This window comes from Haematobia irritans, chromosome 1 (assembly GCF_050003625.1).
Source record: "Haematobia irritans isolate KBUSLIRL chromosome 1, ASM5000362v1, whole genome shotgun sequence".
NCBI classification, from domain to species: Eukaryota; Metazoa; Arthropoda; class Insecta; order Diptera; family Muscidae; genus Haematobia; species Haematobia irritans.
Window position 1 is genome coordinate 117842344 of NC_134397.1, and position 72089 is coordinate 117914432.

Below are 72089 nucleotides of genomic sequence, written 5' to 3' on the forward strand. Positions count from 1 at the left end.
AATCCCTCTCTTTCCTTTATGTAATTGGACGTTTTGGGTCCTTACATATACCTGAAAAAGTAGTCCGACCGGGACCGAACTTTATATGCCCCCTTTCATTCGTTGTACATAATCAATCGGACAAAATTTTCAAGCAACTCGAAAACTTTTAAAAAAAATCGCTTAATAAAGTTGAAAACTTCACACAGTCATATGAAGGAAAGGAAGGTGCTCTCGCCGTCTTTATATCAAAAAAAAAGTTACAGATTTTTTGCAACGAGAGGAAACTTTTGCTGAAAATTTCAAGAAAATATTAAAACTTTAGTTTGATTTTCAATACAGATCCATACTCCCACTCTTAATGCCATATTGCTGCTAGTGGTATTTTGGGTCATATTTTTTTTTCATTGTATCCTAACAGAACAAACGTATTTTAAAAGCAAGTTACAAATGAGTTCATGCTCTTAAATTATGTTTCCATAATCTTAGATGAAAAATCTCAATGCACCATATACGCCCAATACTCCCATGGGTACAACGACCCAATGGGAGTATTATTTTTGGTGGAATAATTTTCATAGAATAAATATGGTTGCTGCATGTTTTTGCATAAATCCTTTCCCGCTTGTTGAATTATATTTGTCCCTCATAGTTTTTTCCTATGTTTTCTCAGTTATATCCTTTCTCATCCTTTCCAGCTACTTTACTTTTATATGATTTTGTGAGCCGGAATAAAATAAAAATTGATCACTCGAAGATAATTTTATGGTGTTAGTAATATTTTTTCTCTGTGTGTGTGTGTGTGTTTGCTTGTTTTTTCATTTCTAATGAATCGAGCAACGGCTTCATGAATAACCAACCCATTTCATATTTCATGAGTTTTCTAGCGGAAATATGCAAATATGTCATGCGTTGCATTTTATTTTCATTATAAACCGTTGAGAATGTTCCTCATATTTTTTTGTTATTAATTTTATTTTTCATAAAGAAATTGAATTTTTGTTATGTTTTATATTCAACAAGTCTTTAAGAAATTCGTTTACTTCATTTTTAATGCTCGGTCAGTGTACAGAACTATCGGCAATTTCAGAAACATCGCTTGAATTATCACAGATGGGTATAATGCTAAGAGTTGGTATTTCCCCTTAGGACGCATTGTCAGTGATTAGCAGAAAATGGGGACTAACCATTTTTATGGCGGTAGACAAACTTCGATTTGTCCCATTTTTAAATAGGAAAAAAATTCAATGAACATTCAAATAAATTAATTGTACACTGAAAAAACACCCGGAAGGAAAATTTTAGTTAATTTTAGAAAAAAGAAATAGATTAATTTTAGAAAATTTTCACTAAACTTTATGCAGTTGTCACGCCGAATTCACAATAATAAGTAAATAATTCGACCAACCCAAGAAAACTTATTAGACAAAATTATTATTTTTTCACATATTAAAGTATACGAAGTTCAAGATGAGCGCATTATTGGTTAAATTTGAAAATTGTAAGAAATTCTGAACTATTTTGTGGGAGGCACGAATTTAGTTAATTTTTATATTTTTTTGTATATAATTTTTTCTCTGGTTTAGTTATGGTAATTTAACTATCTTACGTAAAATATTATTGAAGACATGGAAACTTTCTTAAAACGTAATAATTCCATGAACTAAAACAGAATTAAATCGACTTTAATGGAATGATTGGGTCGACCTTTTTGAGGGTATAATGTAATATTATATAACTATACATAACATTTTATGATTGCATGTACTTTGTTATGAAATACGGCATATTTAATAATAATAATGATTTAATTCCCTGAACTAAAATGGAATTAAATCGACTTTAGTGAAATATTGGGTTCAATTTTTTTTTTACTTTGTTATGAACTACGGCTTATTTAATATAATAATGATTTGGTGCCTGTGGTTTTTTTTAATGCTAGGTAAAAATCCAAAAACATCAGTACAGTAGTTTAACAACTCATTGAAAAATCTCAAAAAAATAACTTTAGTTAAATTTTCGCTCTAAAAAGTTCGACTACCTGACTCGATACCCATGTTTAGTAATGGCACCCACTCCATACATAGGAATTCGAAAGAGACAGAAAGAGAGAGCAAACACAACGACAACCAATAACCATATAATCAATGCGTGTGGGAATGAATCAGAAGTAGATCAATGATTAGTTAATGGAATACAAAACATGGCGTCAAATGTAAGTAATAGTGATGTTTATACCGATAACGTGGACAATTGAACCTACCCTGGTTTAACGTATTATTCAATACATGGTTTTAATAATACTGTTTTAATTCGATAAATAATTCTCGTCATTAATACTGGTCATAAATGTTAAATTTATTAAACCAATATGTGGACCAATTTTGGTTTGAGAAATAGAGGGCATAAACTGACATCACAAGCCGCTTCATGATGTCAAATCTAGGAATTAGTTTATATGAGGCTACATATCATTATGAACCGATAAATAATATCAATAATATCAATCGGATTTGATGAAAATGTTGTCCCACGTAACAACAAAGAAAAAACACTTTCCTCCGGAATGAAGTACCTACTTAAACATGAATTAAATCCGACTTTATTACACGCAATAAGACGAGTGTCGGCTATAAATATTAGATCCCTTGTTATAAAGCTATAAGTAGAATAGCGGCAGCACTCATTGATTGAGACAGAAGTTCACCACTTGAGCTATTACAATAGGCAACCTAACGACTGACCGCAAAGAAAATTAATTTAACGAAGGAAAACATCTTTTTTCTATAAAATTTCGTTCCTCAGAAAAGTAATATTTATTTCAATGAATGCAGAATCTGGGGATCGGTTTATAGGGTTGCTTTATGTAATTATGAACCGATGTATTATGGGGCTATGGCGAAAGAAGCCCGATAACACAGGTTTGTATAACTCCATTGATGCCGAATTATCTTCCATAAATTGTGATTTAAGAAAATTTATTATAAAAAAAATAAATAAATAAACAAGTAAGTAAAGTCTAAGGTATATATCATACCCTTAACCAATATGTAGACCAAAATTTGTGTTACCATCTCAACTCCTTCAAATTTCCTATACACAAATATTTATATCTTAACCGATTTAGAGACAATTTTTTGTACTTCTACAAAATCTCTAGTAATTTAAATTTAAAATTTAAATCGGCTAAGGTCCTGGGATGTAGCACAATTTTAGTGAAATATATGGGAAATACAAAGCTAGAGCCATATTAATTAAATTGTACAAAAGAGCATTTATGATTTATCGGGCGACACATATGTATTCGAGATATAGGACAATTTGATCTTACAAGGATATTGGTTAGATCTCGTCAAGATATGTGGTCAATTGTGGGTTGTGATATATTATTTGGTCAAGTCGGAGCTTTATTTAAAACTCGACCGTTCTGTGGAAAGTCTGGCATTACAGTGTGCTGGATATGACTACGATACGGGGAAATCATCACAGAATTTTGTGTAAAAATGCTTTATTTAAATCTGAACTAATTAGATCAGGATGACACACTTAAATAGCATATTAAATATATTCTCTGTGGAAACTATCGAATCAATTGGAGGAAACTGCCCTTTGAAAATGGGTATAAAATATGAAACATTCTGGCATACTTCCCCAAGTCTGGCGTACATATATATGGGAGCTGTATTTAAATCTGAATCGATTTTGTCCAATTTTAAAATTCTGCTATCTCTGCAAAATTTCGGGAGAATAACTTTGGCCTCCGCGGTCATATAATTGCAAATCGGACGAAAGATATATATCTAAATATGAAAATTTGGCACAAATAACGATACTATTAAACGTACTCCTTGTGCAAATTTTGAAGGAAATCAGTTCAAAACTCTAGCTTTTGAGGCCATAGAAGTGCAAATCGGACGAAAGATATATGGGAGCTATATCTAAATCTGAACCGATTTGGCTGATATTTAGCATATTTTACGAGAGTCCCGAAATATTTGGCTGTCCGAAATTGTAAGAAAATGCGTTAATAAATATTGCCACCGTAGTGCAATGGTTAGCATTCCCGCCTTGCATACACAAGGTCGCGGGTTCGATTCCTGCTTCGACCGAACACCAAAAAGTTTTTCAGCGGTGGATTATCCCACCTCAGTAATGCTGGTGACATTTCTGTGCAATTTGGAACGTCGTTCGGTGGCAGCCCGAAGTATAAGGCTCACTTCGACTATTCAGTCCATTGTGATACCACATTGGTGAACTTCTCTGTTATCACGGAGTACGCTCGATTCGATGTTAAGCTCAATGACAAGGGACCTCCTTTTTATAGCCGAGTCCGAACGGCGTTCCACATTGCAGTGAAACCACTTAGAGAAGCTTTGAAACCCTCAGAAATGTCACCAGCATTACTAAGGTGGGACAAATCCACCGCTGAAAAACTTTTTGGTGTTCGGTCGAAGCAGGAATCGAACCCACGACCTTGTGTACTCAAGGCGGGCATGCTAACCATTGCACCACGGTGGCTCCCAATTGCAATACCATCCAAATATCTATAATCACGTTTCAATAGCTATAATCACGTTTCAAGTCAATAGCTTGTATCGTTCGGAAGATATGGTTATTTCAACAGTCAAACATACGGACATCACTAGATCGACTCTGAATTTCACCAAGACCCATATTATTTACAAACAGAATGACATTCTATGGTGGAGGGTATGAAAAAGCCAATAAAAATTAAATAACGTAATTTAATATGTGTATGAATTAAGAAGATCGCGGAAATTAAATGTTTAGTATTTTTTAGTTTATATATTTTTCGTTTCTATAAGTTTTTATAAGTTTCGTATATACTTAAGCCCACTTTATGAATAATCAAAAGTATTTTTTAAAACTTAAAATAAAGATTTATTAAAAAAATTACCCATTAATATTTTGGATATGTTATATGGCATAGAAAACCCGAAAAGTTAAATTTAAATTAAATTAAAACATAACATTGTATAATATAATAAATAATAAATTAGTTTAAAATTTATTAAAACCATTTTTTTTAATTAAGCCTAAACTAAGTTCATTTCAATGAAAAAAAGTTTTAAATTTTGTTGAATAAACTAGGTAAAATGCAACGAAAAATAATGAGATTAAATGAAAATAATATAAATAAAATTAAACTGAATTATATTATTTAAATTATGTTAAAGTAAACTGAAATTAAAAAAATCTATTAAATCAGACTGAGCTTAATGAAGTTAAAGTAAATTAAATTAAATCGTAGATTTTTTCTAAATATGTAGGACTCTTGAGCGAGGGCATAATTAAATCAGTTGTTGTAGTCTTTTAACCTTTGTTTTAATACAATCATATTTTTTGTAATATCCCCATTTGAAATTTAGGGTCATTCTTTCTCTATCGAGGTTATCGAATCGGATTTAAATCTTTAGACCATGACTTAACATTGATAATTGCTATATTTGTTTATATTCTGTGTATAAATATTTTCGTTTGCTTTTTCCATAGTTCCAATGGCAACCCCTTTCAATTGTGGTCTTCAATTAAACCATAGCCTTTCCAATTTATTCAAACAATTTAAGCGTATACAAATATTTGTAACTACAACTTACATGTGGTCATTTGATAAAAGGAGAACGAAGCAAAAAAAAAATTAAAAACACATATTTAAAACAATATTTCACTAAAAAAATGGTACCCTTTAAAAAATAATAAAAGCGTGAACTCATAAAAAATGTTTTCCTCTAAATCCTAAGAAAATCGTTAGGGCGTGTGAAAAGGGAGGACATGCCATAAAAGATCAACAGCGTCTGTATAGTGAAACAAAAACATATTGAAACTGAAATCTTATCTTCTGCGAAAAAGGGTCATAAACAATCAAAACGGAATACGTTTTTTCCTTTGTTTTGTCTTAACTCCTTCATTTTTATGGTTTCGTTTTGAGTCCAGGCAATTACATGGGCAAATTCACGGTCCGTCCAGCAGTGGCAGAAAAATTTCAACCGCACAAAAAGCAGGTCAAATTCATCAAAATGCCATTTGTATGGTAGTCATAAATTATGATCGTACCTAGAGCAGTGCCCATTGAAACTGTGAAGGAGTTAAATTCTGCTCTGAGGTTTGTATTTCACGTTTTACAATGCCTTGGGCCTTAATAATGCCCACGAAAAAAATGTTCGATATCTTTGAAGGCATTTAAAACGAGGTCTGGTTTTTTCGAAACTTTTGTTTGTGTGTGTTCGGAAAATACAAAAACACTGAGAGAAATTTTGGACACTTAGCACTCTAGTAGTTTTGAAATCGAATCCAACCTTTTTAAGCTTTATGTTACAGTTTTTTTATATTCATTGAATTTTTGTACTAGAAAACACTTTTCGAAAGTTTTTCAGCATAATTCAGTCCAGCCGTTTTTTATTTTATATTAATTAATCTTTTTTTTTTTTGATATTTTTACGCAATGGACAAAAAACTGTTTATGTTTACTTTTCGTGCATGGTGAAAAAATAAATGAAGAGAACAAGAGAAGTGCCGAAAGGCATGACAGATTGTAATCAAAATTTCTTTTTTTATTCTACTCCAAAATCGTTTTATTTTCAGTGTAAAACAATGCGTAGAAATTTTTGAGAAAAAAAATAAAACACTTTCAGTTTCATATTTCATGGAAATTTGTTGCGCTTTATTTTTTAAACCAAAACTGGAATTTTTCATTTCAGAATGTTTGCCCTTCACCTACAGGGGTCTTGTGTGGGCATTTCGAATTGCATTCAGAGCATAAAAAAATCGTGAATTTGAAAATAGAAACCCTTTAACACAGCAGGTAGTTAAGACCTTCTGCCAGACAATCATCTGAGAACTAGACTTCTACCATATTGATTGTCTTGACAAAAAACGAAAAACACTGTATGAAATACCTGACGACCTGTGTGCAATCTAGTTCCGCAACAGGCGGCTATTAAAAAGTAAATAAACACACACACACACGTACACTTATATTAATTGTGAGACAAACGGTAGCATTTTTGCCATTTTAATTGTCTTAAAAGTGAAAGTTTTGCTGTTTTAAATGGAAATATTTGAGAAAATTATGTGAAAAAAAATATATTTTTCACTAACTATTCTTCGTGAATTTTTCATTATAATAACAAAATTTTCATTCATTTTCTTAAATTTTAAGAAGAACATTCTACGAATACTCGAAACTTCTACGAAATATTCTACATTAACTTTTCTTCGTAAAAAGTTTGTACTTTTAACGAAATTTCATGATTTTTGAGAAGAAGTTTTTACGAATTTATGAATATATTACGTAACTTTCTGCCTTAAAATTTCTTCATAAAAAGTACGAAACATTTTCTTTAAAATAACGAAGAAGTCTCATTAAAGTTGTAAAATTTTCTTTCGCGACATAAAATTGTCTTTGATAATGTGCTTGAGTGTATGCCTTTGAATGTAACAAGTTGGCTGATAAGTCCCCGGTCTGACACATAGATGGCGTCGCTAGTATTAAATGCAACTTTTGTTATTGTGAAAAAATGGAAAGAAAGAAATTTCGTGTTTTGATAAAATGCTGTTTTCTGAAGGGAAAAAATACGGTGGAAGCACAAACTTGGCTTGATAATGAGTTTCCGGACTCTGTCCCAGGGAAATCAACAATAATTGATTGGTATGCAAAATTCAAGCGTGGTGAAATGAGCACGGAGGACGGTGAACGCAGTGGACGCCCGAAAGAGGTGGTTACCGACGAAAACATCAAAAAAATCCACAAAATGATTTTGAATGACCGTAAAATGAAGTTGATCGAGATAGCAGAGGCCTTAAAGATATCAAAGGAAATTGTTGGTCATTCATCAATATTTGGATATGCGGAAGCTCTGTGCAAAATGGGTGCCGCGCGAGCTCACATTTGACCAAAAACAACAACGTGTTGATGATTCTGAGCGATGTTTCCGTCGATATGGAATATGGCTCCATCACTACACTCCTGAGTCCAATCGATAGTCGGCTGAGTGGACAGCGACCGGTGAACCGTCTCCGAAGCGTGGAAAGACTCAAAAGTCCGCTGGCAAAGTAATGGCCTCTGTTTTTTGGGATGCGCATGGAATATTTTTTATCGATTATCTTGAGAAGGGGAAAACCATCAACAGTGACTATTATATGGCGTTATTGGAGCGTTTGAAGGTCGAAATCGCGGCAAAACGGCCCCATTTGAAGAAGAAAAAAGTGTTGTTCCACCAAGACAACGCACCGTGCCACAAGTCATTGAGAACGATGGCAAAAATTCATGACTTGAGCTTCGAATTGCTTCCCCACCCACCGTATTCTCCAGATCAGGCCCCCAGCGACTTTTTCTTGTTCTCAGACCTCAAAAGGATGCTCGCAGGGAAAAAATTTGGCTACAATGAAGAGGTGATCGCCGAAACTGAGGCCTATTTTGAGGCGAAACCGAAGGAGTACTACCAAAATGGTATCACAAAATTGGAAGGTCGTTATAGTCGTTGTATCGCTCTTGAAGGGAGCCACCGTGGTGCAATGGTTAGCATGCCCGCCTTGCACACACAAGGTCGTGGGTTCGATTCCTGCTTCGATCGAACACTAAAAAGTTTTTCAGCGGTGGATTATCCCACCTCAGTAATGCTGGTGACATTTCTGAGGGTTTTAAAGCTTCTCTAAGTGGTTTCACTGCAATGTGGAACGCCGTTCGGACTCGGCTATAAAAAGGAGGTCCCTTGTCATTGAGCTTAACATGGAATCGGGCAGCACTCAGTGATAAGAGAGAAGTTCACCAATGTGGTATCACAATGGACTGAATAGTCTAAGTGAGCCTGATACATCGGGCTGCCACCTAACCTAACCTTACCTAACCTATCGCTCTTGAAGGGAACTATGTTGAATAATAAAAACGAATTTTGGCAAAAAAATGTGTTTTTCTTTGTTAGACTGGGGACTTATCAGCCAACCAGTTAAAGGTGAGTACTATGTTCGTATTTTTCACCAAAACACTAAATTAAAAGTACAAAAATCTATATGAAGACGATTATATTATTATAAAGTCTTGTGAAATAATGAATGGAAAAGATCTAAAGAATTGATTGTGAACCATTTTATATTTATACTTTAATTAATTAAAAAAAGTAACCGTGAAAACATGTTGGTTTTCAGCTTGATAACTGAACATAGTACTTAGCTTAAGTACGTAATATTTCGTACTTTTAATAAAAAGTTTCTTTGGTTGTAAAACAATAACAAACTTCGTACTTTTTGTGAAGTTTTTCGTTCTTTTTACGAAGAGAATTTTTTCGGTGTATGCCTAACCTAAAGCTAGAGTTTTATACCCTCCACCATAGGATGGGGGGTATATTATCTTTGTCATTCCGTTTATAACACATCGAAATATTGCTCTAAGACCCCATAAAGTATATATTCTGGGTCGTGATGAAATTCTGAGTCGCATGTCCCCCCGTCCGTCTGTTGAAATCACGCTAACTTCCGAACGAAACCAGTTATCGACTTGAAACTTGGCATAAGTGACTATTGGTTCTAATAGTCACGCAAAAAAATGTTCCATATCGGTCCATAATTATATAGCCCCCATATGAACCGATTCCCAAATTGTGCTTAATTGTATATTGGAAACGCAAATTTCGTTCCATCTGGTTTACATTTGGTACGTAGTGTTATTATATGGTATGTATAGCACCCATATGAACCGATACTCAGATTTGACCTACAGAACCTCTTGGAGGAGCAAATTTCATCAGATTCGGTTGAAATTTTGTACGTTGTGTTAGAATAGAGCTTCTAGTAACCACGCCAGATGGGTCCATGTCGGCCCATAATTATATATAGCCCCCATATAAACTGATTCCCAGATTTGGCTTTCGGAGCCTTGTGAAGGAAAAAATTTCATCCAATCAGGTTGTGTTAGTATATGGCCACTAACAACGATGCAAAAATTGGCCCATAACGGTCCATAATTATATATAGCTCCCAAATAAACCGATCCTCAGATTTTACTTCTTAAGCCTTATAGATAAGCAAATTTCATCCTACCCTGCTACCCCTCATGTAAACCGACCCCAATATTTCACCTCTGGCTTCCTTATTAGCGCGTAAAAATTGGTTCATATCAGTTCGTAATTATTTATAGACTTCCCTATATATACCTAGCTCAAGAACTGAATTATGTACTTAGGTATTTAATCTGTTTTTTTTGTCTAACACATACCACATATGGACTAACTTTCAATTTAGACGACTATGTCAAGAAATTTTAAGATACGTAGCCATTGGCAGGACTTATCACTATCCAAGTAATTCGATTACAGCCTTTAATAGAAGCTTCTACGCAATCCATGGCGGAGGGTACATAAGATTCGGCCTGGCTGTAGACTTCACACTCACATATAAACCGATCTTCAGATTTGGTTTCTTTAGCGTTTAGGTTAGGTTAATCTGATTGTGCCAAACGGTCTACCATTTTTTTTACCCTGAAATTTTCATACGATTTGCCATGATTAAGGATCCCCAAATAATTAAGCAAAACACGGCCCTGTTGGTTCATAGTGAATAGAAGCCCGACGTTCATTCGATTTTACTAAAATTTGGATCGTAGGTTTACTTTAGCGCCAATGTTGTATCACAATGGACTGAATAGTCTAAGTGAGCCTGATACATCGGGCTGCCATCTAACCTAACCTTACCTTAGCGCCACAATGTTAAATTTGTGTGTTTTTGTAGAGATCGGTTATTTTTTATATAGACCGATACCAGGATTTTTTTAAACTTCTTAAAACCGAATTATTTGTTAAAAAATGTTGATGGTAAAACAATTCGGATGGTCAAACAGAACATATCAGCCACTTTTATGTATAGATCCCATCTCTAGGTTCGCTTTCTGAAAAAAATATTATCGTGAGAAAAACATTTTATTGTCCTTAAATACTAATGCGTGTTTTTTTAACAGAAAAGATAATTTTTTCTGATGCAAAGATTTTTCCTTGACCAAGCGTTTCAATGAAGGCATTTTGTCCTTTGAGATAGGAGTTTAGCCTTGAAAATGGGAATATTTAAATTGAAAGTAAAATCTATTGAACTGAGGTCATCTTGTCCTAAACAAATCGGGAACAAATGTATTGTAATCGTCCTTAAATTCGATGATTTGTTGATACTTGACTATAAAATTAAAATGTATTCAAAAATGGCTTCCACGACACTTTAACATTAAAACATGTCATAATTGAAGTCGAGTTCGGATTAATACTTATGTTGTGGTTAACACGCTTTTATAGGATGCAAAATTTAAAAGAGAAATTCATCTTAGACGCAGCATTAGTGCAATTCTCCATTTCTTTGTCTCAGAACCAATACCAGTGTAAAAAAATCTTTGGAACCAAGCTCTTTTTTCAGTACAAATATGGTGTCAATAAACGGAAAACTTTGAAACGTATTTAAAAACTTTCGACTTCAAAAATACAAATCGTTCGACCATTTGTATTTTTGTATTCTTTTAAATATTTTTATTAAAATTATTTATTAGCTCAAATTGCAAATTGCTTTCAGTTCATTATTATTTCTATTTATTTCATAGTTTTCAAATCTCCCTACAGGTGAACATCCGTTAACGATTTAGCAACGCCTTAGGGTTAAATACAATTTAATTTGCCAAGCGAAAAACAAAGTTTTAATTTATCGATAATTTCTGCATAGCATTAAGGGGTTTCGTTTTGTGTCTATATTTGCAATTCCAAACTTCAAAAGAGTTTCCGCTTATAGGATTAGCCATATGAGCAAATGTAGTCATTTGGCTAAGGCGTCCTGCCTTTGGGCAAATCAACGATAGCATACGAGGCGACAGACGATAAAAATGATGTTTTTTTTTTGCATAAATGGCCCCCTGACAACTTAAAATCCAACCCAACCCAAAAGGCAAGTAATGCGATCAACCTGACCAGGTAACAGATATCAGGGTGGAAAAAAATTCCAAATGCAGCTGCTTCATGTAAAAGGAAATTTTAATGATATTTTTTGCATTTAAATTGAACATAAATTACAATTTACGCTAAGCCGGCTCAACAGATCGATCCATCGATTGTTGAATGGCTTGTTGATCGAACAACGGTTTGTCTGCCTCAAAGAAAGGTAGGATGGCTGTCATATCAAAATTTGTTGTTGTTTTTTTTTTTAAGAAAATGAATGGCTATTACCTTAGAGTTGAACTGGTTTCCAAAATGGCCTAGACCAGAGTGGAGAAGAGAATCCCATGCCTTGTATGTTGCATTCACTTAATACGGCTTGCGATATTCACAAATGGCTGTAAGATATCGAATTCATGGGCCTCTGAGGTGCGGCATGTGTATAACCAGTTTCATTGCAATATTTTAAAAAACTTTATTAGAAGTTGCGATTAGTAGTAATTATTGAATGACAGCGACATATGCATTTTGCTGAAATGGTACAGTGTCCATATTAGGATTTAATAATACTTAAAATACAGGTTAGTATTTGTTTGTGATTTTCGTGAAATTGGTGACAGGACGGAGCTTTTGAGCCATAACGACAGCCTTTGAATATGGAAGAGTATTGCAAGTGCAACTTACTACCATGTAGCCTACCGTCAACATTTCATTTCGATCTGGTTCAGATTTTGGATTAACGACGTGTGGTACCGGTTATTTCGGCAGATTTCGAGAAAATTGATACTTGAAAAATGAACTTTCTAAATTTAACCTAAATTTAGAAAATCTACTTGTTAATTCAAAGCAATTTTGCCTTACAAATTTCAGGCAAATCGAATAAAAATTACGGCTTCTGTGCTTTGCAATATAAGAATATGGACCAATACAAACCATATTGGGCACATCTATTTATGCATATCAAATGTGAGGCAAATCGGATAAAAATTCCTTAAAACTGGGAGTTCATTCTATATGAAAAGAAAATTTCAATACATTTTTTTTCAAAAAAAAAAAAATTGTTATTCTTTTTTAATATTGGCTGTATCTTTAAAAATGCAGTGCTCATTAAACTAAGTTTTTATTTACAAATAAACAATTTGATTTTAGTAAAGAATAGGAATAAGAGATATTTCTTTCATCTCTGAGCTACGTAGCTGTTGTAGTCACCAGTAGACACCAGTAGAATTATCGTTATAAGTTACATTTATATAGCATAGTTTGCAGCGCCCACGAGCCCATGCAAACATAACATTATTTAACAGAAACATACATGTGTTGGCAACGTGGAGCTGTGGTTAGCATGTCTGCCGTACATGCAAAGGGTCGTGGGTTCAATCCCTGCTCCGACCAAACACCATTTTTTTTTTTAATTTACACATTTATATTTATACTATATTAAATTTTTATAATGAAACTTCGAAATGTGGGTTATTAAAGATTTACAGTCAGAAACAGTGCTTGATATAAACGAAATGGACTGAGCTTTTGGCTAAGATATTATTTTTTTATTGCAAAAATAACAATTTTGTAATAAAAAACTGGTTTTGGTATAAAAGTTTGAAATTTTGGAAGGAATTCAAAAACTCTAACAAAGGAAGTACGTGGGGTCGAGTATAAACATACATAAATAATTTTATAATATACACAAATTAAATAATAATTAGGCTTAAATTAAATAATATTTAGACTTAAGCATATACAATTTTTGGCCTTATCATAAAGCAGTTTCCGAAACAACATATAAGCGGTTTCACAGAAATTGCTCTCTTTTGATTCTCTCGCTGTGTTAATTTGATATCTTTCGTCGACCCTCCCGGTTTTTATCTCTATTTCTTTCTCTATACTCTCTCTCTCTCTCTCTGTCGCTCTCTGAATAAAATATCACAACATATATATGTTTACTCGAAATTTGTAAATGTATATATGTTTACATTCACACATATAATTTTTATGAAACATGCATGCCCCAAACATAATATATTCTAACATATTAACATATGTGTTCCAAACATTTAGTGTTAGTTTGAGAACATTACATGTTTGCACTTAAATATATGGTGTTTAAAAATTGTGCCCGAAACACATTTTATTTATATCGAAATATATGAAAAACATATTTTTCTAACAGTGTAGAATTCGGTCAAAATTTTAAGACTTAAGAATTTTTTTCTGGTTGTGTCTTTAAAGATACAGTGCGCATTTAAGGGTTACATTAATATTCCTCACAAGAATCCCCAAAAAAACATTTGACAATTTATTATGAAAAAATAAAGAAAATAAGTAACAATCTAAACAAATATAACATTTTCGGTCATATCAGGAGATCGTCTTTCAAATGCTCTAGAAATGAAAACCGGAAATCAGTCACCTTGTATTTATGAACCAAAAATTATTTTTAAATAATCAAGTAATAAAATTGTGTTGATCAATATGTAGGTGAACCATTTTCATTTCTGTATTTATATAGAAATGAATATGTAGAAATGTTGCCCCCTCATCAGTGAAGAAAACTGATGAGAGGGCAACATTCAGGACCGAGTCCTCACGAAATTATCCCACAATTGTAGAAAAATGTCGTATGCAAGCTGAGTTAAATTATATATTAGCACTCGAGCTTCCAAAATAAAACCACGTGTCCGTTTCTAGCTCAAATGCTCCATTTCCACTCTGCCGTGGAGTAAGGAGAAGCAAAATTGTCTTCTTTCAATTTTGACGATTTTCAAATTTGACTGTGATTCTGCAGAATATTCACCCCGACCCCCGAACTTTTTAACAATTTGGATGGTGTATATAATACATGTTGAAGCCTAGAGAGTTCGATGTTAAATTTATATCCTAAAATAAACATATACACTTATTTCCCACAGACATTCGATTCAATATCTACTTTCCTCTGAAATTCACTGTTCCTCAGCTTAAGACAAGCGAAAGACCACTTTTGATTAAAAAATAAACTCTCAACTTTATATCAGACTTCAATAACAATATTATACAATATGTATGCTCGAACATATGCCAGCAACCTACTCTTATTACATTGACATGTGGTTAGATTACCAGCCAGTTTGTAGAATGTCTCTTCCGACAGTTGCTCCTCACACCGAGTACACAGAGTATCGTTTACATGCATAAACGTAGACATAGAGACAATCAGCCACAATGGTGCACAAAAAATATTTTCCAATTCCCCACACGTTCCCAGCTTGATTTTTTTTCGTTTCGTTTTTTGTTTTTTTGCGGACATGTTACTTAAATATGAGCAAAGAGCAGGAAAAAAGTGGAATTTCTAGTACGTTTCATTTTGCTTATCGACTAAATTAGTCTGGTTCTAAGCTGAGAAGGCCATATCTACTTTGTGTTATTTTTGGGAATCGTGACAATCATCAAGCAATGGAAATTGAAGTTGGGTCCCCTGGTACATGGTACAAGAGAGCGAATCATAATTCGTTGCATATAAATTTTTGAATTTATGGAAAATACATATATGAATGACTTTGAATATAGCATACAACGAATGGAAGGAGGTATTGTGAAGTGAACATGCATGCATGGTGTACTCGTAAAAAATTTGGTAGGGTGTGTATTATATTCTTGCTCTTATCGCTGGGATATTACACAATGTTTTTTTTCTTGTTTTTAAATATCATAAGCATTGCTGTCATCGCCCCAGCATCAATATTAACTTTATCTGATAATTGACAGCGGTCACATGAGTTCGTTGCAACTTTATTCGACCCTAATGACAAGTGGCAGATTTTTTGAGGTTTCTTCAATTGATTATTTTAACTTCAGCGTGAGGAGAGGGCATAGTTCATTTGATAGGAGGAGCAAATGGGAAAGTCTGAAGATGGCATGATCGTTTGAGGCATGTTGTAGATAACCGATATAAGGAAAAACGCTTATAAGAAAGTTTACACCATTTCTTTTTGGAGTTTTTTTTTGGTACGAAAAATGTTTCGTATAAGAAAAAACGGATAAAAGAAACATTTGACAGTCACTGCAAATGACAATCTTAAATTATTAAAATTAGAAAATTTGATTTTGAAACGGCAAATATTGCTCTTCTCCTACGACTTTTTTTATATCCATTACCTACTGTATTTGTTTTCTAACTTTGCCACTTGAATGGATCATGCCCGCCGTCCCTCTGGATGGTTGATACAAAAAAAGTAATTATTTTCTCCCAAATGTTCAACAAAGTTTTCTTTTATTCGAAACGATTTTTTTCTATTATTGAACTTTGTTTTGGCTGAAACAACTAAACTAATTTGAGGGGGTTTGGCTGGAATAATTTATACGATTTCCATTCATATTCTAGTCGTCTTGTGTTAATTGATTATCCATCTCTTGAACATAGAATCTTTATGCACGGTATTCTGTTCCTCACTAAGCTTTTTAAGATACTGATTCACACTACTTAACATAGAGAATTTGCTATAATGTTCCAAATCGTATAACTAGAAACGTTGTATTCTTAAAGACAGAATTTTGCAGACATAACTATGAATTATTTAATCCACTTAATGTTTTGTGTAAAACTATAATTCGGTCTATTCATTAATTTCTTTAATTGATTCGATTTCTGCCATCAAGGAAATTATACTTAATTTTAAAAACAGAGTTTCTGATCCAAGTTGCCTTCTAAATTTCCAGCTGTATTGTAAATTTTGATCCTGCTCATCCAATTGCTGTTTCTATGATGCCACTTTTTAAACTTTGTCTGGTTCAATGGGGTCCCTTCTGACCCATCTGTTTATATATGTTGAACCTTATTGAGTACCGCTGGGCCCTTATTAACTCAACGGGGTTCCTACTGAACCATCTCGAATAACTAGCTTGCAAGTCCTCTCTGACTTGCTGTGGTCCTTACTGACCTATAGGATCTGGCCCACTTGGAATAGAGAATTATATTTAATTGAATTAAAAATTTATATTTTGTAACGTATTAGCCGTGTAAATAAATAAAGAAGTCTAAAATTTCGTTCCTTATAAAAATAATTATCTATTTTACCTGTATACACACAAAATTTTTTTTTCTGATTCAATCACCAAATTAATTGATCCAATTAATTTTTTAATTGAAATGTCTTCAATCACGAAAATGATAGTATCACTCACAGTTTTAATTGGGCATAGAAAAAATTCTTGATTAAAAAATTAATTGATTTTTTTCAGCAAATTTCAATTAATTTTTTAATTGATTCAATTAAAAATGTAATTGATGTTGATTGCAAAACTCAAATAATTTATTAATTAAAAAAGGTCACTATTTTTAATTACTTTCTGAATTGGCTTAAAGTTTTTATTTGGATTAACAAATGATTGGTTGAAATACATTTTTCATTGAAAATTAAAAAAAAACAGCACTTTTTTTAACTGAATTACGGCCGGTTTCATGTAGCTCCGTTAGGCTTTAACTGCCAGTTAACAGAAAGTAAATTGCAAATATTTTCTCTCCGGTTAACTTTAACTGAAAAATTTTCGTCAGTTAAGTTCCTAACTGGCCTATTGAATATAAAGACAAGATGACAGCTTCGTCTATAATACGGTTTAAAAGTTGGTTAGTTAACGGAACACTAACGGAGCTTTATGAAAATGGGGTGTAGTCTTCCGAATTTGATTAAAAAGTTAATTGTATCAATTAATTTTTTAATTAAAAATTTTAAAATGTTCAATCATTGACTTAATTAAATTAATTTTCTCAAGAAGTTAAATAGATAGGTCGGGGTGTATGAGTATTATATCAAAACCTTTCCGATATAAAACAAATTGACATATGTCTTTATGGTTCTAACATACTTCTAGATTTACAATTTCTGACAAATTGGAAAAATGGTGGTTTCTAAAAGCCCATAAAGTCAAATCGTGAGATCGGTTTATTTGTGGGGTATACCAAAACATGGACCGAAGCCAACCATTATTTATGAACCTAAAATACATCCAGATTTTCCGTCTCCGCCAACCCCGCATAAAAATGTCGGTTTTTAGTAGCCCAACAAATCAAATCAGGAGATAGGTCTATACGGGATGTGTAGCAAAACATGGAGCGATGCGCACCATATCCGGCACACTTATTGTGGTCATAACATATCTCTAGATTTCCATTTAAGGCAAATCAGATCAAAAGTACGGTTTCTAGAAGCCGAAGGTCCCAAGTCGTGTGGTCATGTCAAATGGGAGCTACATCATAATCCGGATCGAAATAGACCAACTTCGAATTTGACTTGCCTGGAAACAAAAAAAAAAAGCAATGTTTGCCACATTTCCGGACGATAGCGTCCTTATTGAAGGCTGTAGCGTGATTTCAACAGTTAGACAGACGGACATGGTTATACCGTCTTAAGATTTCTCCCTGGTCAAGCATATATATACTTTATATAGTCGGAAATCGATGTTTTCCATACCAGAAAAGATCGGAAAAGTGAAGGCCGCATTTTTGAGCCCTACAATGTTTAAAACTGTCACATTTTTGGTCAAATTAAAAAAAGAGAATTTTGCAAAACCATATGCATCATTTGTTTATAACTTTTTGCTCTTCTTCCGTAATATTTTTTATACCCTCCACCATAGGATGGGGGTATATTAACTTTGTCATTCCGTTTATAACAAATCGAAATATTGTTCTAAAACCCCATAAAGTATATATATTCTGGGTCGTGGTGAAATTTTGAGTCGATCTAAGCATGTCCGTCCGTCTGTTGAAATCAGGTTAACTTCCGAACGAAACAAGCTATCGTCTTGAAACTTGGCACAAGTAGTTTTTATAGATGTAGGTCGGATGGTATTGTAAATAGGCCATATCGGACCACTTTTACGTATAGCCCCCATATAAACGGCCCCCAGATTTGGCTTGCGGAGCCTCTAAGAGAAGCATATTTCATCCGATTTGGCTGAAATTTGGTACATGGTGTTGGTATATCTGTCTCCAACAACCATGCAAAAATTGGTTCACATCGGTCAATAATTATATATAGCCCCCATATAAACCGATCCCCGGATTTGGCTTGCGGAACCTCAAAGAAAAGCAAATTTCATCCGATCCGGCTGAAATTTGGTACATGGTGTTGGTATATGGTCTCTAACAACCAAGCAAGAATTGGTCGACATCGGCCCATAATTATATATTCGGTACGTGGTGTTAATATATGGTCTCTAACAACCATGCCACAATTGGTTCGTATTGATCTATATTATATTAGCACCCAAATAAACCGATCCCCAAACACAGAAAAATCACGATTGCCACTCGAGCCAAAAATAATCTACCAAAATTGTATTGCCATAGAAAATGTTGTCAAAATGTTATATTTCTATAGAAAATTTTGTCAGCATTTTATGTCTTTACGAAATTTTCTATACGAAATGTTGTCAAAATTTTATTTCTATATAAAATTTTGTCAAAATGTTATTTCTGTAGAAAATTTATGAAGCATTTCATAGTTGGAGAGGCATATTTTGCAAAATCTTCCAAAATATCAAAAATTCTACCAATCTACCAATTAGTAAAAAAATCTGCCATTTTTGGTAGACTCGTGTTCATAATTGTATATAGCCCGCATATAAAGCGACCACCATATTTCAATTCTGTCTCTATAATTACCGCATATCGGTTCGTAATTATTTCTTCCATATATATACCGGTCAAGAATTGAATATATGCGTATTTAATCGATCTTTCTTTTATCTACTATATATCCCGCATGGATTAACTTACAATTTAGAAGCTGATGTTAAGAAGTTCTAAGATGCCTTGCCATCGGCCGCAACCCAAGTAATTTAATTGTGGATGACCGTCTTTAGTAGAAGTTTCTACGCAATCCATGGTGGAGGGTACATAAGATTCGGCCTGGCCGAACTTACGGCCGTATATATTTGTTAAAATTGCATTTTATCCGTTTTTTATTATGATCCGATTCAATTGACTATGCATCAACCATTTCTTATATATGATTGACATACGACATAGTACATTTCGAAATCAAAACCCCATTCAATACACAACATTCGAATGCAATATAATATTTGCAACGAATAATATTTTTTTGTGATTTCCTGTGAATTGTTATTATGTATTCCGAGAATAGCATATATGTACATTGCAAATAACAGCTCCTTGCGACAATGAATGTTGAAAAATATTTTTCGTTGAGATTTTCGGTTAGTTTATTTCTTTGACCTGCACAAGTAATATGGCTGCAAGACATCGTGCTAAGATCCCTAAACAAAGCTAACAACCATCTTAACGAAAACACACCACCATCACCAACAGACTAACATCATGCTGTAAAAGCAGCTTGTTGAGAGAGCATGAGATGAATGGTTAATATCTTATCAAACATGGCACCAACAACAAGAACAACAACAACATGGGGTAGTACAGCATGATGGCGGTAGCAAATATCTCACAGTCGTAGAGCGCCCCCTATATCTGATATTGCAACAGCATATTGACTCTAGTCAATAAGAGAGAAAGAGAGGGAGTCAGAGAATAGGGAGTATTGGTCATAAATGAGACTAATGTAGAAGAGGAGGTAAAAATTTCATTGTGATGGCTATCAGGTAGTGGAAATGCTCATCATCAGCCAATATGGCTATTGGGAAAGAGGTTCAGTTCAGTTTAGTTGTCTTCTGCAATTTTTCGTTCATTCAATTGAATAAGCGATAACGAACCAAACAAGCAAATACCCTGAGAGGCTAATTTCAAATTCATTTTCTTCAGGCTGCTTGCTGTGTCACTACATCTCCTTCTTGATCCACACCGGATTGCCAGAGTGTGGCACCCAGCATCTTCTGTTGCTGCTGCTGTTTATTTCATCAGTTACGTGCTGTGAGTGCATGTAATATTTACTGAAATCAGCCGTTGGCTGATGCTGTGACTGTTGCCAATATCCAACCAAGTGAGTACATCACCAAGTATTGCATGGAGTAGACGATTTTCTTGGTAATTTAATTCTGTTCGATGAGGTTTTTGCTGCTTTTTTTTTGGCATAAAGCCATCATCGTTCCGTCTTGGATGCATCGGAAAACAGTGGTTACGAAATGGTTTTGTGTATGCGAGAAACGCAAACCTCAATTGAATTATACCGAAAAAGAAGTGAACTGTTTGATAGGAAGAATGAACTACCACGCACGAAAATTTAACTAAATTTCGCTCCACATTTTCAGATTTCCACAAAGCGTTGTTAAAACCAGGAAATTTTAATGCCCTGTTGTACTTTTTAACTGCAGTTCACGAAATTACATCATCTCATAGAAGAAAAAATTAACTAAAAGTAAAAAAGAAAATCATTGGCGCCAACTCATGACCATTTTAACCATACAGTAGTTCATTCTTACTAAAGGGTGATTTGTTAAGAGCTTGATAATTTTTTTTTTTTAAAAAACGCATAAAATTTGCAAAATCTCATCGGTTCTTTATTTGAAACGTTAGATGGGTCCATGACATTTACTTTTTGAAGATAATTTCATTTAAATGTTGACCGCGGCTGCGTCTTAGGTGGTCCATTCGGAAAGTCCAATTTTGGGCAACTTTTTCGAGCATTTCGGCCGGAATAGCCCGAATTTCTTCGGAAATGTTGTCTTCCAAAGCTGGAATAGTTGCTGGCTTATTTCTGTAGACTTTAGACTTGACGTAGCCCCACAAAAAATAGTCTAAAGGCGTCAAATCGCATGATCTTGGTGGCCAACTTACCGGTCCATTTCTTGAGATGAATTGTTCTCCGAAGTTTTCCCTCAAAATGGCCATAGAATCGCGAGCTGTGTGGCATGTAGCGCCATCTTGTTGAAACCACATGTCAACCAAGTTCAGTTCTTCCATTTTTGGCAACAAAAAGTTTGTTAGCATCGAACGATAGCGATCGCCATTCACCGTAACGTTGCGTCCAACAGCATCTTTGAAAAAATACGGTCCAATGATTCCACCAGCGTACAAACCACACCAAACAGTGCATTTTTCGGGAAGCATGGGCAGTTCTTGAACGGCTTCTGGTTGCTCTTCACTCCAAATGCGGCAATTTTGCTTATTTACGTAGCCATTCAACCAGAAATGAGCCTCATCGCTGAACAAAATTTGTCGATAAAAAAGCGGATTTTCTGCCAACTTTTCTAGGGCCCATTCACTGAAAATTCGACGTTGTGGCTCGTTAGTAAGTCTATTCATGATGAAATGTCAAAGCATACTGAGCATCTTTCTCTTTGACACCATGTCTGAAATCCCACGTGATCTGTCAAATACTAATGCATGAAAATCCTAACCTCAAAAGAATCACCCTTTATTTTTGGGAATCGTACGAAAATTTTCATTTGCTTTAGTTCATATTGAACTTATGTGTACGGTCATTGAACTTTATACTCAGGTTTAGTTCATAAAATTTTTGAGACATACTTAAAAAAAGTAACATTTCATTAAGCTGTGGAAAATTTCGATAGAAATAATAAAATTTAACTACAAACAAATAAAATAAAAATAAGTTAAATTTAGCGTTAGTTTAACTACGGAAATTTTTCTGTGGGCATTGCATGGTAGGGTGATAACAGTAATATAAAATAATTATTATTAATTTGTTTATTTTATTTATATTATTTCAATTAAAATAATGTACGTTAAATAATTTAAATATTTTTTATATATGATCTATAATTAATTTTGTTTTCTTAAATTTGAATATTTAATTAAGCGCTTTGTTTTAATACACTGTTAATACTTTTTATTTATTGAACTAATTGAAAGATCGGAAGTTATGTCAAAATTTATATTGGGTCTTAACCTTTGAGAATTTATAAATATTGGAAAAAAGAGCCTTATACTCTCTTGGTGGGGTCCACCAGTAATTAAATTATTTTATTTTTATTACTTTTTACTAAATTCAAACAAAAAGTTTTGCGACAAAATTGAACTTAAGTTGGAGCAGTTGAGTAAGGACTAAACTAAGTTTAATAAATTGAAGTTATTTTACTTTATCTGTAGAAACAAGTGCTTAATAAAAAGTAATTTATTTTAATCTATTTTAATTTTACTTGAATTATGCTTTAATTATTGTTAATTAAATTATATATAAATTTATATTAATAAAATTAAATTATGTTTAAATTTAAAGCCATGCCAATTGTATTTTATTCAATTTAATTTTAATTAGTGATGTTTAATTCATATTTCAATTAAAATTATTTAGCTTTGCTTTATTTAAATGATTAATTGAATCAATGCAATTTAATAGCGAACCAGAATTTAATTTAACTTAATTTAATTCACTTTGGTACTATTATGATTTAGTCTATTTTTAAAATTTTCTTGTTGATACTATATATTATTTTTTTAGAAATATTTAACTATTATTTATTTTAATTAATAATATAATTTAAAAAAGTAACTTCAAAAGAGAAGGCCCATTGTTAAAATTATGCTGATTTTAACTTATTTTTATTGCAAAAAAAAACTATATTTTTTTTAATTTTAGTATAATTTTATTATTTTCAAAAAAAAATCTTCACAGAACGTGCAAGTAACTCCAATGTAAACGAAAGCATAATAAAATATTCGTACGATTCCAATAGCAAGAATGAATTTTCTAACCAATGATTTTAATGAATTTAAGTTTATGTAATTTATTTTATTTTAGTTATTATAAATAATACTCGTAATAAGTTTACTTTAATATAGCCTAATTTGGTATAATTGTATTTGTGTTTATTTTAATGATTTAAATTGAATTTTATTTTAATTTATTGCATACACTGAGTTTAATGTAGTTTAATTTAATTAATCAAATAAATTGGTAATTAAAAAATAAAGTAATAATTTTTACAAATTAATAGTTTTATATTATTATAATTATTAACTAAATAAAGTAATAATTTTTAGAATTGAAAAAGTCAACATTTCAACTTTTTAGATTTTGAAAAGTCGACTTGAGACTTTTTTTTGAATTTTCGGCATAAATCCTTACAAATCAAATTTGAGTTTTCGAATTTTTCGATAAAGTTCGATTAGACCATTTTGGTCACTATAAAAGATCGATTAGTCGATATTGACTAACATAAAAAGTCGATTTGACTCAAATTTCAAATATTCCAAACTACGATTTTGAAGATTTCAAAAAGTCGACTTCGGTTTTTGTAACGAAATGCAACAAATTAAGACAAGTCAGCAATAAGGTTAAAGATGGAATATATGTAGCTGAAAAGATTGGAAATGCTCCTACCACAATTCCTAAGTAAATAATTCCACGAAACTGTAAAATAATTTTGTGATTTGGTATTTGCATTTTGAAAAAAACAATGTAATTGTGTAACACATATTAGTATGCCTTATTATTTTAAATATCGAATGGTAGAAATATAAAGTTGCTGAACAATGAAGTTCCAGATTCATTACACGGGAGTTTGACTCCATTTAGTTTTAAGGAATTTATACTTAAGTTGATTACAGTTGATTAGTTTTACTTAAGTTGATTAGTTTTGATGAAATTGTACTTAAGTTAATTTATTTTTGGTTTAATTCAATTTACGTGAAATCCTGATTAAAAAATATTAATATATAATTAAACTCACAATAACTTATTATTTTTGTGTTTAAATTAATTAATTTTAAAATTGCAAACCCATTTCCTTTGACACGAGACAAACAAATCGTTTTTAATGAAATTGCCCACTTTTATAATGATATCTATTATTTAAATTAATTTTTAATTAAGATGTTTGTGTATTCCTTTTGGGAATATTGACTGAACACGCCCAATTCTATAAAAATAATTCTTAAACCTTAGAAAAAATTTAGGCTCACTTAGACTTTCTATCCATTGTCAGAGAACTTCTCTCTTATCAATGAGTGGTGACAGTGTCACATATAAGTGAAATCACTATGATAAGCTTTGAAACATTCAGAAATGTTACCAAAATTACCGAAAGGGGATAAACCACCGTTGATAAACTTTTCCTGGAGTAGAAAAAATCCGGGTAGAAAACTTTACTCTGGGCACTTCTTATTCTTTTGGTGCATTTTATACGAAGTAGCATCTCCAAATTTGGCCATAAAAATATATATTTGCGGACACACTGTGCCCCATAGTATGACCTTCTTCTAATGAGGAACAGCAGTAGCAATGAACAACAATCCAACATAGACGAGTCATCAACTCTGTAGCAAGCTCTTGAGGCTTTTGTAAGATTTCCCATAATATCAGAATATATATTTTTTTGTTTTAGTTGGAGTTGTTAGTATTCTTTTTTTTTTGCTTTTTTTTTGTCTAAATGCAATTTGTAATTCAGTGCAGGAAACATGAACGGCTTATGCTTGATTAAGAAGTAAGTTTGCTTTGGGCCAAATAATGCCATAAACCGATGAGTGGAGAATAAAGCCCGAATGGGTATTTGCGACTTTTGCAATATACACTAATCAACAGACGGACAAAATATTCTCAGTCAAAGTAGCATAAATACAATAATCTTAGTGCTAGAAAAGGAAAATGGGGAAAAAATAATTTCCAAAAAAGGAACAAAACTCAAACAAAAAAAGTCATTTGTTGCATGCCGCATTATGGGTCGGGTGCTTTTGTTTGTGTAATTGGCATTGATGGAGATTTTTGTTTGTTTCTCAAATCAGCTTGTGTAAATTCTAATAACTTTAAATGTTAAAATTTAATGATCGCAGCAGCAAACCAGTTGTGTTTGGTTCATTAAAAAACATAACTACTTGCAATCTTACTAATGCTTGTAACCGATCTAATAATTGCTATCAGAATAGAGAAAAGCATTTTTTTTATAATAGCCGGTCCTGTAGACTTATCCCTATCAAGTTCGTAAGTAACAACTTTGTGTTAATATGATACAACTTATAAAGTTTTTAATTTTATGCATTTTAAAACTGTAATAAAATACCAAGTTATTATGGTGATTTGCATGGAACGAAATATATGAAGAATACATTTTTCAAACGCTTATGAGTATTCAGAAATTTGAATATCTTAGAACAAAATTTAATTGGAAGAAGTAAAAATGAATCTATGTTCAGGGGTCGAAAAATCAACCTTGACATATTTTGGATACATTATTCAACATAAAACTCTGGGCCCAATTTTAAGAAGATATTTATTAATGAAAATGCTAAAGATATATAAGTCATAATCGGCTATTACTGAATGCATTGTGCTCGCGACAAGTACCCAAAAGAAACATGGAAGGAATTTTAAAAAGGCCAGTTAACCCAGAACTAACAACAATAATTTTGTTTGTTTGTTTGTTTTTTAATCTATCACGCACAACAAGATTTAGATCTTATAAATTAAAGCACATGAATTATATGATACAATTACGATGTTATCCACACATTAATATAAATAAAAATGTAAAATGAGTACATGTATATGTATTAATAAAATATTCAAATTAGTATAAAAAGACAATTAAGTAGATTAATAAAGTAATGAAAAATAAAAAAAATTATTTTATTATTATTTCGGCTTGAGGTCCTTTTAATAAAAAATCCTTTTTACGATTTTTGATTACTTGTTAACTTTATTCTCCAATATTTCGACTAACATCGTTAGTCTTCGACGGGGATCTACATAAATAACAAATATTAGTACACAATGTACGAGTAACACAAACAATTTATATTTACATTAAAGTATTTTTAGGAAATAATCAAAAAATTGTAGAGAGTGATTACGTCTGCTTTTTAGAAAATTTGATTGCCAACTAAATATGTCTGCGTCCGTGTTTTTTTATGATGTATCTATACATTTGAGAACATTTATCTGTGTCTGTTTTAAAGTTTAATCTCTTCTCGCTGGGAACGTCGGTGATATAAAGCATCTCTAAGGTATATCGTCGGAACGGATTACTCTCTTGCACTAATACATCTACATCGTCAAAATTCGGGCTGTGTCCAGTTTGTGTACAGTGGGTTGCGAGTGCCGTCTTTTGATCCAATGGCTTATCTCTAGCGTTGTGGTCAGATTTGTGGGATGAACTTCTCGTCTTTAATTTAGTTCCTGTAGTACCAACATATACCTTTTGGCATATGTCGGACCCGTCTCCATTACATTTTATTTGGTATACTAAATTTGATTTGTCCTCCTTTTTAACTTTTGATTTTGTTTTCCCATAGAATTGGTCCATTGTATTGTGCGTTCTGAAAGCGAGTTGAATCTTGTCCTTGTCATAAATTTCAGAGTTTTTGAATCTTTCGGAGAAACCAGGTATAAAAGTGACAGATTTATATATTTTTGGCTCCTTATTGATATTGTCCTTTTTTGGCTTCTGTGCACGTTGTAATAAATCTTTTATAGTCTTCTTTGGGAAGTCATTCATTAATAAAATGTCTCGTATCTTTTGCTTATTTTGATGATGATATATCTTGTCACTTATTGTCAAAACTCTATTTATGAAATTGTTCGCGGTATAATATATAAATAAATAATATATAAATAAACCAAGTTAACTTAAAATAAAATTTTGAGTAGAGATATAACATTATGACAATTATTTTGTATAAAACTATAAGTAAAAAAATAAATTAAATAAAAATTAGCATAGACCTGTAAGTTCTATTACACTGAAAAAAAAGCATACCCGGTTCCAAAGATTTTGTCTTTACTTTAAAAAATTTGGTATTGATTCCGAGCCAAAGAAGCGGAGAATACAAGTAAGGATACTTTTAAGACACAATTCTCTTTTAAAATCGGGTTTTGTGTACTTGCTTCTAGGAAGCAAATTTTAATTTTTCGCCTTTTCAGCTTTTTTTCTTCATATGCTATCAAAGTCCTTTAAAAACAAGTTAACGACGACTTTACTTTCCAAATTAAAACTCGACTTCTTGTAGAAATTATGGTGTGTTTCAAGTAAAAAACGTCTTTAAAATAAAGTGTTGAAAAACATGTCCTATATTTGAACGATTTTTTTCTTTGTAGTCAAGATGCAAAAAGACAACAAATTTAAAGACAATTTCATTAAATTTAAAGATTTTTTCTAAATTATTAAAGTCAAGTTGACCTTAGCCCAAACATTTTTTCTTTCATGTTATGATATCCATTTTTAAATCAAATCACTTAACTATAAGGACTTCATTGAAAAGTTTATCGACCTTTGGTCAAGGAAAAAAACTTTATACTAGAGAAATGCGTCTTCTATGCTAAGCAAAATTTGCATTCGTATTTTAAAGACATGAAATCTTTGACTTCACGACAATATTTTTTTCAGTGTATGTGCAAGAGCATTACAGAGTCGCACTGCGTTTATATAGAAGTGTCATTCCGAAAACATGGATCGGTACCGATATGGAGTTAATACACAATTTATACAATAATAATGACAAATTTCATTAGAATAAACAAATTTTAATTAAAATAAAGTAAATATCTTTTATTTTTAAATTTTCTTTAAATTTAGGACACGAACGTTCGAAATTTGAATCTCTCCGTTAAAGTCGTATATCTTTGTAGCAAGGTAAATTTGCCTTAAATAAAAAAACAACATTTTTGATTTAAAGAAGTAATCATTAAATCTACTGTGATATTGAATCTTTAGATTGTAGATAAAAAAAGCTTCAAAAATAGGCTAATACTTATTTTGTGGATTTTGCATCATTGGTTTGATTTGGTTGTTATAAGTGAAATTTCTAAGTTGACGTTGTGGATATATCGTAAAAAGAAAACGAAAATTCGATAAATGGGATCTGAATCATAATCTAGATTCGAAGCTAGGTTGCTCCCTAGAACGTAGAATCCTTCCCTCAAAATCAATATCAAAATCTTTGAATTCAAGCTAACTTTTTTTGAGTATATAAAATACCCCCTATTTAGAAAAGCAAATTTCATCCGATCTGGTTGAAATTTCGTACGTTCTATAAGTATAAACCTCCCAACTACCATTCAAAAATTGCTCCATATCGATCCATAATTATATATAGCCCTCATAAAATTTCCTGAGCCTCTTAGAGGATCAAATTTTATCCGATGCGGTAGAATTGTACTTAATGTCAATATATAAATTCTAATAATTATACAAAAATTGATTCACATCGGTTCATAATTTTATACAATGTAAACCGATCGCCAAGATTTAAATTCTGGAGCCTCATGAAGAAACAAATTTCATCCGATCCAGTTGAAATTTGGCCCACTAAAAAAATATTGACCTAATATGGAAGACTATGTGACTTGAATTTTAGATCTCAAAATTTACGCAATGCTAAGGACAAAATTCTTTAAAACAATGACATTTTATAATCCTTGCTTCAAAAATTTTTTCATTATATTTAGGACACAAATCTTGAAATTTTCCCTCTCTCTGCTGAAGTTGTAGATCTTTGAAGTAAGGCAAATTTTCCTTAAAATAAAGAAAAACATTTTTAATTTAAAGAAATCGTCTTTAACTCAACTGACTTAGTGAATTTTTAAATTTAAGATAAAAACGCTTCAAATATTGGCTAAAACTTATTTTAAGGATTTGCATCTTTGGTTTAATTTTTTTTAGCATTAGGAAAACTGTTTTTACTTTGAAGTACCTGGCATAATTTGAATTTTGAAATTGGAATTTGTTTGTACATAAATACCTTTATTAATATATCGCAAAAAGAAAATAAAAACCCGATGAATGAGATCTGTATCCAATTTTAATTGTATAGATCCTAGATTTAAAGCCAGAGAGGTCCGTAAAAATGTCTTTATTTTAAAGAAGCCGCATCTTTGGCTCGGAATCAATACCAAAATCCTTAAGGGAAGGTCAAAATCTTTGGATCCAAGTAAACTTTTTTTTTGAGTGCCCTCTAGTTACCATTGGTAACTTGGTTCATATCCGCTCATAATTATTTATTGACTCCTCTATATAATCCGATCAATAACTAAAGTAATTTATATACACTGAAAAACAGTGAAACCACCAGGAAGAAAAATTTGGTTAATTTTAAAAAATTTAGATTATTTGTAGTAAATTTTAACTAAACGGTATTACAAGCGCTGACATCACACCGATATCACAAAAATAAGTAAATATTTTTCGACAAATTCAAGAAAATTTATTGGACATAATTAATTTGTTTCACTTGTTAAAGGACATTTTGTAGTTTGAAGGAAAAAATTTTAGTTCAAAATTGGAAGATAGCCGTTTTCGTTTTTTAGTTAATTTAACTAACACACGTACAACATTATTAGACTTTCTCCAAGCATAATAATTCCATGATTTAAAATAAGTTAAATTGGCTTTAGTGAAATAGAGGATTCACTTTTTTGAGCGTAGATTTTTATGTTAATTTAACATCGTAAACAAATCGCAGCTTTCATACAATTTTGGTAAAATTCGGAGTGGTCTAAGACAAATAAATATACTGTAATTTCTGGATTTTATATCCTGAACATTGGGAAGTGAAGCAATCATTTAATGTGCTTGAAGTGTGTTTTATAGAGTTCCTTTTAAACCATAAGTTCAAAATTGATAACGACCATTAATTGTGAATTAAAATGTACACAGAAATTGCTGATTAAATCACGATATTATTTGATCCAATTAATTTTTTATTGTCTTCAATAACAGAAATGATATTATAAATCACAGTTTTAATTGGGCATAAAAAAACACTTCATTAAAAAATGAATTGTTCCAATTTGAATAAATTTTTAAATTGATTCAATTAAAATTTTAATTGGTGTTTAATTAAAATTGTAATCAAAAACGTAACTATTTTGAATTTCTTACTGATTTACGGTCATTTTCATGTCAGCTAACGTAGCATGAAATGAGGATTGGTGTTTTTAGTTTGATTACAAAATTTATTTGTTGAAGTAAATTTTTCATTAAAAATTTCCAATCATTTTTTTCAACTGACTTAGTCTTCCGAGTTAGATTATAAAGTTATCAATAATCAATAATTTTTTTAATTAAAACAATTGGCAGCTTCAATCAACTTTGGAAATATTTTGGTGGCAGCCCGATTTAGGGATTTTAGGTGGCAGCCCGATGTATCAGGCTCACTTAGACTATTCAGTCCATTGTGATACCACATTGGTGAACTTCTCTCTTATCACTGAGTGCTGCCCGATTCCATGTTAAGCTCAATGACAAGGGACCTCCTTTTTATAGCCGAGTCCGAACGGTGTTCCACATTGCAGTGAAACCACTTAGAGAAGCTTTGAAACCCTCAGAAATGTCTCCAGCATTACTGGGGTGGGATAATCCACCGCTGAAAAACATTTTGGTGTTCGGTCGAAGCAGGAATCGAATCCTCGACCTTGTGTATGCAAGGCGGGCATGCTAACCATTGCACCACGGTGGCTCCCGTGTGCAGCTTTTATTTAGATTTTATTTATCTTCTTTATCTTATTTTTAAATTGTTGAATATAGCTTCTCCATTTAAATCAATGATGTGTGAATTTCGTTTATTAAATTTTAAATTACCATTGGATTAATTTAAATTATTATTAAATTAATTATCAATAAAAATGTTAAATTCTTAATTATGAATTTTTATTTATTTTTGGGAAATGGTGTAGAAATGCCTATGTTACGCATATTGTATGAACCCAATTTAAAATGTCAAACAATTTTGAATTTGAGCTTAAAATTGATAATTTATTATTACTCATAAATATTCGAAAAATGTTCAGCATTGCTTTAATTTGTGGAGAAAGTGATTCGTTTGTCAATAAGAATAAATTTATGTGAATTACTTAATTAACCAAATATTGATGTTAACCGAGTGTATTGTCGTTAGCGAATTTTTTAAAATTTAGTAAATTAGCAAAACATTTCTTTAGACCTACAAAAATATAATACAAACGACTACCTTAGTTAAAAACGTTTATTAACGACGAGTACTCTCAAATAATTTAAAATATACAAACAAAGGGTTCTTTTGACACTACCCTGTTTTCTTTGGCATCATTTAAGAAAGGAAAATTTCGTTTGTGTAAAACTTCCTTCCAGAGGAAGAATTTTTTTCTTTTGGGTGTATTTGCAGCCACAACTCCATGGGAATAAATATTCAATTTTTCACGTCTTGAATTTTCATAGAAATACTTGATTTTATTATGCCGACAATAACGACTGCTAGAAAGGAATTGCAAACCACATACGTAAATCAACTCGAAATTGAATTAAGAAAATAATGCATCCTAATGCATTGTGAAATAGTGAAAAATATGAAATGCTCATATTAAGATTGTACTCGTAATTCTGTGAATAAAGTCCAAATAATAAATTCCAGATAAGTATGTCTGGACTAATGCTAGCGTTTCGGTACACAACACATGGAAATTTGCATTTTTATTTATCTTATGGGGATACACTTAAACAAAAGATATACGAGAATATGAACAAAAATAGGAAATTAAACGAAGAACTGAAATGCGATCATAGTTCTAGGACTAAAAAGTATTTTATGTATTCCTTTTTGTAAGACCAGCCGCAATTTCTTTGACTGATATCGGAATATGCACTAAAAGAAGAGGAATGAAATTGTAGTCATACACAGTTTTGGTTTGAAGATAACAAATTTCTAAAAAATCCAATTCCTAAACAATCCTAATTCTTGAATTTCATTTAATTCCTTTTGATATGTACAGGGTGAGTGGTATGTATTGCAACCACCTTCAGCTGAAAGATTTATTCCTGTGACAATTTAAGTAGTTTTTTTAAATAACTTTGTAAGGCCTTTGTAAGGCTTGGTTACATATGATAACAAATAAATTAAATTAAACAATTCGAATTATTGTTTACAAAATTATTCGTGATGATATTCAAGCGTGTATTTCAAGCGTGTATGTAACAACACCAGAAATGAACCAAAAAGTGCAAGACACCTCCGAAAAAGTTAGACTGGATAGACCAAGCAGTTGCATCGCTTGGATGAAAGTGATCAATTACTTTATTTAATTTTTTTGATGAGAAACCATTGTTATGGGAGATTTTGCAAAATATTCCTCTCCAACTAAGAAGTACTTCATAAATTTTCTATGAAAATAAAATGTTGACAAAATTTTCTATAGAAATAAAATACAATTTCGACAAAATATTCTATAGAAATAAAATTTTTGCAAAATTTTCTCAAGAAATACAGTCTTAACAAAATTTTCTATAACAACTAAATTTTTGCTAAAATTTTCATAAGGAATAAAAATTTGACAAAATTGTCTGTAGAAATAAAATTTTGACAATGTTGTCTATAGAAATAAAATTTTGGAAAATTTTCTATAGAAATAAAATTTTAATAAACTTTTCTATAGGAATAAAAAAATTTTCTATAGAAATAAAATTTTGGCAAAATTTTCTAGAGAAATAAAATTCTGGCAAAATTTTTTTTAGAGAAATAAAATTTTGGCAAAGTTTTATAGTGAAATAAAATGTTAGCAAAATTATCTAGAGAAATAAAATTTTGAAAATTTTTTTTATATAAATAAAATTTTGAGAATTTGTTTTATATAAATAAAATTTTGAGAATTTTTTATATAACTAAAATTTTGAGAATTTTTTTTATATAAAAAGTAAGGAAGGTCTAAAGTCGGGCGGGGCCGACTATATTATACCCTTCACCACTTTGTTAGTCCACATTTTCGATACCATATCAAATCCGTCCAATATGTTGGATGCTATATGAATCCATACACATACACACAAAAAAAATGTTTTCTGATTCAATCACGAAATTAATTGATCCAATTAATTTTTAATTGAAATGTCTTCAATCACAGAAATGATAGTATCAATTAAAAAATTAATTGAAGGTCAATTAAAAAGTTAATTGATCCAATTAAAAAATTAATTGATACTATTATTTTTGTGATTGATTTTTGTTTCAATTAAAAAATTAGTTGAATCAATTAAATTTTTAATTGAATATTTTTTAAAACTCAATTAAAATTTTAATTGGACAAATTTTCGTGAAATTTTTTTGTGTGTATATTCTGTATATCTGAGCAGATCTGTACAGAGTTCTGCAATACTTATAGATTTTACATTTAAGTCGGCTAATGCGCTGAGATGGAACACAATGTTAGTAAAAAAATATAGGAAACATTTAAATATGAACCAATTTTGAGGCAACTTCGCAAAAGTGTATTTATGATTTATCGGTCGATAGATGTGTAATAGAGTAGTAGGAAAATTTGAGTCATCAAAATAAGTTTTCGACTTAGCAGTGGCGATTTGATAAGGAAAATGTAGGTATTTCGGCCAGTTTTGCCTAAATAGGAAAAACATATATATGGAAACTATATCGAAATCTGAACCGATTGCAATCAAATTTCACATGCATAGTTACTTTGTTGAATCTACTCCCTGTGCAAAATTTCACGTGAATCGGATAACGACTTTGACCTCTGTGGTCATATGACGGAAAATCGGGCGAAAGATATATATGGGAGCTATATCAAAATCTGAACCGATTTCAAACAAAATAAACACGCATATGCAGAACCTTAATTCTACTGCCTGTGCAAAGTTTCAAGTTCAATTCTACTTCCTCTGCAAAATTTCACGTAAATCAGAGTAGCACTTTTGCCTCTGTGGGCATATTAGTCCAAATCGGCCGAATGATATATATGGGAGCTATATCTAAATCTGAACCGACTTCAACTAAATTTTGCACAATTAACGATACTATAAAACGTACTCCTTGTGCAAAATTTTAATCAAATCAGGGCAAAACTCTGGCTCCAAATCGGACGAAAGATATATATGGGAGTTATATCTCAATCGGAACCGATTTTAACCAAATTAAGCACACTTAACGATACTATTAAACGTACTTGTTGTGCAAAATTTGAAGCAAATCAGGGCAAAACTCTGGCTTTTGGGGCCATATAAGTCCAACTCGGTCGAAAGATATATATGAGAGCTACATCTAAATCTGAACCGATTTCAACTAAATTTGGCATAATTAACGATACTATTAAACGTACTCCTTGTACAAAATTTTAATCAAATCAGGGCAAAACTCTGGCTTTTGAAGCCATATAAGTCAAAATCGGACGAAAGATATATAGGGGAGCTGTATCTAAATTTGAACCGATTTCAACTAAATTTGGCACAATTAACGACACTATTAAACGTACTCGTTGTGCAAAATTTGAAGCAAATCAGGGCAAAACTCTGGCTTTTGGGGTCATATAAGTCCAAATCGGTCGAAAGATATATATGGGAGCTATATATAAATCTGAACCGATTTAGCTGATATTTGGCAGTTTTTACGGGACTGATAAAACATTCAGATGTACAAAATTTGAAGAACGTCGGTTCATAAATACGTGAATTATGATCAAATCGGAGATAACTATATATGGCAGCTATATCTAAATCTGAACCGATTTTTTCCAAAATCAATAGCGATTGTCTTCTACCCGAAGAAAGACGTTGTGTCAATTTTGAGGACGATCGGACTTAAACTGCGACCTGTACTTTGTGCACAAAATTACATATACAGACAAACGGACGGACGGACAGACAGACGGACATCGCTAAATCGACTCAGAATTTAATTCTAAGCCGATCGGTATACTAAAAGGTGGGTCTATGACAATTATTTCTTGGCGTTACATACAAATGCACAAACTTATTATACCCTGTACCACAGTAGTGGTGAAGGGTATAAATATGTTACAAAATCTTCTATAGAAATACAACTTTGTAAAATAAGATTTTGTTGGTAAAATTTTGTCTAAATTTTGGTAGATTATCATTGGCTCGAGTGGCAATCGTGTGCAAAATTTAAAATCATCAAAGAAATTGGACAGATATTTTGTCCATATTTCCGTACTTCAATCGAAGATTCTTTACAAATATGTACCTGTACAATGTACAATATGTACCTCATTTTAAAAGTTAACCCTTTAATGCCCAAGCCCGCCTTTAGGCGGAATTCATTTAATAAGAAAGCTTTTAGTAAAACACACCTTAAGACAACAAAAATGGGCAAAATAAAAAGAATACTTATTTGAAACTATTCAAGAGGCTTTGCAGCATATGCTGAATTTTACCGTATAAATTTTTCTTGCTTAGTTCTCTTGCTTTTGTGTCGTTAACAATGAAAATTTAATCAGCTGGCAAAAAAATTGGGGGCTAAGAGGGCTAAGAAATTATTATGAACTAAAATCGAGAAATAATGAATTTAATTCCTACTATACATATTTCATTTCATTTTAGGAATTTATTTCATTTTGTTAGGCATAATTTGATAAAATTTTTGGGGATTTATTTCATAATGAAATAAGTCCCCAATGTGAGGAAATTATTTCACTTGTGGGTTTGTGGAGTTCATAGAGCCTTCGATTAGACTATCTTGAGCATTGTGCTACTTCTTATAGTTCAATTACAAGGGACCTCCCAAATAATATTTTTGTCGTCCTTCTGATCATGTTGCAACGAACTTTTTTCGAAGGAACGTTACAAATTTTATGTATGGTGGTATGTATTTAAGATTAGGCCCGGTCGAATTCACCTACTTAAATATTTTCTCTGTGTATTTTTCCTTCATTATAGATAGGATAGGACAAGAAATTTCAACGGACATACTGAAAAACAAGAAATTCATGGCTAATGGAGAGCCAAACTCTTTGTTTTTCCCATTCCGAGCAGTTTTTACTTTTTGATTTTTTTTTTCTTTTATCTGGATAGCCACTCTTGAAACATTTCCCAGTTAGCAGTGCCATTTTATGGGGAATGACTCAGTAACTGCGACAGACCTTCTGATAAACAACGACAATGGTGGCGGCTAAATTGGCAACGACAACAGCAACGCCAACTGGGACCCATAGATGGATCTGTCCTTCATCCACAATGCAAATGGCTATTGGCTGCATTTCTTTCTTTCGTTTGGAACGTAAAGATGAATGGTGGCAATGCATCCCGGTGCTGTTGGACGTGGTGCTTGGAATTTGCATAGCAATAAATATTCTAAAAAGCAAATGAGTCGAAAACAGCAGCACAAAAAGAATATCATCGAAAAAACACTGCATCATGAACAAAGTTTTGTTCAGTCAATTTGTTTTCATGTCGATTTATGGGTAATGTCATGTTTCCATGTCATTCTTGGTGTTTGCCTCCTACTCATTTGTTTGTTTGTGTTTTCTACTGAAACGGCAACTATCATCCGTCAAGTACGTTCGTTCACCAGGGACCACTATGACCAGCCAACGTTTGTGTGGAGTGCTGGTGATGTGATGTCTCTATCGCCATGTCATTCATCCGTATGCCATATTGGACTTAATTTTTTCTGTGTTTGTTTTTCGATTTACTTTTGGATAATTTAAAGCAGCGGAATGCCACAAGTACCACAAATGAAATGGGACTGAAAGGAGGAAGAAACAAAAACAAAAATCGTTGCTGGTGCCAAGAGCGTAATTGCACTTGTCTTTCTGTTTTGATGTTTGCTGTCTGTAATGGATTTTCTTTTCATGTCGTTGTCAGATTTTTTTTTGTTTTTTCCTATTATTACAAGAATTATGGACTAGTATTACTTATTCTATATTTTTGGGTTGTTAATATATAAAATAGGGATTGTTTTCTGTGAAAAACTAAAATATATATTTGGCAATTTGGATTTTATTTAAGAATTTCTTAAGAAGATGCAAATAACTAATGGAGCTAATTGATTTATTTTTTTAAATTTATTCCAGATTCCTAAAATATATTCTAACAAAGATCATTTATCTTAAATTATTAAATTAAAGGTTATCATAACCAAAATTCTCCGAACGAAATTTTAGACAAACAACAAAAGTTTACAAATTGCAGTTAGTTTCAAATATGTTTTGAAGGAGAGTAGACGTTTTGTGATAAACGTTGACTCTTTTACAAGATGTGAAAACTATTAAATAAACACTAACAATGTTTCGTCCAGAGTTGATATAAAGAAACTTTATTTAAAGGAAACTACCCACATTTATAGGTCCATTTCTTACAAACGTTGTACCAAGAGGCGTGCTGAGACCGGTGTTACTTTTGCAAATCCACGGTCTGCGACCGAAATGTTTGTCCGCCCAGGGCTTCAATATTCTCTTTAGGACAGTTCCCCGACATTTATTTTGACCCAATGGTCGATAAATACAAACAGGCAATGACCATTGGTCTCCAGCAAAAACTGCATTGCCAAAAAAGTGGTGAAAGTGTTCATTTTGGATCCGGAAGTCGTGCAAAATTGGTGCAGAAGCGATGGGATTATCATAGGATGGATGTCCACCATTTCAACAGCCGTTGCACTGAATTTTCACCACTTCTTAAGGTATGATTTGACTTCAGTGTTTTGGATGTGAATTAAAAAATTTTGTGATATTTTGACAAATAATTTTTTTTTATAATTTTCAATGCATTCTAACGCTTGGCTGAAACGGTTTAGTTTTTTTTCGACAAATTTTAAATAATTTGTACCATTTTATTAAATCTTACTCTGTTTTTAATCTATTTGTCGATATCGATATTTTTGGGATGCTTTCGAAAATAAAAATCACTTGACTTTGTAGTACTCGTGAAGACGTTTCTTCTGATACCACAAAATGTAAAGCAGGCATTGCACAGTGGACCCGCGAGCACTATATTATAAATTCTGACGTAGTTATTGTATTTTTAATAAAAGTCGATATTTTTGGGATGCTTTCGAACATTGCAAATACTTGCATATATAGTACTCCTCAATAGCTTTTATTTAATACAAAAAAAAAAAATAGAGCATGTATTGCACAGTGGACACAGTTAATCTTTATTTCACATTGGGCAAACTAACATTTAAAACATAGCAACAAAACTAACTTTTATAGGATACTTTGTATATTGAAAGCTACTCACGTTTATAGTATAGTGAAAGGTTCTGTTTTTATTAAATATATTATTGTATTAATTTGTAATTAACCTATTATCTTTTTTAACAATGGTTTGAGACATAAAAGATTTACTCACATTTAAAAGATAAGGGGGCGGAATTCCATGGCGAATAACGTTATTTCTGAATGCAATATATCAAAATGCTTTTGTAAGCTTGTAAACAAAAAAAAATATGAACTGTCACGGGAATAAATCTGTCAGCTGTCAGGCGAGCGGTTTAGAAATGATAGCAACCTATATTGCAAATTCTGGTTGGAATATATATCAGCCGCTCTGTAAAGTCAGATAAGTATTTTGTATTGCATGCAATTCGTTTTAATATTATTATATTAATATTAGATATTACACGCAAAAAAATAATTCTTTCCTCCCAAACGAAATTGTAGACAAACAAAGTTCGTTTCTCATTTGCTTTTCGTTGAAAGGAAGTGTATTTGGAAGAAAAGTATATACTTTTTGTGATAAACGTTTATCCTTTTCCAGGATGTAAAAACAATTTCATAAAGACTAACTCAAAGAAATTTTTTTTCTGGCTAATTGCATTTTCCCTCACATCTTTCTCACTTCCACGAAGTTTTTTAGTTCTTAGCACCTTTTTCTGTAATACAAACAATGTAGAAGAAATTATACGATTTTATAAATTTTAAATTTTTTTTTTTACCTTTCGCTTGGACGGAGAATCAACCGCGGACCATGCAATTTGTAAGCCAACACACTATACACTGAGCTATGTAGCCGTTATTGTCATCAATAGACAATTACCTATATAAGTTATATTTATATAGCATAGCTTGCGGCGCCCACGAGCCGATTAAACAAAGTTTATTTCACAGAAAAATACATTTAGTTGGGCACCATGGAACAGTAGTTGCTACGTCTGACTTGCATGCCAAGGGTCGTGGGTTCGATCCCTGCTTCAACCAAAGTTTTTTTAACATATATTCCAGATATGTTAGGAAGATTCCGACAAAATGTTCAACATTACATTGTAGTATATTAAATTTTGAACTGTAAAATGCGTCTTATTAAAAACCTAAAGTCAGAAAAGAACAGTGTTTGATATAAACGAAATTAAAAAAATTAACACTTTGTAACAAACGAATTTGTTTGGTGATAAAAGTGTATACTTTTCGAAGCAATTCAAAAAACTCTAACAAAAGAAAAACGTTTTCGGTACACGTATTCCAAACGTTTTTTTCTTTGCGTGTAGATACTTAATAGTGGAAAATAAATTTAAATTTGTGAATTCTTTCAACATAAAATTCCAAATTCAAATAATCGAATTTAAAGACGATTTATGACCTGATTTCATCGAATATTTTATTCAAATATCTCTAATTTAAATTCGAATCACATAATTTTAAGAAAACCCAAATTAATAAAAAAGTTTTTTTTTTCAGTTAAGAAGCCATTGTATTGGATATGTGATATTTCTAAGCTACACAAAAATGACACTCGAATTTTAAGGACATGAAATCTTTGTGCTTACGGCAATATTTGCTTCATTGCCAAAATTGATAATAAGAAGGTATTCGAGACACCACAATAACATATACTCGTATTATAGGAAACTTTTTTTATTTTCTACAAAAGTTGTTTCAGGAAATAATTTTGAGATATAGACACGCTCCGGAATCGTTTCAAAATCCATTGCAGCTCTTCCAGTTAAAGTCTATTTGTTTACTGCAATTAAAAACTGTTTTAAATAAGTTTGTATAATTTTGTAATATTTATTTTGCATTAATTTTTTATGAATTTTGAAATTTTATGAATTAGCTTACATTTCATGTTATAAATAATTTTACGAATTTGAATCATTCTGAACCATAGTCTTTCTCATTCTATTGTTGAACAGATGTTGAATGTAGCGGTTTTACCCTTACACAATTTAATTGATCAAATCAAATAACGACATCGATTGAGTTCTATTTTTAGTCTCAGCAATTATCCCGACAACATCATCCCCCTCCTACATTTAATAAAACCGATACGTATGTAAGTTGATTCTGAAGAAGAGCTTTTTTATATGTTAGGAAAAAAAAAATATATATATATATATATATATATATATATATATATATATATATATATATATATATATATATATATATATATATATATATATATATATATATATATAATACCCCACAATCCCGAGGCACAAATTATCCCCCACATTCCAGTGTATTTATTGATTTGTATTTAATCCTAGATTTTGGATAAAAAAACTGTTTATATCTAAGTGTCCATTCAGACACTCCAATTTCTATTGATTTGGAAAACCCTTTGCCAGAAATCGCGGTTCGTAAGATAAATAAGAGGTGTAAATACCCCAAGAATCCTTAACACAATTTGTTTTTCGAATGCAATAATACCCAGTTCCAACGAAGTGGAGCTACAGTTTTCATTCAAATATGTCAAATAGCTAATTTATATCGAATGAGACCTTGTAACCATTTCTAACTTCCGCCCCTCTCTATATAATTTTCACAAATGTCCCCAAACAAACTATGACACGCTATCTTCATAAATCCAAGCTTAGTACAATGCACCATGCCAATATAATGGGTAACAAGCATTTGATTCCATGCAAAATGGAACCTCTCTAAATATTTATGGGGTCCGATAGCTGATGGCAAAAACTAAGTGCATACTACAGGAAATGTAATTCTGGAGTTCTGAGGAAGAGGAGAGATGTCTGCAAGTGATAACATGCATAGATAGATGAATGCATGCATGCATGCATTTCTTTCCATGCAAGTGGTGTGGTGGGGAGGAGGACGACTACCAATATCGTCAGTTGTGAAACTTATAAAATATACCAACTAAAAGTAATTGTGCTCCACAACTCAAATGTACATAGTGAGGAAGACATATAAAAGAAATGAAAGAGGAAGCTCGACATCAGCAGCGCGGCTGAGGGAAACAACTGAAATGAATTTTGTGCAAAATTGTTTTTTGTCATGAATGATATTCCATTGGGGGTCGCCATGAACGAATCTATTCATGGCTGACTGGCTTGAGTAGGATGGATGAAGCTTGATGAATGCCTTTCTCTTGAGTTGGACCAACAGGGATGTATGGATCAATGGTTGGGTTGGCTTGTTAGGACATACAAACCCACACGATTTCCCGTTGACAGTTTATGAAGCGAAACGTTAAACAGAATGTTCTACCTAAACTACTCTGTCAGCGTGAAAAGGAGCACAATACACGCAAAAGACAAGACCTCACTCAATATGGAGCAACAACTCCATATAGCCAGGAATAGCTTAAGTATACCCGCTCCAATAGATTGGGTGGGTAATGTTGCAGAACATAACATGAAGATGACGACTGTAAAGGGTAATAGAAAGCATGATAGAAATAATGAATATTTTCTTAAAGGAACAAGCAAAAAAAAAACATTATTGCTTCATCCCACACGAAATTTTGGTCGACTTTCAAATTACTGAGAAGTCAATTTTTGACTTTGCGACAACTGCCTTTTTCAAAAATTTCCATTTCATTTAATTTTTCTTTTATTTCATTTGGATTTTCAGTACAACAAGATACAAATCTTATAAATTTAGTACTAAATTTACATTGTTATAAATAAAAAATAGAAAAGATAAATCATGCAATTATTATTATTAATATTTAATTCGTTGAAAAGTAATATGTGAAATTAACAACAAAAAACAAAAAATAAAAAATAAATAAAAAAATAAAAGTATTAAAAAACAAATATATGTATATATAAATTATTCAAGATAGTTTTTATATATATTCCCTGAGAAGTAGTGAACTCTGTTAACAGAGGAGAATCATAGAGTTTAATTTTCCACAAGTGGCAGTTATATGATCGGACCAGTTAAGATGTTTGTTGAAAATAATCCCAAGGTTCTTTGCTTTGTCATCAACTTCTAGGAGTGACGTTCCCAATAATAGATGTATATTAGTTTCAACTTCAACAGATTTATTACGGATAATTATTGATTTTTATTTGCTTGGATTAAGCAGTAAACCGTTACTTGAAGCCCAATATTGAATTCTAGAAAGATCTTGATTGATATTAGACACACAGTTTTCTATAGAATCCAGGTGACATGATGAAAATAATTGTACGTCGTCAGCGTACATTTGAATATTAGAAAATTTCACTTGATCAGGCAAATCATTGCAATAAATGGAGTATAAAAGAGGGCCAATAATTGATCCTTGAGGAACCCCTCTATTAAGTGGCTGTAAGGAGGAGTTGTATATTCCGTTGGTTGTAAACGGTGATCGCATTGTGCGGTAGGATGATATTAGGAGCACAGCGGTCGAATCAAGGTTAAAGTTATATCTCAGTTTATTACATAGTATTGGATGCAGGACACTGTCAAAGTCTTTTGAATGATCAAGGAGTATGAGAAAAGCTATATCCTCGTTGTCGAGAGCCGACTGTTTCAACGACATCAGTAAGAGCAGTGAGATAGCTGTGATCAGGCCTAAATCCAGACTGTCGTGTGGTCAGAAGGTTTTTCTCATTTAGGTAGTTTTCGATTTGAATATGAAGAATTTTCTCTAGGACTTTGGACAGATATGGTAATATAGCAATTGGACGAAATTCTCCATTGCCTTTTGGTATAGGAATAATTTTTGCAATTTTCCATGCCGCGGGGAAGGTGCTAATAATAAAGTTAAAGATATGAGTGATACATTGTAGAGTGTATGGTAAAATAATCTTAATGAATTTGGGATCAATTTCATCACAGCCAACCGAGTTGGATGTAATTGCCATACAGGTGTTGCAAACTTCTATTTGTGTTACAGTGTTACATCATTAAAGGAGCTAAATTACATTATTATTTCAAATAAAGTTCGACTTTTCGTTAAAGTTCGAATAGCTCCTTTTGACCAACGCCAAAGTCGATTTTCAAAAACTTCAGAAGTCGATTTTGAAGGTTACAAAAAATCGATTCCTTTTTTGAAAAATTCTATTTTTGACTTTTGTGTGCCTTGTGTTCCCTGGTAAAAATATTCATTATTTCGTTTCATTGCCTTACTGACATATAATCGCCCTGACGTAACCAGCTTTGGCCAATACGAAGCCAAAACCAGTGTTGCCAGTATTGGAGAATTTTCCCCAAATTGGGGATATTTTTTCGTGAATGGGAACGAAAATTTTGAGTTGGGGACTTGGGGATTTTCCGTAAATTTGGGGATTATTTCGAAATCAGTTTAATATCCCAGAAAAATGAGCTTCCAAGAAAGTAGTTTGGATCCCCAATGTGTGGTCCTGAAGTATGCAAACTTGGATCATCTCTAATGAATTTTACATGGGCTGGTCATAGTTTAGTTGGATGAGGTTAACCTAACCTTAGTTGGTTAGGTTAGGTTAAAGTGGCAGCCCGATTAAATTTCAGGCTCACTTAGGGCGTTTTCGTTTCGCAAAAAATATGTTGCCTTGGTGTTACACTACTTTTTCCCTCATTGTATTTTCGCCCAAATGATAATGTCATTCCAAAGTTATTATTAATTCATAACATTTTGAGGGATACAGGATCCAAAATCTATGACAGTGTCCTTCATACACTGAAAAAACAGTGAACCCTTTTCTATTGCAAAATGAACTAAACTGTAGTAATATTGACCATGATTTAGCCCTTAAGATTTTTTTCAACTTGTCTAGTTTATAATTCTCTTAAATTTTAGTTAATCTATAACATTGTATTTTAGTTCATTTTTACAACACCATAAGATTTATATACCCCTACCAAGTTAAAAAGTCAGTATTATTTTGGTTTACCTGCTTATTTTTTGGGAAACCCGATAATAAAAAGTGGTTAACAGTCTCTTTAAAATGTCGACGACTAAACTATTTTTAAATCAATCATTCCACAGTACAGAGAAATTAAATAATTAAAGGAACAACAAACCGTTTTACTATTATGAAAATTTTCATACATTAAAATTCAACTTTCTTTAAGCAAAAGTACTTTATTATAAAAACTTATGATGAAAGTTCTTAATACAATGTTTTTGTGAATAAAAATTATGACCACGTGTAACAAGAAAGTAGTTTATTTTAACTCGCTATTTGGACATTTTGACTTTTCCTTAGTTTTTTATTCATCGTAAGTATATTTTTCACATATCTTGCTGAAAAAATGGAAGGAATAATGAAAATTGTTAAAAATTAACATGTAATAATATATAATTTTTAATCTCTTTAAATTAGCTTGTAACTTACCATATTTGGGGGCATTTTATTAAATGGTGTAAGGAATTCGACTTTTCTTAGATAAACGTACCTCATAAAGTTTGTAGCTGAAACAATTAGAGAAATAATGAATTAAGTAATATATTAACTCATAAAACTGTGAAGGACATAATACAATAAATATTCTTGTCAAAAGAAGGCAAAGTTTTAATATAAAACTTACCAATTCTCTATTAAATTGTACGCTGAGGTTAAAAAGTTATCGAAATTCATTTGGGGATACTCTGAAATTAAATATTTATTTTTTACATTAAATAGAAAACATTAAATTGGTTTCCAAAAAATCTAATTAAAGAAATAATATGCATAAAAAAAACTAAATATTCTGTTTAAAAGAATGTTAAAGAAAGCTTACCAATTCATAAAAATGTTTCCAAATTGTTATTCTGAAATTAAATATTTGTTTTTTACAATAAAAATATTATATTGATTTCCAAAAATATTTGATTAATGTAATACTAAAATAAGGTATTAAAAACATGTAATTTTGATAATAAAAAGGTCATAAAAATGTAAATATTCTAGTGAAAAGAAAGCCAAATTTTAAAAGAAAACTTACCATTTCTCTATTAAATTATACGCTGAGGAGGAATATAAAAATATGCCCGAATCCATCTTAGAGTTGCTCTGAAATTAAATATTTTTTTTACAACAAAGAAAAACATTAAGCTAGTTTCAAAAAAATAAAATAAAATAATAATAATTAGCAAATAATGATATAAAAAATATCCTTTTTAAAAGAAAACCACATTTTAAAAAGAATACTTACCAATTTATGATTAAACTATATGCTGAGGTGTAACAAAAATTTTCCAAAAATATTTGATGAAAGTAATACTAAAATAAGGTATTGAAAACCTATAATTTTTGACAATAAAAATGTCATTAAAACGTAAATATTCTAGTGAGAAGAATTTTTAAAAGAAAACTTACCACTTCTCTATTAAATTATACGCCGAGGAGAAATATAAAAATTTGCCCGAAACTTGTTAAAAGAAAATAATAATAATAATTAGCAAATAATAATATACATAAAGAATTTTAATTTTTAAAAGAAAACCACATTGAAAAAGAACTCTTACCTATTTATCATTAAACTATATGTTGAGGTGTAACAAAAAATTTTCCAAATTCATCTGGAGTTACTCTGAAATTGAATATTTATTGTTTACATTGAATTATAAAAATTAAATTAGATAAAACAATTTCAATATACTTTCCATTTCAGCATTTTTTCCTAAATATTGAACATTCTTAATAACTTTTTTCTAAGCTACCGATCATCACTTCGCCATCGTACATCTCATCGCTAAAATATTAATAACTTTCATATCAAAGTTTTAATAAATAAACACCAATATATAAACCAAAATATTCCATACCTTTATATTCCCTTATTACATACTTGCTAAAAAGATGCAACAGCCCACGCCAACGCCAACTATACAACTGAAGCATGCCAAACAAAACCAAGCAAAACCAAAACATTCCTACAACAACAAAAACACATGTGCCTTCATTGAAAACAACACCTCATCCAGACAAATAAACTATTCGCGAACAATAAACACACACACAAACCACTAAAAGAACAAAAACAACCCCACGCTCAGATATACACAACATCCCCATCATTCGCTACCATTTCTCATTATTGCATTGCATGCTCTCACTCTCAAAAAATTTTCAAGTAACATCATCTTTACATTAAACATATTCCACTTTGACGAGAAAGATCTCTGTACTATGCATTAGTTCATCGCATCTGTCTAGAATTTACTCTAAAAACAATACTCTTAAATGCATATCAGTATAAGAACGATGAAACGTTTAACTTAAAATTAGCAAAAACTTCATGAAATGATATCTACCCATTTTTGACGAAAATGTCTATAAATTTAATTACATGTGAACTAAAAATATTTCATTGGGAAATTTTTTACCAACAATTATTAACTATAGGAATTGTCAGTAAGAAATTGCTATCCACTTTCAAGTTCATTTTTCGTAAAAAAATATTTTCTCATACAAAAAAATCTTATGGTAAATTGCACTTATTATTTAGAAAATACTTTACATTTCACAAGTAGTTTTATAGCATGACAAACGAATTTTTAACTACCAGTTAAGAAATTTTTTAAGGAAATTTCCATCGTATTTTGTAGGCCATGAACTAAACGATTGCTACTTAGAATTTGTAAAATTTCCTTTCGAGTAGTTAATTTTCGTTGAAAATACTAAAAATGAACTAAAATTCTGGAAAATTCTTGTAATAAATTATTGTAAAAATCTTCTTAAATTTACGAGACACTTTTTTTCTGTGTATGTGGCAATCAATTTCGAGAATGTTGCACCTTTTTTCCCAATCGAAATCGCCATTAGACTATTCAGTCCATTGTGATAGTTGGATGATGAAATTTAATAAACTAAAAAACATTTTTTTTCTAATTTCACTTTTTATTTTTATAAGTATTTTTTGTAACACTTTCTTATTATCTAATTTTTACAAATTGAAAAACTTCTACGCTTCCACCGGTGTTGAACCTGAGTCTGTTGGCACCATAACAGAACGCCTTAGTACATTTAGCCACAAACGCGATTGAACAGGATGCATCAAAACGTTTATTCAAATGTTTGTGATATGAACCTATTATGGCACAACAGCATGACATTCTAACACTTCCTGAGATGTTCTTTATTATTATGAGTGAAGAAATAACGAACGCTGCTTCAAATCTCACCTGCGGAATTTTTATACCCTCCACCATAGGATGGGGGGTATATTAACTTTGTCATTCCGTATGTAACACATCGAAATATTGCTCTAAGACCCCATAAAGTATATATATTCTGGGTCGTGATGAAATTCGGAGTCGATCTGAGCATGTCCGTCCGTCCGTCTGTTGAAATCACGCTAACTTCCGAAGGAAACAAGCTATCGACTTGAAACTTGGCGCAAGTAGTTGTTATTAATGTAGGTCGGATGGTATTGCAAATGGGCCATATCGTTCCACTTTTACGTATAGCCCCCATATAAACGGACCCCCAAATTTGGCTTGCAGAGCCTATAAGAGAAGCATATTTCATCCGATCCGGCTAAAATTTGGTACATGGTGTTAGTATATGGTCTCTAACACCCATGCAAAAATTGGTCCATATCGGTCAATAATTATATATAGCCCCATATAAACCGAACCCCCGATTTGGCTTGTTGAGCCTCAAAGAGAAGCAAATTTCATCCGATACGGCTGAAATTTGGTACATGGTATTAGTATATGGTCTCTAACAACCATGCAAAACTTGGTCCATATCGGTCCATAATTATATATAGCCCCCATATAAACCGATCCCCAGATTTGAACTCCGGAGCCTTTTAGAGGAGCAAAATTCATCCGATCCGGTTAAAATTTGGTACGTGGTGTTAGTATATGGTATCTAACAACCATGTAAAAATTGGTCCATATTGGTCCATAATTTTATATAGCCCCCATATAAACCGATCCCCAGATTTGGCTTGCGGAGCCTCAAAGAGAAGCAAATTTCATCCGATCCGGCTGAAATTTGGTACATGGTATTAGTATATAGTCTCTAACAACCATGCAAAAATTGGTCCATATCGGTCCATAATTATATATAGCCCCCATATAAACCTATCCCCAGATTTGAACTCCGGAGCCTCGTGGAGGAGCAAAATTCATCCGATCCGGTTCAAATTTGCAACGTGGTGTTAGTATATGGCCGCTAATAACCATGCCAAAATTGGTCCATATCGGTCTATAGTTATATATAGCCGATCCCCAATCACACAAAAATTGGTCCATATCGGTTCATAATCATTGTTGCCACTCGAGCCAAAAATAATCTAGCAAAATTTTATTTCTATAGAAAATTTTGTCAACATTTTATTCCTATAGAAAATTTTGTCAAATTTTATTTCTATTCGTTTTGGTTTGTTACTGTTGGTTTTTATTCTTTAAGCGTTGTTGTTGTTGTTTTTTGATTTCAGCTTAAAATCATGCATTGACTAAACTACAAGTGTAGCTTAACCAACAGAGGAAAAGAATGTTTGTCCAATTTATTTGGGCAGAGCCCTATAGACTGCAAGATGGTTGGATGGACGCACGTTTCGGAATTACCACATTCCTCATCAGCATCCTCTACTTGCAGCAAAACTATCAACCAGTTTTCAGAATAAAGTCAGGCAGTTCATTAAACCCAAAAATGAACCACACTTGAACCTTCCGCAAAAAGGTTTTGCTTATGCCGAAATAAATTCGTACAAACATATCCTTTTTCCTATGCCACTGTCAAATCATCGATTTGATTTGATTATTTCTATAGAAAATGTTGTCAAAATTTTAAATCTTTTGAAAATTTTGTCAAAATGTTATATATATAGAAAATTTTGTTAATATCGTATTTCTATAGAAAATTTTGTCCAAATTTTACTTCTATAGAAAATGTAGTCAACATTTTATTTCTATAGCAAATTTTGTTAAACTAATTATATACGTATTTAATCGGCCTTTTTAAGTTTAATATATACCACGTATGGACTACGTGGTATATATTACGGTATTAGGAAGTTTTAAGATACCATTGGCAAGTGTTACCTCAACCCAAGTAATTCGATTAAGGATGGCAGTGTTTAGAAGAAGTTTCTACGCAATCCATGGTTGAGGGTACATAAGCTTCGGCCTGGTCGAACTTACGGCCGTATATACTTATTTTTATTAAATATTTTTCTAAAAAATTATTTTTTATGTTATACATCGTTTTTATTTTGTTTTTTTTTTTCGGCATATATTTTTGTATAAATATGTTTTTTCCATTAAAAATCAACAAAAAATTATAGTAATTTGCAAAACCTTCTCAAAAGAACTTCCAGGTTCAAATCCCAGGGATGATATTTTTAATTGGTAATTATTTTTAACTTTCTTATTAATTTTCTATTATTTTTGCGAAATTTAATTGTCCAAAATTTAAATTTTCACTTAAAATGGCTTATTTTCGTACTTTCTAAGACGTGTCCAAAAGGATTACATCGGAAGTGAAAATGAATGTATAGGAGATCCCAGGAAATGGTTGTAGACTTGTCCAAAAGGACTGCATCGGAAGTGGAAAGAAACTTGATGGGGGATTCCGGGATGCGCATTAAAATAAATGTTTGTGGAACAACTTCCATTTCTTTTTTGCTGGGATAATAAATCATATTGATTTTTATGAAATTCTGTTTATTTCTACATTATCAAAAAAGATACAAAAGGCTGCAAATGAAGCATTAGGTCTAGAAACGGAACAACATTATATTTTGGGGCCCGACAGCTAATTTATAATTTTACTCAGTTACGTTAAGACATCCAACCGATCGCATGGTGGTGTTTTTTGAAATATTGATCTTATTGCAGCTCGAAACCTGGTACGACAAGAAATTTTATTTATTTTTTAATTTTTAAATTATTACCGATATTCTACCGCAGAGCCTATTTCTTTATTTTTTGTAATTGTCCACAATTTATTGGGGATTTTTGTAAGGAATTTAGATTTAAATTGGGTATATTTGAAAAATACTGGTAACACTGGCCAATAGATTCATCGAAAGCCCAAATCCCCGACAGCTTTTTTGGGAAGTTACTACACTGAAAAAACAGCTTGCCCCGTTCCAAAGATGTTGTTTTTACAAAGAACAAATTAAAGACACAATTCTCTTTAAAATTTAAGTTTTTCGCTCCTTGTTCTGTACAAGAAAGTTTAATTTATTCGTTTTTTTCATTTTTTTATGCTATCAGAGCTCTTTAAAATCATGTTAACCTAAATTAAATTTCCAAATTAGGACCTTACTGTTTGTAGAAATTATGTTTTGTTTTAAGTAAAAAAATCTTTTAAAAAAAGTGTTGAAGAAGATCTCCTATTTCTAAATGTGTTTTGCTTTGTAATACAGATACATTCATTTTGAAGAATTTTTCATATTTATTAAAGCCAAATTTCATTCAAAATTTTCTTTAATGTTAGGATGCCCAATTTTTAAACTTTATATCAGAAAAATGCGACTTCTACGCTAAGCAAAATTGAAATCTTTGGCTTCACGACAATATTTTTTTCTGAGTATTTTTACTATTAATTCCTGTCCATGGCGAATACTGTTGATGGTGGAAAATTCGTTTTAAAACTGCTGGTGAAAATCGACTAATTCAACTTGTTGCCAATAAAAACGAAGTCTTTTATGCGAGTGTTATAATGAAATTACACTAGTTTACAAAATAAAATTTTTTTCATGTACATTTGATGAAAGGAGACTTTTGCGTATTTTCATCTGCTGAATTCGAAAATGAAAATTAAAATTTTTTATGGAACACTTTTTGAGATAACCCGTTATTTGTAGTTTTTCGTCCTTTTTCCACTAGACAAATCCTATCTCGAGCTAGAAATGTCCGATTATATCGTTATTGGTACTTAAATGCAAGGTATTAAGATGACGAAGAAACGTGTAAAATTGGATCTGTGATAAGTTATAATGGATTTTTAAGCTGGCATTTGTTTGCTCGAACATAGCTTTGTTATTATATCACAAAAAGAGAACGAAAATTCTATAAATGAGATCTGTATCCTAATTTTTATTTTTATGTACATACAAATTGGGTAAAAATTTGTTCAGATTTAGCTTCTATTTGTACCATTTGCCAACTATACTCTTTGCGAAAAATTGGAAGTAATTCATGGTGAAACTCTGGCCTTTGGAGACAATTAAGTGCATATGGTTAGGTTAGGTGGCGGTACGATGTATCAGGCTCACTTAGACTATTCAGTCCATTGTGATACCACAAGACGCAATTTTCATTTTATCCTAAAATATTATATATGCAATCATTTTGATGCTAATATTTAGAAGCTTCAGTTATTACGCAGTTTGCATGAAATTGGAGTCTGATGTCCTTTTATTGACGTAAATAGTTTTGTCCTTACTAGATATATTCCTTACATACACCGATTTCCCAGTTTTACAGATCTCGCTATTATTTTATCCATAAACTGCCAGTTTATCTTATAGAAGATGCAAAGCTTCATATTCATGGTGGAGCGTATATGGTTTTCGTCTACTATTGATTTAATATTTCCTTCTTTAATATTTTTCTCTTCTCAGTTTTGCAAAAATTTCAGAAACTAATTGGCAACACCCTTTATTCTCTAAACTACTTCCAGAAGAAACTACCGACACATATACATTTTCTTCTATCCCAAATTGATGAGCGAGAAAACACAAGGGTATGATGAACAAAAATCCTTGGTGACATTTCTAATATTACACAAACTAAAAACAAAAGCAAAAACAAAAATGGTAAGGACATGAATACCAATCCGGAATGAAAACAAACCAAATGGAATGCTACTAGATAGCAAGGATAAACTCAATGGAGGAGGAGGAGGAGGAGGAAGCGTAGAAGGAAGAACAGGAAAACTTTTATCAAACTAACTTTTGTCGTTGGATAGATGGAAGAATGAATGGAAGGACGGGAAGACGGACGGGCAAAATGGATGAATATGATATCCGTGCTGAAACCGAATTCAATTTAGTTTTAAGCAAAGAACAAAAAAGGAACTAAATGAAAAGTGGAAGCTTTTAAGAGAATTACTTTAAAGAGGATAACTGCGAAACGAAATAAATGAACAAAACGAAGGAGTAAACCAATGAAGAGTTAGATTTTCCATTTGTCATAGAAATGCGAAATATAAACTAAAATTTATTGTTTCTATTCCCCTATTAGAAAATTACACTCAGAATAAATGCAAGCTATGCTTAACGAAACAGAAAAGAAAATATTTATCAAAAAATTTTAGATGCAAAAATTTTTTATGTACAAAACGAAAAAAATATTGTCGAGAGACAAATATTTTATATCCCTAAACTACGAAGGCGTATTTTGCAATTAGCATAGAAGACGTATTTCTCTGATATAAAGTTTTTTCTTGTCCAAGAAATTTGACCCAAGTCTACTTGGCTTTAATAAGTCTGAAAAATACTTCAAAATTAATGAAATCGTCTTCAAATTTGTTGACTTTACTAACAGGTTGGCTGATAAGTCCCCGGTCTGACACATAGATGGCGTTGCTAGTCTTATTTTTATATAGTACCAACCTTCAAATGATTCGTGTCTGTAAGTCAATTAGTTTGTGAGATAGAGCGTCTTTTGTGAAGCAACTTTTGTTATTGTGAAAAAAATGGAAAAAAAGGAATTTCGTGTTATGATAAAATACTGTTTTCTGAAGGGAAAAAATACGGCGGAAGTAAAAACATGGCTTGATAATGAGTTTCCGGACTCTGCCCCAGGGAAGTCAACAATAATTGATTGGTATGCAAAATTTAAGCGTGGTGAAATGAGCACGGAGGACTGTGAACGCAGTGGACGCCCGAAAGAGGTGGTTACCGACGAAAACATAAAAAAAATCCACAAAATGATTTTGAATGACCGTAAAATGAAGTTGATCGAGATAGCAGAGGCCTTAAAGATATCAAAGGAATGTATTGGTCATATCATTCATCAATATTTGGATATGCGGAAGCTCTGTGCAAAATGAAAAACAACAACGTTGTGATGATTCTGAGCGGTGTTTGCAGCTGTTAACTCATAATACCCGAGTTTTTCCGTCGATACACTCCTGAGTCCAATAGACAGTTGGCTGAGTGGACAGCGTGGAAAGACTCAAAAGTCCGCTGGCAAAGTAATGACCTCTGTTTTTTGGGATGCGCATGGAATAATATTTATCGATTATCTTGAGAGGGGAAAAACCATCAACAGTGACTATTATATGGCGTTATTGGAGCGTTTGAAGGTCGAAATCGCGGCAAAACGGCGCCATATGAAGAACTTTCCGAAAAAAGGTTATACATGATAGCCGGCTTATGCCGAAATAAATTCGTACAAACATATGTCTTTTCCTTTGCCACCGTCAAATCATCGATTTGAGTGCAGTTGGCTGCGTTTATTTTGAGCGTGCTTCCTCTTTCTTCATTCGTTTTGTTCTGTTATTGTTTGTTTTGTTCTTTAATCATTGTTGTTGTTTTTGATTTCAGCTTAAAACCATGCATTGACTCCACTACAAGTGTATTTTTTATTATTTTTTTACTTAAAACATAGAATAATTTCTATTCAAAGTCGATTCTGAATTTTGAAATTTAAGTCGTCATTAACACGGACTTTCATAGGATATGAAGCAAAAAGATGAAAAAACGAATAAATTAACATTTGTTTCCTAGAATCAAGTGCGAAAACCTCAAATTTGAAAGAGAATTGCGTCTTAAATATATCCTTACTTCAATTCTCCGATTTTCAGGCTTGGAATCAATACCATAATCTTTAGTGTAAAGACAAAATCTTTGGAAACACCCATGTAAGCTACGGTCCACTAGAACTCTTTTGACTTATGTTGAGGCCAGATTGCACTACTGACCCATTTGAAGAACATTTTCTAATGCTTTTTTTTTTCTTTTTTGAGTGTATCGAAAGAAATTGAATGATAACATTACGAGACATATCCAAAGACATTAAACACCCACCATAATGACAGGTGTCAGTCCATGATGAAAGAATGGTGATTTTGTTAAATCAGACATCGTTGACGCCACACACACGCACACGCACAACCATCAGCCATCATCCATCGAATTCAATCAAAACAATCCCAAATCCCCAAGAAAAGAATTTCCATTATTGTCCATTGGCAAGATGGGCAAATACAGCTAAGGTTGAGAAACAAAATCAAATGTTGGAATTTTAAGAGTTCCAGATGGATTCAATAGTCAATGGTTTCCTTCCTCTTTTTATTGAAATGTTAATCAGCATTTCAAGTTTTTCATTTGGGGTTTCCATTTTCTGCTGTCACTGCTGCGCTCGTTTTGTCGCCAATAATCATGAAAATTGGTAGGTGACACATAACTAACCGGCAACAATCATCACCACTCCTATCTTTGGGACATGTTTAGTGAAATGGATTTTTGGGGAATGTCTTTTTAGTTTTTGTACTGCGAGTAGATGGGAGTGGGAATCGCTGTATAATTAGAAACATATCTGGCTTTAAGATGTTAGGAATGTAAAGTGTTTTCTTGAGGAAATTGGAAATTGAATATTTGAAATAAAAAAAATGTTATTTTGTGTATTTTTGCAATTTACTAAGACATAGCTTTGGTTCGCTCGTTGGTTAAGCCACACACAAAAAAGTTTTCTTTAATTCAAAGATGTTCACCTTCCCTTAAGGATATTGATATTGATTCCGACTAAAAGATTCGACTTCTTTAAAAAAGACAGTTTTCAGATAATTATCTGTCTTTAAATCTAGGCTCTATAAAATTAAAATTAGGATACATAACTGATATATCGCACTCAAAAACAAGTGAACCCCATATTTCTCTAAAGCCAAACTTTATTTTATTTCTTTGAATTATTATGTTTGGAGAACGTTTCCTTGAGTTTAATAATTTGTTGCGTACTTTAGTTAAATGAACAAACAAACGGGAAACATTATACACAAATGAAGTATAAAGATTTACTTAATTCGCATTTCTCACAAATTAAAGACATTCTTGAAATTTTGAACTTCATTTTTTTTTTAATTTTTCTTTAACATGCGAAAAAAGTTAATATGTCTAATAAATTTTCTTGAATTTGTCGAAAAATAGTTACTTATTATTGTAAAATCGGTATAAAATCTGCGCTTGTAATACTGTTTAGCTAAAATAGTCAAAAAATAATCTAAATTTTTTAAACTTAACCAAAATTTTTCTTCGTCGTGTGTCCACTGTTTTTTCAGTGCAAATTTTAATTTGCTTTTTACGATATATTAACAAAGTTATTTATGTGCAAATAAAATTCAGTTTAAAAATCCAAATTATAACTGGTAATCGAAACGTTTTTTAGTTTCAAAAAATTGTTAAACCAAAAATGCTAAATCCTTAATATAAGTCTTAGCCTATATTTGAAGTTTTTTATGTTTCATCCAAAGATTCAACATTTCAGTCAATTTAAAGATTATTTCTTTAAATCAAAAATTTTTTCTTTACTTTAAGGAAAATATTTCTTTACCTCAAAGGTATGAGAGAGGGACCCGAATTTAAACGGTTCGTGTCCTATACTTAAAGAAGGGAAATTTTAAATCTAAGATTATAAACTACATTTTAATAAAAATTTCTTTATATTAATGAAGTTTGTCCTTAATTGTTTAAATTGCATGACCTAAAATTTAGCTTGTATACTCTTTCATATTAGGTAAATACTATTTTGTTAGTTAAAAAAAAAATAAATAAACCGAAGATGCAGTTAATAGTCCGTTCTGGGGTCCGTCCGTCCCTCCGTTGAAAACACTCTATCTTCCGAACGAAACTAGCTATTGGTTTCAAACTTGACACAAGTTGTTGTTATTGATTTAGGCCTGATGGTGTTGAAAAAGGGTCATGTAGGACCGCTTTTAGGTATAGCCCTCATATAAAACTGGCCCCAGTATTTGGCTTGCGGAATTTCAACCATGCAAAAGTTGGTCCATATCGGTCTATAATTATATAGAGCCCCCATATAAACCTATGCCCATATTTGATTTCCGGAGCTTCCTGTATGTGAAAATTTCATCCAAAATTTGGCTTTCTAAAGACCGTGCGAAAATTGGTTCATATCAGATCATATTTGTTTATAGATTGAAACACTCAGAAATGTCACCGGCATAACTGAGAGGGGATAATCCATCGCAGAAAAACTTTTTGGTGTTTGGTCGAAACTGGGATTGATTTAGAGGAGTGCGTGTGACTCACGAAAATTTCCATGACTCAAACGTTAGACAAATAATTCGATTATGGATGATAGTCTTTAGTAGAACTTTCCAAGCAGTCCATGGTACATAAGATTCGGACTGGCCGAATATTCTTATCCCTATATATTTGTTAGCTAAGATTATGAAATTTGTTTTAATTACAATTTGTAAATTGCATGTCCTAAAATGAAGGATGCATAATCTTTCATATTAGATCAATATTTTTTCATGGGGTTTTAAGCTTAAAATCAAAACAAGAAATCCTTTTTCGTACGCTTTTCAACAATTGCTAATATTACGAATATATTTTAATTTGTTGTTATATTTTTTTTGTTACTTACCACATTAATTTTACGCCCTAAAACATCCGCCATTGTAAACAAAAACCTTCAAAAATCTGAAATAAAATAAAATATCATATATTAGATTGTGTGAAACTGTAAATGTTAGATTTATATTAATTAATGGTATAAGTGCTAAATCAAAAATAACAAATAGGCGACCAAAATCTTTATACTGACAATAGGTTTTAATCAGCCATAAATTATAATATACTTATGGTTTAATAGGCTTTACTTTTTTCTTTATTTTTAGTCAATTTAAATATCAATAAAGCACCGATATTATGCTAAAAGATAAGATAAAGGGGCCATTTAAAAGTTAATGAATTATCCCAATTCCAATTACTGATAATGTATTAGACTAAAAGAACTGGATTGTTTAGATCAAAAGAATATCGTTATACATATCCCATACTCTGATACCCTATTGTGAAATATACTTTTCATACTATTCAACAAAAGAGCTATTACGAATTAAAATTTTGAAGAATTTCTAGATCTAGAAATTTTTTTTGATTCCATCATCACACATAGTCAATATAATAAATCATTCCTCAAAATCATAGAACTGGCAAACACTTGAGTCTCTCATCACTTTTGAAATGAATTTATTAATAATTTAAAATTTTTTGTTGTTGTTTAATTTCAGCTACATTGTAACCACACAGCTTAACAACATGGTGATCTCAAGTGCACATTGAGAAAACAACCAACAAAATAACAAAAAATATTCCATAGCTGTAGTAGATTTACATAGGATAAGTTATTGTTGAAATGTAAATTAATGTCGGCAGCTTGAATATGGATGCAGTTATTGTGAATACAAAATGAAATAATGACGTTGACAAGTTGGCTATACGAGGTTAATTTCAAAAATTTCATTTTTTTTTTTGAGAAGAAATAACAGATAATCAATTTCCTTTGTAATTTGAATGGTATTGTTGTGAGGGAGATAAAGATACTGTAACCAAAAACACAAAATAAATGACTTTGATTCAATGATTTTTAGCTAGACCGGCAAAAATCTTTCCAAAATGGGAATGCAGTAAGTAATTGAATTTAATAGTACGTCTTACTATTTGTCTCCAATCGATTCTCTTTATTAAGAGATGAGACTTCCAGAACGTATTCTTTTATGCCCAAGAATCAAGTAGTAATGACACAAAATTGGAGTTGGAGTTGAAGAAAAAAAAAAATATTAAAATGCATTCCAAAAGCAACCTTCCAAGGCACTACAGCGAAATTAACTCTATTTTAGGTCACTGATATTATGTTTTATTTAAAATCCAATATGAGAACTTTTCCTTGACTATAATTTTTTTTGTGAGAGGTAAATAAACAAAAAAAAAAAAAAATGAAAAACAATATAAATATTTACTAACCCAGCAAAAAATATTGAAAGGTTTTCTAAAGGCACAGCTCCAAAAACACTTCCAAAAATGTCCCCCCAAAAGTGTTCTTTATTTTAACTACGCAAGAAGTTATTTTAATTAATTTTTTTTTTGTAATTCACTTGTTTCATATTTTTAATGGATAATTTTAAAATTTTTTGTTTCAAATAGGTTAAAAACAGAGTAATATTTAATAAAATGGTACAAATTATTTAAATTTTGTCGAAAAAAATTCAAAATTCATTCTAGAAAAATTGCGAATTTTTGGAAATATTTGAGGTCAAACGATTCAGACAAGCGTTGGAATGTATTAAAAATTATAAAAATTTTCAATTCACATCCAACACACTGAATTCGGATCACACCTTAAGAAGTGATGGAAATTCAGTGCAACGGCTATTGAAATGGTCGACTTCCGTCCTATGACAAGCCCATGTTAAATTCATCGCTTCTTCGCCGATTTTGCTCCACTTCCGGATCCAAAAAGAATATTTTCACTACTTTATTGGCGGCGCTTTGTTTATCTGGGAGGTTAGTATTTCCCATACAATTGATCAGAACTTCTTATTGTGGACATTTTTCAAAAATATAATAACATTTTTCTACAAACCAAGTTTTGTTTTAATAAAAATAAGTTCAATTTATCGTTAGTGTAGCTACGGACTTTTTTAGTGTACGTTTTAGAAATGTAAGTTTTTTCTAGGGCTGTAGAAGTTTGAAGGACGGACAGACATTATTCGATTTTGAATGAAGTGATACCCCCAGAAAAAAGACAAAGAAATTTTTTTTTATAGCCGATTTAACTCTATTTTAGTTTATGAAAATTAGTTAATATTAGTTTATGCCAAATGTGAGAAAATTGTTCATACATTAATTATTTTTTGGCTACTTTAATAACGTGATCTAAAAATGAGAAAAAATGTTATACAACTGAAATACACAATTTTACTAAATAGTTCATATTTTCTTAAAATGTGTGAATTTTGCTTATATTGAGTTCATAAGTATCTCAAATAAGTATTTTTTTCTTAAATTGTATATATCATGGACTTCATATAGCTCTAAAGACATTTTAATAATTTTTAATTTAATTTTTTTCTTCCAAAATATGATATTTTATTAAACAAAAAAAAATTAAAAATTTTTCACAATTTGACAAAAAAATTATTTGTATCATTTGATTTCTGGACGTCACAATTTTTATACGTCATCATATCAACGTAATATTCTTTGTACACCGAAAGATTTCTCTTCGTTAATTTTGCGAAGAATTAACTATTCTTCGTGAATTCTTCATTAAAACAACGAAATTTTCATTAATTTTCGTAAATTTTCGTAAATGTTACGAACATCATTTTACGAATATACGAAACGTCTACGAAATATTCTACATTAATTTTTCTTCATAACAGTATCGTACTTTTAACGAAACTTTCTTCATGATTTTTGTGAAGAAGTTTTTACGAATTTATGAATATATTACGAAACATTCTGCGTTAAAATTTCTTCATAAAAAGTACGAAACATTTTCTTTAAAATAACGAAGCAGTTTCGTTGAAATTGTAAAATTTCCGCTTGTGACATAAAATTGACTCTGATAATGTGCTTGAGTGTATTCCTTTATTCTATTTTTATGCATGTCTATGCTACTTCTTATTTGGGTGATAGCGCGCTATGATTAAAAGTGAAGCAATAAAACTAAAAATTATTCAAAAACTTAAGATGTAAAGTAGTGATGACATTTTTCACACTTGTTACTACAATCAAATGCACTTTCGACTATAAATTTTTTTTCTAAAAGTTCGAATATTTTTGCAAAAATACGAAATTTTTTCATAAAAAGTACGAAACATATTCATAAAAAGAACGAAATTGTTTCATAAACAGTATGAAGCTTTTTCATAAGAAGTACGAAGAAGTACGAAGAAAATAAGTAAATATGTGTCCACAAATTCAAGAAAGTTTTCTACACGCAAAAAAATAATTCTTTCCTCCCAAACGAAATCTTAGACAAACAAAGATCGTTTCTCATTTGCTTTTCGCTGTAAGGAAGTTTCTTTGGAAGAAAAGTATATACTTTTTGTGATAAACGTTTATTCTTTTCCAGGATGTAAAAACAATTTCATAAAGACTAACGCAAAAAACAATCTTTTCTGGCTAATTGCATTTTCCGTCACATCTTTCTCACTTCCACGAGGTTTTTTTAGTTCTTAGCACCTTTTTCTGTAATACAAACAATGTAGAAGAAATTATTCGATTTTATAATTTTTTTTAAATTTTACCTTTCGCCTGGACGAAGAATCGAACCGAAGACCATACAGTTTGTAAGCCAACACACTATCCACTTGGCTACGCAGCTGTTATTGTCATCAATAGACAATTATCGTTATAAGTTATATAAAATTTATATTTATAAGTTATATCTATATAAGTTATAAGTTATATGTATATAGCATAGTTTGCGGCGTTAACGAGCCGATTAAAAAAATTAGTTGGGCACCGTGGAGCAGTGGTTGGTACGTCCGCCTTGCATACGAAGTGTCCTGGGTTCGATCCCTGATTCGACCGAACACCAAAAAGAGTTTTTTTTGTTTTTACATATACTCCAGATATGTTCCGAAGATTCCAAAAAGGTGTTCAAAATTACATACTATTATTAAATTTTTACTGCGAAACTATAAAATGTGTCTTATTAAAGTCTTAAAGTGAGAAAAGGACAGTGCTTGATATAAACGAAATTGATTGTGTTGTTCGTTCAAAAATAATTTTTTTATTGAAAAATAAAAATGTTGTAACAAACGAATTTTGTAATTAGAAAAACTCTAACAACAGAAAGACGTTTTCAGTACACGTTTTCCAAACATAATCAATTTTTTCACTTGTTAAAGAAAATTTTGTAGTTTGGAGGAAAAAATTGGAGTTCAAAATGCAGAAATGTCTTTAGTGACATACGAAGTTCAACATTGGCCCGTTTGTAGTAAACTTTACATATTTAAGGAAATAATGAACTATTTTGTGAGAAGTAGTAGAATCTTTATGGTTCATTTGTGTATATTTTTTCCTGTTTTTTAGGTTATTTAACTAACGTACGCAAACAATTATTAGTGTAATGGAAACTTTTTCCAAAAAAAAATAAAATTTCATGAACTAAAATATAGTTAAATTGGCTTTAGTGAAGGTTAGGTTAGGTTAGGTGGCTGCCCGATGTTTCAGGCTCACTTAGACTATCCAGTCCATTGTGATACCACCTTGGTGAACTTCTCTCTTATCACTGAGTGCTGCCCGATTCCATGTTAAGCTCAATGACGAGGGACCTCCTTTTTATAGCCGAGTCCGAACTTCCACATTGCAATGAAACCACTTAGAGAAGCTTTGAAACCCTCAGCAGGAATCGAACACACGACCTTGTGTATGCAAGGCGGGCATGCTAACCATTGCACCACGGTGGCTTTAGTAAAATAGAGAGTTCATTTTTTTTGAGTGCAGTCTAATCCTAATGAAGATCTGCTATGTACACATTAGATCTGATCAAACCAACATGTTGCATATGAGTCCGTTCGCCTATCTGTTGTTCATTGGATACTTTTTGAAAATTTTGAAACGTTCACTTTTCTACTTTCCGACCTTTTCAAGTTTAAACATTCATATTTACCATATGTCTGTATATTTGTATCCATTTTAAAATAAATAATATCGATTTTGGCCAAGCGTCGATTAGTCGAATTTGAAGATTATAGAAAGTTGTCTTCGATTCTTCAATTTTTGACAAACAGTCAGTTCAGTTTATTTTCGACTCTTGTAGTCCTATTTAATTCAAAGCCGAATCGGGTTCTTCGGCACAGCTCTATGCCATATCATCATTAAAAATTTGAATTAATAGCAACAGGCTGGTATATCCGCTTTCCACTCAGGGGTTCATGATTCTCTTACAGATATCTACAAACCCCAATCCAAATTTACGAATGCTGGAAAATTTCAGCCTTGAAAAATTTCAATGTAACCTAATACTGGGTGACAGACTGTACAAAGGTGGCTCCCTAGCAATTATGTAAAAATAATCTTGAACTGTCTATGAGAAAAAACTCTCGGTATATCCCGTATTTATAATTCAATATCACAAAAAAAATTTTCAAACATTTGTGACACACCTCGCACTATAGCCTGTCTTTATCTTCATTTCAATTATGAAACAATGTTGCCTTTATCAAGTTGTAAATAACCCACAAAGAACATGGCAATGTGTAATTTGTGGAAAAAAAGGAGGCGTAGTGTGAACATCTTGATTTAAACCTTAATACCATGAATATGAAAAAACAAAAAAACAGCACCAAACGCAAAGACAAATTCAACTAAACTTTGAAGAGAAAAAAATCACAACGTCTAAATGCAATGTCTACTTAATTAAAAATTCCTAGTAACACAAACTATAGAAGAGTCAAGAGCCATGATAATTTATAAGACACTAAATACGACATCAATGTGAGAACGAACGAATGAAATCAACGTATTTCAAAACCTGTTGATTTTTGTTCTGTTTGGAATTCTTCTTTTTCTGTTTTTTTTTTTTGCCTCATTCAGTTACTCAACTAGAAATGTCTACCAGGGCTATTTAAGTATTCTGTATGTTACGAAAACTGAATATTAATAAACAAAAAGTATATGCGATAATACAAGAATGAATATTAGATGGTAGCGATTTGGAAGTTTGGAAACCATGGATTCATATCATTCAGCTACTGACGGCTCAATATTGGTAGTTATGCGTGATGAATTAAACCATCAACACCTTTAAAACGCAATCCCTTTTTGGATCAATATTTTGCGTTCATGATGGAAGGAATCAAATTTGATATTACGTAGGTGGTCCCATAAATACTTGGTCGTAACTTTAAATATATATTTAATAAAATCTGTGCTATTCTGTTTGTAACGCATTGACATAGAGAAACAATAAAAAATTGTCGTAAAATTATGACCCCATTTAGTATTGTTTAAACAGAGATACCCAGCAAAAAATACTTCAGCAGTAAGAGTTTAGTTGCCTTTTTTGGTATACAATAAAGTAGGCAATGCATCCACACTACATGAATCGGTGGCAATAACGTAAACGAGTAATCAAACTAGTTTATGATCATTCGTTTACATTATTGCAACCAATTCATGCGGTATAGACGCATGTAAGGTAGCGCTGTTTTCCTTCACACCAGCAATGCTATACTCAAGATTTTATATCACTTCTGAGCAATATTTCTATTAAAATGGGCAATTATATAAGCGCTATGTAGAAGCTACTCTAAATCGGGACATCACATAAAAATCAGCGCTCATTCGGTTGTTTGTAAGCAGTTGGTACTGCCTCTCTCCCTTACAAACCTGCTGAAATAGTCTTGAAAAGGTGAATAAATTCTTTTTATTGCATTAGGTCATTAAGGATCGTAATGTATTGAGGTATAGTTCCCATATAAACCAATCTTATGATTTTACCTATTGAACTTCTAGATAACTCAGAATGATTGATTTTTATTTCCCACAAAATGTTTTCTCCATAAGGAGTTAGCATAAAGGGCCCAAAATTGAGTTATCTCTCCCAGCCAGATCTATACTAAAGGCTGTGGAAAGGTTCATTCGCCCGAACCGAAACATGTACAGTCCAGGCGTGTATAGATTTGTATCTGGCGTTTTCTTTTCAATGGCTCTATTAACCATGTTCCTTAATCTATACCTGTCCATAAAGCTCGAATAATAATTGTATAATTACACGCAGAGAAGAAACATGATTGTCACAATCATATTCGAAGAGCAAAATAATATGATAGGAACTATTTTTGCGGCGACCATGTAACATTTTAACCTGCAACCATGTTGGCTCAGTGAACATGGTTCTAAGAAAAATACAATTGTCTCCATCTAAAATGTTATTATATTGATAAAAAGAATTTTGTTTCCATTAAAAGACAATGGTCACGATCTAAAATGTTATGTTATTCGTCAAAAATGTTTTTCTTCTAGTTAAAAGAACATGGTCACAACCTAAAATGTTTTGATTTTTATGAAAAAACTATTTTCGTTGTCGAAAAAAGGACGCCACTTGAGAAAAGAAAACACAAAATCAACTTTATTTATTTGTTTTTATTTATTTATAAACTAATTCATTGCTTATTTGTATTTATAATGTCGTGCAAGCAAACATCACATATTTTTACGCACTCTAGTTTGGTTCAATTTCAACAATAAGTAATTATTCCATATTTACTTCGTGCCCATCAAATGTACAAACGCAGACATCATGTAACTGCAAATAAAAATAAATTATACCATATATCAAAATGCAGAACAAAAACCAGGTACATTTTTTTCAACTACACTTTCCTTTTTTGTATTCACATAAAACCACGTGCCATTTGTGAATAAATAAATTAACACAAAACACAATAATTCCGTATTCTCCGTCCATTCCAAGAAACAATCAACACACGACTGACGCGCAAAATGAAAATCGTGTGTACCTGCTCAATGTTTTTATAAAATTCTTGTCGCTGCAAAAAAATTAAAAAATTAAATGGTCACGAAAACAATGTACATGGTCTTTATGGCCATGTAATGGTTGTATACATGTCTATACGTAAACTATAAAAATGCTTTTTTCTCTGCAAAAAAGTAAAAGAAATTGAATGGTCAGGTACATGATTTTCCTGACCATATAATGGTCTCCAATTCTATCATTTAAATGATAGAACATGTTTGCGGTATTTGATAACCATTCAAATGCTTATTGCCAACATATATTTTTCTCCGCTCGAAAATTATTTTTACAAAGACAAAATACATGGTTTTCGCGACAATTACATACTCTAAATAAGCATTAAATGGATGCGGCAACCATGTCCAAACATGTTTTTTCTGTGCGTGTAGATATAATGCATTTGGACGTCAATTGCCTGTTTCGGTATCAGGCTAACATGTAATATAGTGAACCTATATTTCACTAAAGCCGATTTAATTCTATTCTAGTTCTTGGAATTATTACGATTTAAGACAGTTTCAGTGATATGAATCATTTTTGGCGTATGTTGAATTTGGTAAAACAGCTAAATTCGTGTCTCCCACAAAACAGTTAAAGATTTCTTGAAATTTGTAAATTTTACCAATAATGCGCCCATCTTGAACTTCGTATGGCAATAGAGAATTTTTTTGAAACTGCGAATTTTTCTTTAAAAATGTGAAAAATAATAATTTTGTCTAACAAATTTTCTTGAATTTGTCCAAAATTATTTACTTATTTTTGAGAAATCGGCGTGACAGCTGAGTTTCTTGTACAGTTAAGATAAAATTTTCTAAAATTAATCTATTTTTTTTCTGAAATTAAATAAGATTTTCTTTCTTGGTAGGTTGAATCTTTTTCAATGCACGTAGAAAAAAAAATAATATTGGTCCAATACGTGAAATAACGCCTACACTAAAAATAATTTTGGCCTAATTTAAAAAATTATGCAATCTTAATTTCAGAACACGCTATTTTCACAATACCACCAACAATTTTTTTAATAAAGAAATTAATTTTTTTTTAATAAAGAAAATTTAAAAGTCTAATATCTAAAAGACAATTTTTCATTCCAACCATACGTCTATGGAACAATCTACCTCACCATATCCAAACAATTAGCAACGTTTCTATATTTAAAAAGGAGTTAACTAAAATTTTTGATTAAAATTTCCAATTAATATTAATTTTCATAATAGATATATAGTTATAATTTAATATTACGTTTATAAAATCCACTGATTGTATTTGTTATTGTCTAATCTGCAAATTATCCTGGCACATATCTGATAAGATTTAGTTCTTGTTGTGTTAGGTTTACAAATAAATAAATAAATAGAAATAGAAATAGAAGGTTCATAGCTTTTGGTTTAAAATTGTTTTATTTATTAATTTGTGTTCTTCAGTTTATTTCGATTGTCTTTGAAGAAAGGCAACCTTTTCTAAAAAGAAAGAAAAACTGTTTTGCTTTACAGAAATATTTTTTAAATCAAGTAAAATATTTCATATTCGAACCACAAATAAAAAAGCTTCATATATAGTTTAGTTTGAGGAGTTTGCAACTTTGGCTTCATTTTTTTCATTTTGAAATTAAGAAAATATTTTTTACTTTGCACACTCAACAACAGTATTTATACTCACCTGGAAGGAAAGTTTTTGGTTACTTTTGGTTAAATTAGAAAAATTGGAATACTTTTAGCAAATGTTAATTAAACTGTATTACACACGCAGATGTTATGCCGATTTCACAAAAATAAGTAAACATTTTTCGACAAATTCAACAAAAATTATTAGACATAATTATTTTTTGCACTTGTAAAAGAAAAATTTCGTTAAGTTTCTGTTTTGCAAATGTATTAAGACAAAGTCGACTATCAAAGACCTTTTTGCGGAAATGTAATTCTCTTTTGGGTTTTGTGAATTAACCGAATTTATTCTAATAATTAGTTGATAATTTCACTGCAAGTACACAGAAAAAAATTTCACGAAAAGTTTTCCAATTAAAATTTTAATTGAGTTTGAAAAAATATTCAATTAAAAATTTAATTAAATCAATAAATTTTTTAATTGAAACAAACATCAATCACAACAATTAATAGTATCAATTAATTTTTTATTGGATCATTTTTTAATTGACATTTAATTAATTTTTTAATTGATACTATCATTTCTGTGATTGAAGGCATTTCAATTAAAAATTTAATTGGATCAATTAATTTCGTAATTAAATCAGATTTTTTTTGTGTAGAGGATGCTAAGAGGACGATAAAGTTTTTTCCTTTTCCAAAAGTCGATAAACTTTTCAAAGAAGTGGTGTTGTCCTTATAATTAAGTGATTTGACTTAAAAATGGGTATCATAATATGAAAGAAAAAATGTTGGGCTAAGGTCAACTTGACTTTAAAAATTCAGAAAAATTCTTTAAATTTAATGAAATTGTCTTTAAGTTTGTTGTCTTTTTGCATCTTGACGACAAAGCAAAAAATCGTTCAAATATAGGACATGTTTTTCAACACTTTATTTTAAAGACGTTTCTTACTTGAAACATAGCATAATTTCTACTCGAAGTCGAGTCTTAATTTGGGAAATAAAGTTGTCGTTAACTCGTTTTTAAAGGACTTTGATAGCAAATGAAGAAAAAAAGCAAAAAAATTTAAAAATAAAAATTTTCTTCCTAGAAGCAAGTACACAAAACCCAAATTTAAAAAAGAATTGTGTCTTAAAAGAACCCTTACTTGTATTTTCCGCCTCTTTGGCTCGGAATCAATACCAACATTTTTAAAATGAAGACAAAATCTTTGGAACCGGGCATGCTTGTTTTCAGTGTAGTTTCGAAACGGCCGTCCATCCAACAATTTTGCAGTCTAACGGGTTTTGCCCAATTAAATTTGACAAACATAATATTCCTCTGTTTGTTAAGCAATTCTTGTAATTTAGTCAATACAGGGTTTTAAGCTGAAATTAAAAACGACAATAGGGCTGTTTTATTTTAGCACTGGATACCATAAGCAGTCACTGACTAAACGAAAACAGAGTACTCGTTTATCCAGGACATCTTCAAAAATATGCAACACTGTCATCAGCTGTTTAAAAATAATCACAGAAAAGATGTTAAATCTTCCATTTTTAATGTATGAAATGTCCCAATTACACTGAAAAAACAGTGAACCCACCAGGAAGAAAAATTTCGGTTAATTTTAAAAAATTTTGAATATTTTTAGAAAATTTTAACTAAACAGTAAGTAAACTAAAAATAAGTAAATATTTTTCGACAAATTCAAGAAAATTTATTAGACATAATTAAGTTTTTTCACTTGTTAAAGAAAATTTTGTAGTTTGAAGGAAAAAATTGGAGTTCAAAATTGCAAGAATGTCTTTAGTGACATACGAAGTTCATGATGAACGCATTTGTAGTAAAATTTACAAATTTAAAGAAATATTGAACTATTTCGTAGAAGACACGAATTTAGTTAATCTTTATCCTTCATTTGTGTATATTTTTTTCCTGGGGTTTAGTTAATTTAACTAACGTACACAAAAATTTATTAGAGTAGAGGAAACTTTCTCCAAACATAATAATTCCATAAACTAAAATAAAGTTAAATTAGCTTTAGTGAAATAGAGAGTTCACTTTTTTTGAGTGTAGTAAGAAATACTTTGAATTTCATGTTTTTCGATAAATTAGTCACAATAAATTGCTATTGTGAATCGAGGAAGCGTGACTTTATCAAAATACAATCTGGCAACATCGGCGCGACTTGCACTGATGAGATGTTTTGGATAGAACACCAGTGCATCCAGTGTTAAAAGAAAACAGCCCTAATAATTATTAAAGAATAAACCACCCAGCAAAAAAATTGGATGTTGTACTAAAGGCAAGACTTTAAAAGCACTTCCAAAAATTTCCTCTAATTTTTTATAACTCGCTTTTTCCATATTTTTAATGGGTATTTTTAACTTTTTTGTGTCAAATAGACTAACAGATTCTTACAGAGTAAGAATTACTAAAATGGTACATATTATTAAAACTTTGTCGAAAACAAATTTAGAAAAATTTCGAATTTTAGAAAACATTTGAGGTCATATGCGAATATCAGACAAGCGTTATAATGCATTGGACATTATAAGAGTTATAAAAAAATATTTGGCAAAATATCGCAAATATTTTAATTCACATCCAAAACACTGAATTCGGATCACACCTTAAGAAGTGATGTAAGTTCAGTGCAACGTCGGTTGAAATGGTGGACATCCGTCGTACACCCAGAGAAGGAATATGATCACCTCAAGCATGTTTTAAGAGCAAAATGTTATTTTTGGGTGGTGACCATGTAACATGGTTTTCGCAACCATGTTATTTTCTCGGAAATCATGTATCTGATTTCGGCAAGCAGGTTATATTTGACGAGAAAATAACATTTTAGTGACAAACATGTTACATGGTCAGCATACAAAAATAACATTTTGCTCTTGAAACATGTTTGAGGTGATCATATTCCTTCTCTGCCTGTATGACAAGCCCATGCTAAATTCATTGCTTCTACTTTTTTGGCGAGGTTTTTTGGTGGGCAATAATAAAAAAACAATACAAAAATTTCTTTAATTAAACAAAATTTTCCTCAATATAAATTGCGTATCAAAAATTGTTTAAATGCAGCGGATGTGCTAAAATTGTTTAAATGCAGCGGATGTGCTACTTTCTTATCCAGGCCAAACGCCGTGTATTTGGTATTTAGAACGCGGACTATATTTAGCAAATGGAATTGAGGTCAGACAAAAATTGAAACCTATTCTTGTGGTTAACAAATAGACTTTTTCAAGTCGGTCTCCTTCTAATCGACCCACTCTAATATACGAATGCATAAATACATTGTATTCTTAGTTAGTTGAAGATAAATGATGACAACCGCAATTTATATGACTATATTTCACATTTTTTCTTCTTTTCTTTTGGTCGAGCTAACTTAAAGTTATAAATTTTATATTTTATTTAGATTCCCTCTGCTCTTGACATTGATATTTCATATTATTATGCCCTTTAATAAGAACCAAAGAAAATTGAATATTGTCAATTTTATGACTTTATTCCTGTAGAAATCGGAAATCATATATCAAGGCACTTCCCCCCGCGAATCAACTAAGACCAGTGGCTACAGTGTGGTCTAGACAGTTAGTCTACCAAGGAAAAGAAATTTAAATTTCCACGAAAAATCATAAATTTCCCTTACTTTTTTCACCTATTTTCAATTAGACCCTACACAGTCATTGAAGGGGTTTCCTTGCCCGCAACCACCAAACACGAATATAACCATTGCTAGTCTAAAATGGTTTGTTAATTTTTTTGTTTATTGGATTGTTTAGTAATAAAACAATTAACAGAATAAATGAGGTTTGTACAATGGGCCATGTATGGAGAACAAATTGCTGTGTATCCGTTTGGATGCGCATTCTAATAGCACGGTGCCATTTATGGAAAGTGTCAGTTTTATTGTAGCTGTATTTTTACACCAACCAGAAACCCGAAGCGAGACATACGCTGGGACGGACATGGCCATTTGAAGATATTGTTATATGACACCAATAAAGACCAGAATGTTTAACCCATAAACATGGCTATTTATGATGGGTGGTGTGGCAATAGCCATGGTAATACAATACACAAAGATTTACAGGTGCAAATCACCATGTGATGTGATGGATGGATGGTTGGCTTGAATGGCTCGAAAGGCTGCTGCTACTGCTGCCGTTGTACGGCCAATGTACTTTGCTGGGCCATAATGGGAACTTTAATGATGATCTACTCCTCTTTACAATATGGGCGGTTTTAATGGCGATTAAAACGGCGCCAATTAAATATTTTATTGACTGCTCTAAAAATTTGTTATGGTGGATAAGTGAAAACATTATCACTTTACAAATGATGTGCAATTAAAAATCTTTATGGTAATCATAGAAAATAATTATTTTAAACGATGAACGGAACACACTGTTCGATCTCTTTTATTTTAGCCAAACTCAAGACAAAACAAGTAAGTAAAGTGTAAAGTCGGGCGCGACCGATTATATTATACCCTGCACTACTTTGTAGTTCTACACACAAAGAAAATTTCATTAAAATTGAGCCAACGAAAATTGTTCATTGATATAACGAAACATTTTCATTAAGACAATGAAAATATTCGTTAATAGTACGAAAATTATCGTTGACTAACAGAATATTCATTATGGTAACGAAAAATTTCGTTATATTAACGAATTTGTTTCATTGGCTCAATTTTAATGACACATTTCGTTAATATAACGAAACTTTTTCTACCAGTGTACGTTTTTGCTACCATTTCAAATCCTTCAAATTTGTGGGGTTTATGTTCCCATATGCATTTATGAATTTAAATAGGAACCGATTGGGGCAAAATTTTTAAGATTTCTTAGAAAATGTCTGGATATCAAATTTAAATCGTCGTCGTGTCTTTACGATTTATCGGTAGATATGTATTAGAGGAATGGGAATTTGTCAGTTTTACAAGCTTTAGTTTTTGTACAAATTTGCCCAAATTGGAAGACATATATATATGAGGACTTTGCCTAAATTTGAGCCGATTTTCACTAAATTTGGTAAAATGTTACCTGTACTCTCTGTGCAAAACTTCAAGTAAATCGGAGTGAAATTATGACGCCCAGTGGTCATACGAGTCTAAATAGGGCGAAAGATATATATGGGAGCTATATCTAAATCTGAACCAATTTCAACCAAATTTAGCATGCATAGTAAGAATGTTCGTTCTACTGTCTTTGCAGAATTTCATGTAAATTGGAGCAAAACTTCGGCCTCTGTACTCATATGAGTGTAATTCTGGCGAAAGTTATATATGGACACTATATCTAAATCTGAACCGATTTTAATCAAATTTGGCATAAATAGTAAGAATGTTTTTTCTACTCTTTGTGAAAAATTCTACGTACGTCGGAGTAAAACTGTGGCCTCTGTGGTCATATGAGTGTAAATCGGGCGATAGATATATATGGGGGCTATATG